Below are 72089 nucleotides of genomic sequence, written 5' to 3' on the forward strand. Positions count from 1 at the left end.
TAAAAACATACGTAGTAATTTGTATAGCTCGTATATCTGTAAACAATGTGTGATATCTCTTTGGGATAATAACAAAGATAACTTTATTTGAAACATTCCTGGATCTTATGTATAAGGGTTATAAGACTAGTTAGAAATTAGTATTAACAAGAGGCCAATGACCTTGAGGGCTGAATCGCCTTATGTACTTAACTTCTTTACTTTTGTGCTGGGATGCACAATTATCGTATGATTTATCATGATAATATATTATAGTAATTTTGGATTGCATTTTAAATCTCTGACCTCATCTAATCATCACCAGATTTTTCATGGGGGTGGGGTTAGGGTTACACATTAACCTTGGATCTAATGGTGGCTGAGATGAAGAAGGTGGAAGCACAGCAAACATAAAAGGAAATCACCATGGAATCCTGAAGATCTGACAAAGTTCAAACTTTCACTTAACCAGTTTAAACTAATTGTCTATGACACGGACCTTTCTCTCTCCACCTGAAGACACCAGGAAACAAAAGGGAGGGTCAGGGGACCTTGTCCTTATCCTTTGGGTATATAAGCAAACTGAAAATGGGAAACTAAGCTTTTCTACTTGTGTACAAGGCTGGGCTGCATAAGCCAAACATTGTAAATATTTCATCAACTCATTGGTCAAATAGTTACTTTATCCTGTATATAATTATTATTCTTATCATTATTATGATATCATATATATGATATTAAAAAATGATACATAGTCATCATATTATGTAATATTATATAACGATGATGATACAGTTACAAGCCTTACAGCTATCACCCAAACCTGATAGTCTTTCTGATTCTGATTTTCAATACTGCTGTAGTACATATATACACAGCAAAATTGATGAGAGCAACACTGCTAACTTTTGCATGGATGTAGTTGTATTGTACAGTAAATTAACAAGCATACTGTGTAAATGTTCCTTTCCACAGAATTAGGTTATCAGTTATAAAGTTTCTAAAAATAGTAACAGTGACCTAGTCCTTGATCCATCAAATCTGATACTAAGACTTTGTCTATATGTGTTTGATCAAAATCCCTCAAAGAATGAAGACGCTAGAGTGCTGACAGTCTTTTACAGACAACAAGGACAGAGAAAAACAAAATATATAGCCCCTCCTCCCTTTACGATGAAATTAGTTGAAAACCCTATGATAGGATCTCCAGACAAAATTCAAAAGAAAAAAAAAAGAACAAGTGAATTATGTCTGCCAGTCTAAATGTCACAGGAAAAACAGAACTAAAAGCATTAAAATTTTCACAGTGATTGGTCATAACTGAGAGATATCTCTAGATAAAATTAAAATTCTGAAAACAAAAACAAACAAACAAAAAAAAAAAACTCAAAAACAAAGGGCAATAACTCTTCAAAAATAATTGAATCAAAATACTATGGAGAAAAACTTTCATATCACAGTTACAAGTCTACAAAATTTCATAGAAATCCTTAAAATCAAAATGCCATACCGGAAAATGAAAATTTATGTAATGATTATAAAGCTACAAAAGCCTACCCTCTTTTAGAGAGATTGTTGAGAAACTAAGGGGGATGACCTGACAAAATGCTGAGGAAAAAAAAACCAAAGGGCATGTGACTTCTTCAAAGATAACTAAATCAAAATGCTGTTCAGGAAAAGGCAATTTTATATCGTAGTTAGTAATCCTATCAATTAATTTCAAAGAAAGATTGATTGAAAATAGATAAAAGAGATCTGTTAACAAAAATTCAGATTATGGAAAGAACGAGGGTGGTAACGGTCCCCAAAACTGCTGAATCAAACTGTCATTCAAGAGGACAAAACTTCATGTGATGGTGATTAAGTATACCATCCTTTGATAGAGATCAGCCAAGGAGATTCCTGGACAAATGCAAGTTTGCATCGGACAATGTCATACCAAAATATTTTTGATGAGCAGATGAAAAGCCGACCAACAGATATACCAGAAGAGATGAAAAGGGAATGGATCAATATGGAATGTGAGAAGTGAACCAAGATTTACTGAAAGTCTCTCTAGCTTTAGACAGAAGATTTAGTGTGAACGCTGACAGGTGCCCCATTGTGTTAACTCCCCATAACCATGAAAAGTCCATCTCTCTATATCGATAAGGTTGACGAAACATTCACGAAAACAACCCACCCCACCCCGTCCTGGAACAACCAGGGTCATTGTAAGAGATCATGTGGATTATTTGTTGTCACATGTCAGAGTGACATGAATGGGCCAGAGATTCTACATATTAGTATAAGACAGGATCCAGACAAGAGACAGACAGGCCAGGATGTCTACAGCCTAACCCATGGAGGGGTGTAGAGAGCAAAAGTATCGAAAATGCCCCTTCACCTGTTCATACAATCTCTGAATGCATGAAAAAAACTGTAATGTAGGTTAAAATTCACGCAACAGCACATGTTAAGAAATATATTGCCTCAGTATTCAGTGCATCCCTCAGCAAATTTTGAATACTGTAACATATGGACACTCTAAAAACAAGTTTCATGTCATTCAAGGTGAAATACATAATCACAATACAACTCATCATTGTAGGAATGACATAGATACTCTGAAGCTTTCAATCTAAACATAAACGGCCACATCATTAATAGAGTTTATCAACATCAACACATATGTTTCATGGTAAATGTCATAAATACTGTATAACTACCTGGCAAAGTTACCTTGCTGAAGTTGACCTGCACCCATGACCAGAGGTCTGTAACCGTAGTGGTCTGTGGACTTTTTGTTACTAATTACTTTTGTTGATATACAAACTATAAAAATCTACAACATTCGACCTTGCCCTTTAACCTAGGTGACCTTGACCTAGGTGACCTTGACCTTTCATCAGTTGATTTCCTTCTTTGATTCTGACAACTTTTGTTTTATAATGTCATAACAAAATGGCTATCAGAGTACCTTTGATATTGACTTTTTGCTTCAGTGTGTATTTTTGTGAACCAAACATCTTGACAGACAGACAAACAGACAGACAAACAGTATCCCTCTCACACCATAACTTTGTCAGGGTTTGGGGTATAAATCTATAACATCTTAATTTGGGTACCAATCAACAAATACCTTATAGGTAACATATTTCCTTCACACTAAAAATACACACATACCTACACACAAACTACACATACATACCTATACACGGAACTACACACACATACCTACACACAAACTACACACATATACCTTATATATCTACAACTATTTGGTAGCACATTATACCACATCAGTATCCATGCAGGACTCCGGACTCAGACAACAATGATTAGTGGAGAATAAAAACTCCCAGATAAACAAATCCTTTGGTGGGTGGGAACATCACTTGAGGAATTTTCTAAAATATCACAATGTTTTATATTGTATGTAAACAGGCTAGACTTTTGGTAAAATGTAGGAAATAATTTGTGACAAAGGACAGCCTTCCTCTGTGACAGAGTTTGGTACCAATGAGGATCATATCAGAAATTCCTATAGATAAGTAAACACATAAAAAACCTTTCAAATTATGGAGAGATGTTACACTGGGCTTTACATTCCTTGATTTTGTTACCAGTTGTATTCTTATTAACAAAATTCACATTTCCACCAAGTAATCAATTTGACACAAGTATTTAGAGACTGCTGGTGAAATTTATGAATCTTTCAACAACATGAAGTGACCGTGAAATTTTTAGTTTGCAGAAAAATACAGAAATTTGAATAAGAAAATAAATGTAAAACACAAAATAAAAACAGTGGCCCTACACTGAAATCTTCTCCTAACCACAACCAATTTCATACTTTAATTTTATCATTAAGATTTTGAAGGTCAAATACAAAATAGTTTACTCTGATTAAGCATGTAAAATTACACAATACTAACAACATGATAATATACTGGATATTAGCATCATCAAACTGGAGATATAGATCCAATGAAAATGACATTTCACTTTCTCCACATTTGTATGACAACTTTGGAAAAATCAATTAATCTGAGGTTAATGAGTTTTCACTGTAGCTATGACAACCTGGATGGTAAATGGCATTTCATTGTATCTAATCTATGACAACCTGTGAAATATTAATTAATCTCAGGAGATTGACATTTCACTGTACCTATGACAACCTAGGAAATATTAATTAGTCTCAGGTGAAAGACATTTCACTGTATCTATGAAAACCTAGGAAATATTAATTAGTCTCAGGTGAAAGACATTTCACTGTATCTACGACAACCTGTGAAATATTAATTAATCTCAGGAAATTGACATTTCACTGTATCTATGACAACCTAGGAAATATTAATTAGTATCAGGTGAAAGACATTTCACTGTATCTACGACAACCTAGGAAATATTAATTAGTATCAGGTGAAAGACATTTCACTGTATCTATGACAACCTAGGAAATATTAATTAGTATCAGGTGAAAGACATTTCACTGTATCTATGACAACCTAGGAAATATTAATTAGTATCAGGTGAAAGACATTTCACTGTATCTATGACAACCTAGGAAATATTAATTAGTATCAGGTGAAAGACATTTCACTGTATCAATGACAACCTGGAAAATATTAATTAGTCTCAGGTGAATGACATTTCACTGTATCTATGACAACCTGGAAAATATTAATTAGTCTCAGGTGAATGACGTTTCACTGTATCTATGACAACCTGGAAAATATTAATTAGTCTCAGGTGAATGACATTTCACTGTATGTATCTATCTTTGTAAATTTGTTTCCACACTGTGTACTCTAACAAATCTACTTCTATTTTCTCCCTGTATGATTCACTGGTTTCCTTAGCAACCAATGAAAGTAATACATAGATATCATAACAATCACATCACTATGGAAACTATGCTATTGATGCTTCCATGACAACCAAAATGTTGGATAGCTGCCAACAAGGTAAGTCCTCACCAAACTTCACATTTCTCTTTTGGATTCATCCGGGACCCTGTTGGACACTTGAACTGCTCTGCAAACTCTTTTGAATTCGAAAGCGTGCCAATAACTCTACAAAAGACAGGAAGAAATCATCAATACTGACTTATTATTCTAGCAATACACAGACCATATCTGGTATCACAAAATTAATGCCTGAAGCTGGAAGGAGCTGACAAAAGAAGTTAGTACTCTCCAGAAGAATGTTACTTCTTATTTGACAGACCGATCCCCAACTACAGTACAACTATATGCAGCAAATGGTGTTTTGACTGTAACTACAAGTATTTCAGGGATATCAAGTTGTAAAACTTCATGCTGTTCTATACCTTCATAAAATTAATTCTAATCACTATAAAAACTCTTGTTAGCATCAAAATATCTCTCCCGTGGTCAGTTTGGACAGGCGAAATTGGTTGGAATACTCCCAGCCAAACCGTCTAAGTATAGGACATAGCGAAATCCTGAACGTAAAGGTCACTGTATCATAGATTTTATGCAGAGTATTGGGTAAACACACAAGTGTGTCATTAAAAATTTTTGCCTGGATTTCAGTTTTATGGCATCATTAGGCTTACTTTCTGTTAATTTTATAACTTACACAAATATTTCATTCTGTCTATTCATAATCATGCAAACTTGTTATGATGAAATCAGGGCGACAGGAACGTTTGTAAATCGATCTAGCTAGATCTATAAAGAATTTCCGCAAATTAAATACCATCTGTTTGTTTAAATGGTTAATTGAGGTATACAATATCCATGAGAACATAAGTAGATGATTTTGTACAGTTTTCTTCAAAAGCATCCAGTGACATCCTAACTTGTGCAGAATATCCTTTTAATGTGTAGAAGTCCAAAAGACCTCATTTCTATCACTATTATAGTGTTGTCCTTGTTTACATATCAAGTCTACACACACCAGTCAATGAAATGCAACCCTTATAACCTGATAAACAATATATTCCCAGCCCCACACCATCCTCAATACTCCAGGTGTTACAATCACTTTCGCTCTCTGCACCCCTGGAACCATCCTCAATACTCCAGGGGTTGCGATCACTTTCTCTCTCTGCATCTCTGGAACATGTCATGGCAAAATTGGTGGTTCCATGTACAACACCTTGTAGACAAGACGAAAAAACTAGTTTGATTCTTTGATGTACATCAAACCAATCTTGAGGTCACATAACAGTTTTTTGTAATGGCTTCGAAGTTGGGTGTCGCTCCTTTGTAATCTTCAAAACGAACGTATCAGCCTGTAATTGGTCATTTTTTTTCTTCTTGAACCAATCAAAGTACTTCCCTTGTACGTTTTAATTTCCATGACATGTTCCAGTGGTGCAGAGAGCAAAAGTATCGAGAATGCCCCCTAACCTGTTCAACAATATATTGACAACCCCCTCACCTGTTCAACAATATATTGACAGCCCCCTCACCTAATCAACGAAAAATCATCTGCCCTCTTGTCTGATCAACATTAAAGAGAAAACTTCAATCATCCTTCGATCAACATTAAACTGAAAACCTCTTCCCAATCAACAATAAACTGACAATTCCCTCCCCTGATCTACAATTGACAACCTGCTTCCCAATCAACAATAAACTGACAGCTTCTCATTCAATTCAAAATAAACTGACAATTCCCTCCCCTGATCTACAATTGACAACCTGCTCCCCAATCAACAATAAACTGACAGCTTCTCATTCAATTCAAAATAAACTGACAATTCCCTCCCCTGATCTACAATTGACAACCTGCTCCCCAATCAACAATAAACTGACAGCTTCTCATTCAATTCAAAATAAACTGACAATTCCCTCCCCTGATCTACAATTGACAACCTGCTCCCCAATCAACAATAAACTGACAGCTTCTCATTCAATTCAAAATAAACTGACAATTCCCTCCCCTGATCTACAATTGACAACCTGCTCCCCAATCAACAATAAACTGACAGCTTCTCATTCAATTCAAAATAAACTGACAATTCCCTCCCCTGATCTACAATTGACAACCTGCTCCCCAATCAACAATAAACTGACAGCTTCTCATTCAATTCAAAATAAACTGACAATTCCCTCCCCTGATCTACAATTGACAACCTGCTCCCCAATCAACAATAAACTGACAGCTTCTCATTCAATTCAAAATAAACTGACAATTCCCTCCCCTGATCTACAATTGACAACCTGCTCCCCAATCAACAATAAATTGACAACCCCTCCATCTCCAAAAATATTCCTGATACTCATAAAATCAATATTCTTGCAAATTTCAAATGCTGAGATTGGTGTTATCAGAAACTGATATTTTGTTTTGAAGATTGTGCTCACTAGCATACCAAGTATGAACCAGTAACTGACCTCTTTACAGTTTTACTGACCTGAACTTAGCTGGACTGTGGGAGTCACTCAGCAGCTGTAGATGGTCAGCCTCTTTTAGACTTGTAGAGCACCACACCTGTAAAATAACATCAAGGAGGATTAACCTTCCATTCCTAGCTGTAACAACATATATTTTGCTAATACACTATAGAAATCGCTTCAATCTGAAATTCTCCATATGCTAACCCAATACAAGTTATGTTAAGATGTCACAGCAAAAATCAATTTTTCACAAAGCCTCTTATCTGAACTTTTCTCCAAACTGAGCAAATTATTTTGTCCTCCACTGTGTATTTAAGAATATCAAAATCAATTAATACCATAACAATACAAGTACACTATATTTCAGAGAAAATCTAGAGATCTGATTGGTTTAAAAGAAGTCCCAGAGGCCTCTTGGTGCCAACCATTACATGTCCTTAATTGCTAACTATGTCAGGTGGATATTTTCTCTTCATTGCTATCCTCTTATTTGGTCTTTTGTCCTCAATTTATATTTTACTAATTCTGTCCCAAAATTCATCATGTACGATTAAGGAACACAGGAAGTCAATATATAAAATTTAAGAAAGATCATACATCAACATTATGATTTTCAGGGAAAATAACTAATTCTTTTAAGTATGTTAATTCATTAGTTTTTTCACTTTTTTTTTTCTTTCCTAAATAATTCAAAGGACAGATAGCAAGAATTAACAAAATATTTTTGTGGATTAAAGTTTCTGACCAATTACATGCAAACAATCCATAGATGATCAATCTGTACCAATTCTAGACCTTAACTGTCAGAGAGACTGACCAATAAGGAATAGTGGTGATGTTATCATTAGAGGTAAATCTGCTAGAAGCATACTTCGATCACACAACGCCTGGTGTTTCATTATTTAGTTGTATCTGGTGGTATAAGAGTTGCTCCATTTTGTTTGACAGGCAAGCAAGCTTTTTCTTCAATTTGAAACCCATGCACAAAGAAAAATACTCAAGTGACGAGACTGTAATACCTGAGAGAAGCCAAGAAAGAAGAGCTGTTTGTGTGTGAGGTTAACAGCCGGCAGGGGACGCTCCTGTTTATTGTGTGATATCCAATCTGTATATGCCTGTTCAACATAAAATTCATATTTCTTAATATCTACTTCTTTTAGTCATTCACAATGGATACACGACAAATAACCAAACCTATAAGCTACAAAAATAATAATTTTGTGGTAACATTTCTAGCTGAAAGATTTCTGATGAATTTGAAAGTGATATTTCACTGAGCAAAACCAGCAATCAGTAATCAAAATGAAATCAGCTATTTTGTTTTTTCATCAGTTGTCGTCCTGTTCCATCATTGCATGTTACGTGAAATGAATGATGATATTATTTTTTTCTTAAAGTTGTGAAAATCAAAATTAAAAAGAAAAGTCAAAATGTAAATATACAAAGATAATTTTTCCTCTTTGTTGTTTATACTGTTGTGTGAATTGCCTATTTCGTTTACAGATATTTCACATAATAGTCCAACACTGATAATTTAAAATATCTGTTAAAGATATGTAGTTTACACACCAGCAAACAGCATAAAAGAATTTTTTTTCCTTCAAAAACGTTTCAGCCATGTTATTACAAATAAGGTCAAATAAACATCCTAGCAATTTGGTATTTGTAACTAATATAACTCAATAAACCTTTCAAATTCAGCTTTAGCTAGATTGTGTACTAATGTTGAACTCATATATATCTCACCAATATTAAGCAATATACCAAACTTGGCTGAAATGCACCAGTAAAACTTAGTTTTCTTTTTTTTTTTTTTTTTTAATGAAAAAAATAGAGATCTTTCTCAAGGATTTTAAAAACCTGTTAATTCTTGCAAATGCTGAACTTATATAAAGAAATAAATCAAGTAATTACATTTTTGCCAACAAAAGATTGGAATTTATAAATCTGATCAAAAAAATGTACATCATTACTGCAGAAATCTAATATCTCTTGTAATGATATAACTTTTTCCAGTGATGATATAATGTTCATAATTTTGACCAATCAGAGCAGTGCTATTAATATTCAATGCAGTGAAATTTGCTAACAAAAATGGAAATGTTTTGCGAGCAATTTTCATCAGGTAACAGCATAAAATTGCAGAATACAGCCTCTTCAAAATACCACTTTAATGTTTTGTTTGGATCAGCTTCTTTCTTTATTTAAATTTCTTTTAATATTAACAAAATGTACACATAATTATTCTGTTATGCTTGCAAAATATGAATGATATTCATTGTATTAAATTTTTAGGAATCTCAGTTCAATCGTACCAGTGAAACCTAAGGTACCAGGGGTGTAATGGGAAGAAATTTAAACACCAATAAAACTTTTGAGATCCTTTACCTGTGAGGCATCTGTTCACAACGTTTTGTGAGGAGTGGAAGCATCCTCAGATGGAGTGTTGTCAGTACCGTACGGGATATTGGTTTGTTTTGTAAATGATATCGAATATCATGTTCAAGTTCTGAATGAAGCTATGTTACATTGTTTTAGCATAGAAAATAGTCTCTCAGAGTCAGCATTGCTTAAAAGGCAGCATCAGATAAGCCGTCAGGCCATAACCAGCACTTTCAGCTTAACTGTGTTTTTCAGACCCACCATGTCTTTTCTAATTATGTAGACCACTAAAACACATCTTAACCCAATGGGATAAAGCTCCAGTATGTTCATGATTTTATAGAGTTTAATCAGGGGCGGCTGCTGCAATCTGGGGTAAATTTGACCCTGATTTTGAAGATGTATCAAATTGGGAATTATATGACTAAATTTGTTGATTTTCCGAGGTTTCCCCGAAGAATCTGGGATGACTGACATACCGAGTATCACTTCCAGTGCTTCATCACTACCTCCAGACTTACATGATATGACTAAACTTGTGGATTTTCCGAGGTTACCCCCCCGAATCTAGGATGATTGACACACAGAGTGTCACTTCCAATCCTTCATCACTACCTCCAGACTTACATGATATGACTAAACTTGTGGATTTTCTGAGGTTACCCCCCCGAATCTGGGATGATTGACACATCGAGTGTCACTTCCAGCCCTTCATCACTACCTCCAGACTTACATGATATGCAGATTTCAGTCCTCCATTGTCAGCTATATTCTCTCCTAGTGTAAGCTTCCCTTTCACCTGTCAAACAGATAAAGTACTTCATCAAACATCCTATATCAATGTCCATACTATGACCTAGCAGCTATATAAAATAAACAAGAGGCCCATGGGGCCTTTACAGTCATCTGATTATAAAGATTTAAATGTGATATAACAGCAGTGGTAATAGTAGGAACAGTTATTCAATGATTAAAACAATAAAGGCAAAAACACTCCTCATTTCAGTTTCAGGTTTCCTTAAAATCTCAGCTCCATTGCACCAGTAGAGTTTGAATAGAAGTTAAAAATGTGGGGTTTTTTTTTTCAAGATTTTGGCCATATTGGCTTTTGCAACAACCTTCAAAATATCCCCACTCAGTCAAGACCATCTCAGGATCATTCCAGGCAAATTTCAGTTCAATCCCACAAGTGGAACTTGAGAAGTTTAAAATAATATGTAAAAATAAGAATGATATGTGATAACAAAGTTTTTCCTGTTACACATATTCTGAGGCCTGTAATGGATAAAATATGAGCAGAAATATATTGATTTTTTGGTTTTAAACTACTTCCTCAAATCAAATCTTTTTAAAAAAAATTATTAGGAAAAAATGTCTAATACTGAATTTGTTTTACTTCTCAGAGGAGTACATCCCAAACCATGTACCAAAACACATTTCTTTGACAGGGTTGCATTTTAGATAAGAGTAATATACCAATATACTCATTAACAGTTAACATATACCAGTGATACTCATACGTAATGATAAAAAGAAACAAAACAAAAACAGTATATTCCCCAGTAAATACAAAAACATTAAAACTTAATATCCATTCCATCAATAGTCATAAAACTGTTTTGTTTACATTTAAGAGTTTGAAAACTTGCAGATTCACCTTTGTATATTGTAACTGAGAAACGTCAACTTGACACAACAACAGACACAGCAACAGACACAACAACAGACACAGCAACAGACACAGCAACAGACACAGCAACAGACACAGCAACAGACACAACAACAGACACAACAACAGACACAGCAAGAGACACAACAACAGACACAACAACAGACACAGCAACAGACACAGCAACAGACACAGCAACAGACACAGCAACAGACACAACAACAGACACAGCAACAGACACAGCAACAGACACAGCAACAGACACAGCAACAGACACAGCAACAGACACAACAACAGACACAGCAACAGACACAGCAACAGACACAGCAACAGACACAGCAAGAGACACAACAACAGACACAACAACAGACACAGCAACAGACACAGCAACAGACACAGCAACAGACACAGCAACAGACACAGCAACAGACACAGCAAGACACAGCAAGAGACACAGCAACAGACACAGCAACAGACACAGCAACAGACACAGCAACAGACACAGCAAGACACAGCAAGAGACACAGCAACAGACACAGCAACAGACACAACAACAGACACAGCAACAGACACAGCAACAGACACAACAACAGACACAGCAAGAGACACAGCAACAGCTTTAGGAGTAAAAGTACACCATATAATAAGAAAGAACCTAGGTCTCTCACTTTCTTTTTAACAATTACATTCAATTAGTCACATTTTCTTGTCTATACCTACAATTTCCCCATTAAGCTGACAATATTGTGCTGTCTATGCCTACATTTTCACCATTCAGTGAACAACATTGTGCTGTCTATACTTACATTTTCACCATTCAGTTGACAACATTGTCCTGTCTATACTTACATTTTCACCATTCAGTTGACAACATTGTGATGTCTATGCCTACATTTTCACATTCAGTGAACAACATTGTGCTGTCTATGCCTACATTTTCATTATTCAGTTGACAACATTGTGATGTCTATGCCTACATTTACACCATTCAGTTGATAACATTGTGATGTCTATGCCAACATTTTCACATTCAGTGAACAACATTGTGCTGTCTATGCCTACATTTTCATTATTCAGTTGACAACATTGTGATGTCTATGCCTACATTTTCATTATTCAGTTGACAACGTTGTGATGTCTATGCCTACATTTACACCATTCAGTTGACAACATTGTGATGTCTATGCCTACATTTACACCATTCAGTTGACAACATTGTGATGTCTTCACTTACATTTTTACCATTCAGTGAACAACATTGTTCTGTCTTTACATACATTTTCACCATTCACTTGACAACATTGTGCTGTCTGCCTACATTTTCACTATTCAGTTGATAACATTGTCTTTTCTATACTTACATTTTCACCATTCAGTTGACAACATTGTGCTGTCTATACTTACATTTTCATCATTCAGTTGATAACATTGTGCTGTCTATACCTACATTTTCACCATTCAGTTGACAACATTGTGCTGTCTTTACCTACATTTTCACCATTCAGCAAACAACATTTTCCTACCTGTACTTACATTTTCACCATTCAGTTTGTACTGAGAGTACTGTTTCTGCATACATTCAGCTCTCTCCTTAAATCTAATCACTGACTGGTTATTCCACCAGGGTCGAAGGTTTCCATTCTTGTCATATTCTCGTCCTGGTAAAAAAAGGATTACGTTACAATAGTCTTCTTTTCCTATCTCAGAACATTTAGCTCGGGTTGTAACCCTAATGATGAGATGTTCCTGCAAGTTTATTGGCAGTTTTGCTGCAGAATCAGTAACGGTAATAAAATCATAAGACTTTGTGCTGTTGCAAACTTGGCGACTAGTGTGAGAGGATGGAGGTCACTGTGAAATCAGCCGAATTTTTCCCTAAAAGGTAGTGGATACACAATACACAAACAGGGGACACCACTGTGGCCCATTGTGAAATACAATGGTTCCATTATAGTTACAATGTTTCCAGGTGTCTTTCAGACTTTCTAGGACCCCTAGAATTCATTTCACAACACATGGTATCTTTCACTGATGTCGAGAGCTAGACAGATTATGGCAAAAGAACACAATTTTCAGAGCAAAGGCCTCATGGATTTACTGTAATTTAAACTTACAACATATTTCATTTTACACAATACTATCTATTATCAATGCTTCAACACAGAGACAGGCAGCCTAGAGTCTCCAGTTGTTGCTGACTAGTTTATGGAACAATTAGAGAAAGAAACAAAATCTACTGCCCCCTTAGATAGCATGCAAGGCTAATTTATAGGAATTATAGATTGATTACAGTAGTATCGGAAACAGTCAAAAAAGGGTCCTCAGGAAGATTTGGCTGTGTACAGTTGTATATCAATATCATACTAGATATAACCGACAGCATCAAATTCACATGCTGGGAAGAAATCATTGGCACTATAGGCCCTTCACCTTGCTTGTATGGAAAGATCACAGCACAATTAAGCTATTTCTTGGTAGGGATAGATACACACAGATCAAAGTCTCAGCCTTACCACTAGAAGTTGGGTACCCTTACCACTAGAAGTTGGGTACATTTACCACTAGAGTTAGTAAGCTTGTTTTAAAGCATATACTGTAGATCAGATCATAATTTTTGTTGTTTTAACACTCGACAATCCAAACTCATGATTAAATCTCCAGTACATGCATAAAAATAAGTATGTTATCCCCTAAATACGACCATATAAATATACCCCCTTTTCGTCAATGGTGTATATTGTTCTGATGTGTTCATTATGATAAAATTAAACTACTTTCATTTAACAATAAACATGTACAGTCAATGCAGTCATTTTATATGAAAAAGCTAGAGAAGAATTTCATCTATATTCTGAAATCATTAAAATGACCAAATAACATTATTTTATAAACTATTTCTTTGTTTTAATTTGTTTTCAATATTCAAGCTTTCAGCAATTGTCTGTGGCACTCACCTTGATCATCAAATCCGTGAGTTAGCTCATGTCCCATCACAACACCTATTGCACCAAAGTTCAACGACCTGTAAAATACATCATACAATCTTATCCTGTAACAACAATATCTCAGCAAACAAGAAGTCTATTGGGCCTGTATTGTTCATCTGGCCATCTTTGAAAAGTGTTCCATTTTGGGTCGTCACATTAGGTTCAAGGTCATTTTATTTTACAAACATTGTTGGGCTTCAGTCTAGGTATATCTAAGTATGATAAAAAAGACTGAACTTTTTTCCTTGATCCAAGACCCTTGTAACTACCTAGATCTTAAGTCATCTAACATCTTGAATGACTTTGTTAATTTTCTATTCATGATAATATTGAATACTTATTAAAATCAAGAAGAAGGCTTTCAGGTCAATGCTGTCATGTCTTCTATAAAGTGAATACTTTGGTTCCAATTCTCTCATCTGGTTACTTAAAGATATGCAGGGTGATTGATAGGAAAAATTGTACGAGTTTGTAGGCAACAATAACAAGCCAATGGACAGGTTCATATTGATATACATATCTAGCTGACAAATTTTGGTGTCTTCAGGGCTCCTTCAGGTCATATTGTACAATAATTCAGGGTAGATAATGTTGTAATATATGACCTGAAGAGGCCCAATAAGGAGGATGTAACAGTTTAATGATGCAGTTGAATTCATAATATGGCTTTAAAATGTAAATAATACAAGATGTTTCTTGGAAGAAGGAATATTTACATAGGAAAGCTGGCATCATAGAACGGAGCCTGTAGCACACCGGCTGGGAGGACAATCTCATTCTTGGTGGGAGTGTAGTAAGCATTCACTGTAGGTGGTGTCATACTCCATCTGTAAGTCAAAATCAAAAACAGTTAAAAATAGGGGATGATATCTGCTAGCTTTCCCCACCAACAGTAAGTTCACTCCATTCTTTGTTTATTTCTTTAACAACTTTTGCTGCTATGTCTCAGTAAAAGCTGTCCTGGTAAACAACATACATTGTTATATAAAGCTTTAATTTCATTTTCTTTCCATTCTTATGTGGGGCCATAGTGCCCCAGTGGTTAAGGCCTGTTAGTGTCTTTTTCACTAGCCCTCCACCTTTTGGTCATGGGTTCAAGGGTTAATAATTTTCATCATACACTTTCTAAAAAAAAAAAAAAGTTTTTCACTTTATCTGTTTGATACATTGTATAAGAAACTAGAATCACTGAAAATGAAACTAAAACACAATATGGACAGTACAGTGCACATCTGATTATAAAACAATGTCAGAAATTGGTTGCCCCTTTAATTATCAGATGATCATCTTAGCAACTCTAACATTTTCCCATAGAAGAATGAAAATATTTTAATAATTTAAGTCAAGTCGTATAATAGAGACCTTGTCGCACAATGAAGTGTGTAGGAAATGTCAATAGATGAACAAGGGGAGGCAACTCAATAGGACATCAATTTTCTTTGTAGTAGACTAGAGACGTAGTAATGTGACAAGGGCTGTAGTTGGGGTAGGGATGCTGGCTGAGGACATAAACTGATTCCTGTTCATGTTGTAGGTCTCAGTCAGCTTCCAGTCAGATCAATTGTTCACAGGCATGATTATGTTATCAAATGTAAGAAAGTCACAGTAATTGACTTACATGTTAATTAACACAGTAAAAAACACATTATAATCTAATGGTACACACATCTACAGTCGCAAATAATTGATACTTAATTACAGGTAGGTAAGCATGACCTTACAGAATAAATGATACACTAGAAATGGTTATGTTTGACTTTAAATGAATATCTATATATATTTCTTCTTCAAGTGTTTATGGGTAAGTATTCTAATTTGTGCGACAAAGATTTTGCACTGATGAAATAATATGTTCATAAAAGAGTTAAGAATTCTCACTGATAAAATATCTTATTTTGTGAGATATTCACATTTCCTTGTTTCAATTTGTTGATCTTGTATTTCGAAAAACAACACCATCAACTACTTCTTGAAATAATTTCAAAACATGTTTCATTCCATACACAGAGGGAGATGTGTGTTTTAAGGTATTTTGTAAAGAAATTATACAGTTTCAGGTCATGAGTATAGACCCTCACAGTGTTTAAAACTCAACAGATCCATTATCACACATCATGTATATGTTCATACAAGTGAAAATCAGTTATAAATATAACAAATTTCTTTCATTACAAACCTGTTTTTCTTTGGAGTTTTCCGAAGTTCTTCAAAGTTCTTTCTCAGTTGAAAGCTAGTACTCCGGATATTGTTTCCAAAGTACTCATTTTTTCTTATCTCCAACTGAAATGATAAAGAAGGCTGCTTATAGTGGCCTTAATCTACTACAGTAAATCAAGGACTCAATCTCATTAGGGTCTCATTAGTTAGAAAACAGAATCAAACTGACTTTGATAACAAAGAGGCATTACATAAAACTTGATAACTAAAGTGTCCAGTTTCACCATCAATACAATCTATGATTCTGTATCATCTCTACCTCCAGTTTCACCATCAACACAATCTATGGCTCTGTATCATCTCTACTTCCAGTTTCACCATCAACACAATCTATGGTTCTGTATCATCTCTACCTCCAGTTTCACCATCAACACAATCTATGGCTCTGTATCATCTCTACCTCCAGTTTCACCATCAACACAATCTATGGTTCTGTATCATCTCTACCTCCAGTGTCACCATCAACACAATCTATGATTCTGTATCATCTCTACTTCCAGTTTCACCATCAACACAATCTATGGTTCTGTATCATCTCTACTTCCAGTTTCACCATCAACACAATCTATGGTTCTGTATCATCTCTACCTCCAGTTTCACCATCAACACAATCTATGGTTCTGTATCATCTCTACCTCCAGTGTCACCATCAACACAATCTATGGTTCTGTATCATCTCTACCTCCAGTGTCACCATCAACACAATCTATGGTTCTGTATCATCTCTACCTCCAGTGTCACCATCAACACAATCTATGGTTCTGTATCATCTCTACCTCCAGTTTCACCATCAACACAATCTATGGTTCTGTATCATCTCTACCTCCAGTGTCACCATCAACACAATCTATGGTTCTGTATCATCTCTACCTCCAGTGTCACCATCAACACAATCTATGGTTCTGCATCACCTCTACCTCCAGTTTCACCATCAACACAATCTATGGTTCTGCATCACCTCTACCTCCAGTGTCACCATCAACACAATCTATGGTTCTGTATCATCTCTACCTCCAGTGTCACCATCAACACAATCTATGGTTCTGTATCATCTCTACCTCCAGTGTCACCATCAACACAATCTATGGTTCTGTATCATCTCTACCTCCAGTGTCACCATCAACACAATCTATGGTTCTGTATCATCTCTACCTCCAATTTCACCATCAACACAATCTATGGTTCTGTATCATCTCTACCTCCAGTGTCACCATCAACACAATCTATGGTTCTGTATCATCTCTACCTCCAGTTTCACCATCAACACAATCTATGGTTCTGTATCATCTCTACCTCCAGTGTCACCATCAACACAATCTATGGTTCTGTATCATCTCTACCTCCAGTGTCACCATCAACACAATCTATGGTTCTGCATCATCTCTACCTCCAGTTTCACCATCAACACAATCTATGGTTCTGCATCACCTCTACCTCCAGTGTCACCATCAACACAATCTATGGTTCTGTATCATCTCTACCTCCAGTGTCACCATCAACACAATCTATGGTTCTGTATCATCTCTACCTCCAGTGTCACCATCAACACAATCTATGGTTCTGTATCATCTCTACCTCCAGTGTCACCATCAACACAATCTATGGTTCTGTATCATCTCTACCTCCAATTTCACCATCAACACAATCTATGGTTCTGCATCAAATTTTGTTAAAGTTCTAAATAAAGGGTTCCAGAATAGTATGCTGCTTTTGAATGGAAAAGCTGATGAACATGAACACTAAAGTTAGGGTAAAATAATGGATATTTATAGGAATAAGTACCGCTGACAATTAAAAACTAAAATTTTCAATGAAAAGGTTTACTTACGCGATTATATTCTTCGTTTAACTTGGAAACATTGAGGATGTATTCAGGAAAGCCTATCATATCAACCACAGCATTAGCCTGAAAAATGATGCATACACAAACCTGTTAAGGCCCAAACATTGTATACAACTGAAGGAAAGGCAGTTCTTTTATCTATTACTGTACATTTAAACATTCTATAGTGCAATAAAGAATGTACGCCAGCAAAACTGTGTCATTTACTGGCCATCAATACCGTGACAAAGATATTTCAAAGTGAACAGTTCAATACTTAGTTTTCATGAGAAATTTCATTTATTTGTTGTAATCAAACTTACTTACTCTTCATCCACAAATTATAAGACACAAAATGACAAACAGATAAACAATTAAATAGAAATTTACTGCCAATGGATTTTGTGAGTAAGATTTATCTCCAAAATATTTTTTTTTCATAAATAAATATATATAAAATATATACGAGGTATAAAGGATAGAGCCAATGTCACTGCTGCTATCAAAGGTCCTTCGCCTCTCGCCTGGATACCCGAGGGTATACAGGGGATTGATTAGAAGGGGCAAGCTTATATAAGGATGAATCAATCCCACAAAGACCTGATGAAGCCCAAATTTAATGGTAAAACTGGTTGACTGACTACCAAATGAAGAACCCACCTCCAATTTGTTCGATTGAGTTATTCTTATTGAAGTATTTTTAAGTGACATTGAAGATCCTGACCTTATCTACAGCTGCAGCCCTGGTTTCTTTGTCCATCCAGCTCAGTTTTGGTAAGTTGTTCTTGAAAGCTGTCTTTACTTCCTTTATCATAGCATCAGCCTGTGTCGACATAGGAACACCATCATTACATATTGTATATCAAGAGAATTTTGTGCTGTGCAAATTTTGTGAAAATCCATAAAAAGTGCCTTTTGCAATTTCTGCTTGTTTTATTTTTTGTGATTTCATTGTCTCAGAAATTCTGAAGGAGACTTACAAACTAGACTTGTGATATCAATTATATAGTGATTAAGGATTAAGTGTGACCTTTAACCTTGACCAATAACCATCAAAATATGACCATACTTTTACACAAAACATTTCAACTCACTTAAATTTGAATACTAGGTTATAACAAAGTATTCCCGTGGTCCCACCAAGTTCCAGATAACGAGATTTGACTGTTCTTTATGGTGTGAATATGAACTCAATTTGATGAGGGGTCCAGGAAATATCTTGAACAATATCTTTTTACTACAGAAACACATGCAATGTGATTAATACCTTTCTTCCATAACTAAGGGGACAAAATGTGGTGACACAAGGGGAGGAAAGTATATCTTATTACCAGGCAACATTCACATCCTCCTTAATCACTAGAGGAAGACTTACCTTTACTTTACTGTCACCGTTGAATGCTTCACGGATAAACATGGCACCCAATGCGAAGCCTAGCGTCTCATCCGTGTCTGATATACAATCTCTCCACAGCTCTTCTCCCCCTGTCGTACCTAGTTACCATAGAAATAGGAGCAGACTGAATTACTGTTACCATAGAAAAAGGAGCAGACTGAATTACTGTTACCTATGATTCCTCCACCCTATCCCTGTTACCATAGCAACATACACAGGAGAAAAATGAATTACTGTTTAACTATGATCTTCCCTAACAATAACCCATTATCATCATAACGGAGACAGGAGAAGACTGAATCACAGCTACACTACAATCTCCCCTTAATATCAAGCTAACATATAAACTGTTGCAATACAATCTCTCCTAATCTCCATAGCAACCAAGATATCTGACAGAGCCTTTAACAAGTCATTATATCACTTGATACCTGACAGGGCCTCAGACAATACTTTCTATGACTTGAGACCTGACAGTGCCTCAGACAATACTTTCTATGACTTGAGACCTGACAGGGCCTCAGACAAGACTTTCTATAACTTGAGACCTGACAGGGCCTCAAACAAGACTTTCTATAACTTGAGACCTGACAGGGCCTCAGACAAGACTTTCTATAACTTGATACCTGACAGGGCCTCAGACAATACTTTCTACATCTTGATACCTGACAGGGCCTCGGACAATACTTTCTACATCTTGATACCTGATAGGGCCTCGGACAAGATTTTCCGTGCTGTCCGGAAGGGCTTGGACAGGTATGATGTCATAGACTTGATGATGTGCCACATGAGATAGTTGTACATGGTCCTATAAAAGACAAAGAACATATGATCTACCAACAGCTTATGTATTGTGTAGAAGGGTTAACAATGATACTGATCAATACTTAATTCCAAAATAAATAGGAACAAGAGGCAAAATAGGCCTGTATCATTTAATCACCACTGGCTGTTATCTAATGTTTTTTCTATATATATATACATGACTCTAACTATGACTCAAGGTCATTTTGTTCTTGAAAATTTTATTATACATAACTTCATTGAAAAATTAATGTTAAATATAACATGTTTGAGCAATACAATAGCTCATGGGACCTTCCCTCTTTAAAATTTTCAGGTCTAGACTAGTTGACAATTATTACAGATCTAGACTAATTGATTTTAATTTCTGATCTAAACTGATTGATTTTAATTTCTGATCTAAACTGATTGATTTTAATTTCTGATCTTAACTGATTGATTTTAATTTCTGATCTAAATTTGATTCTAATCTAAACTAATTGATTTTAATTTCTGATCTAAACTAATTGATTTTAATTTCTGATCTAAACTAATTGATTTTAACTACATTAACTGATTCTAATTAAACTAATTGATTTTAATTTCTGATCTAAACTAATTGATTTTAATTTCTGATCTAAACTAATTGATTTTAAATCTTAACTGATTGATTTTAATTTCTGGGCTACATTAACTAATTCTAATTTCTGATCTAAACTAATTGATTTTAATTTCTGATCTAAACTAATTTTAATTTCTGATCTAAACTAATTGATTTTAATTTCTGGGCTACATTAACTAATTCTAATTTCTGATCTAAACTAATTGACTTTAATTTCTGATCTAAACTAATTGATTTTAATTTCTGATCTAAACTAATTGATTTTAATTTCTGATCTAAACTGATTGATTTTAATTTCTGGTCTAAACTAATTGACTTTAATTTCTGATCTAAACTAATTGATTTTAATTTCTGATCTAAACTAATTGATTTTAATTTCTGATCTAAACTGATTGATTTTAATTTCTGGGCTACATTAACTAATTCTAATTTCTGGTCTAAACTAATTGATTTAAATTTCTGATGTGGCGATACCAACCTCCTGCCTTTTTCTGTCTTCATTGTTTCATTAACAAGCTCAGCCATGTCTTGTAGATAATTTCCAGCATAAGAAACAATTTTCTCTGACGACGTCACTTGTATGTCAGCCATTGACAGACAGCTGTTGATGATATGGAGCCAGTTGATCTGAAACACAGTAATTACCTCTGCTAGAAGATGTTTTTTTCTTCAAAACTGTTATAACCTTATCAATATTCATGTTTAAAAAAATAAAAAAAAAAAAATAGGTTTTTTCGATATTTTAAGAAAATGGGTTAATAATGATATGATAAATAATCTTAAATATATGTTGTATCCTTATAAGGAAAGAGACATTATCTCAACAAAAATGTTTAATAGAAATCTGAAACTGATTTTGATGATTACTGGTTGTTTGTCATGAAACAGAGAGAGGTTTCAGTATAACAAATGCTTCAGTCAGAGAGTTTGTATAAATGCAGAGACTTTACTACCCATTGACATTGAGGAAGTGAAAAAAAAGTCTTACAAATGTGACGTTTTGTTGCAGTTGTTCAATTGTGATTTTGTGGTACATCTTTTCCTCGTCCCTGTGGTCTTCAGAAGGAATGGTGATCTGTAATGAACATATAATATACTTATCTAAGAATTCTTTTCTTGGTATTTATATTTTCAATAGTTCACTGACTTTCAAATTTGAAAAAAAAGCCTGCAAACTTACTTCTAGGTACATATGTGTGTACAGGTATGATCAAGGTTGTCGGTCAAATTGGCCGGCGACTGGCTCTTATGGAAAACCCTGTGTGTACAGGTATTTTGTACCATTAACTTCTAGGTACATATGTGTGTACAGGTATTTTGTATAACATACTTCTAGGTACATATACTTCTAGATATTATGTAAAGATTCTTTATACACAACCAGGAATTTTAATATGTGACGTTTTGGTGACCGGTACGATCCGTACGCTGTCACCTTCCTCAGACAAATGACCAGTAAAGCAGTAAAGCCCTTCCTAGACACACTTATAGCCAGAAGAGAAGACGGAACAGTGAAGTTATTGGTCTACAGGAAAAAGACCCACACAGACCAATACCTCAACTTTAAATCTCACCACCCTTTACATCAGAAGTTAGGGGTCGTACGCACGTTGCTCAATCAATGTGAGACCATAGTCACAGAACAACAGGACAAAATTCAAGAGCAGAGCCACATCATGAAAGCAATGAAAAATTGTGAATATCCGGAATGGATCCTTAAACGGGTACAAAAACAGTGTCAAAATAAAGAAAAAAACAGAAAAAGACCTATGAAAGAAAAAAACAAAACAAAAATCCAGGTGGTCATCCCATATATAAAGGGTATATCTGAAACCATCCAAAGGATATACCGCAACCATGGCATAGCAACAGCCATGAAGCCCCACAAGACGCTTCGAAATATCCTAGTCCACCCTAAGGATAAGATAACCAAAGAGAATGTCGCAGAATGCATATACAAGATCGGGTGCAAAAACTGTGACGCGTCATATATTGGAGAAACTGGAAGGCGATTCGGGGTTCGCCATGGGGAGCACCGGAAAGACACCGAAAGACAGGAGGAAAAGAAGTTCACCCGATCAGAGAGGAAGCAGTCGGAGTCCCAGATAAACAAATCGGCAATCACTGACCATGCCATGCAGGAAAACCATGTAATTGACTGGGAAAACTCAAAGGTGCTCGATAGGGAGAACCATCTTCTGAAGCGACAGATCAAAGAAGCCATCTGGATACGCCGCAGCGGGGCAGTTCTGAACCGAGATGAGGGGGTTCATAGACTCTCGCACATCTATGACCAAGTAATAAAATAAACGTAGCCGAATGGTTTTACTATTCGCTAACAGTCATTTCGGCACTTGTCAGCATGTCCGAAATTGACGCTATTCCATGACAACTCGTACACATATCACACCTTTGTGTACATGCTTTACTGGTCATTTGTCTGAGGAAGGTGACAGCGTACGGATCGTACTGGTCACCGAAACGTCACATATTAAAATTCCTGGTTGTGTATAAAGAATCTATACATAATCCTTACTTTCCAACCTGACGAAAATGTTCAGTATTACTTCTAGATACATATGTGTGCACAGGTATTTTGTACAACTTACTTCTAGGTACTTATGTGTGTACAGGTATTTTGTACAACTACCTCTAGGTACATATGTGTGTACAGGTATTTTGTACCATTAACTTCTAGGTACATATGTGTGTACAGCTATTTTGTACAACTTACTTCTAGGTACATATGTGTGTACAGGTATTTTGTACAACTTGTTTCTAGATACATATGTGTGTACAACTATTTTGTACAACTTACTTCTAGGTACTTATGTGTGTACAGGTATTTTGTACAACTTACTTCTAGATACATATGTGTGCACAGGTATTTTGTACAACTACCTCTAGGTACATATGTGTGTACAGGTATTTTGTACAACTTGTTTCTAGATACATATGTGTGTACAGGTATTTTGTACAATTTACTTCTAGATACATATGTGTGTACAGGTATTTTGTACAACTTACTTCTAGGTACTTATGTGTGTACAGGTATTTTGTACAACTTACTTCTAGGTACTTATGTGTGTACAGGTATTTTGTACAACTTACTTCTAGGTACATATGTGTGTAGAGGTATTTTGTACAATTTACTTCTAGGTACATATGTGTGTACAGGTATTTTGTACAACTTACTTCTAGGTACTTATGTGTGTACAGCTATTTTGTACAACTTACTTCTAGGTACTTATGTGTGTACAGCTATTTTGTACAACTTACTTCTAGGTACATATGTGTGTAGAGGTATTTTGTACAACTTACTTCTAGGTACATATGTGTGTACAGGTATTTTATATAACTAACTTCTAGGTAAATATGTGTGTACAGGTATTTTGTACAACATACTTCTAGGTACATATGTGTGTACAGGTATTTTATATAACTAACTTCTAGGTAAATATGTGTGTACAGGTATTTTGTACAACATACTTCTAGGTACATATGTGTGTACAGGTATTTTATATAACTAACTTCTAGGTAAATATGTGTGTACAGGTATTTTGTACAACATACTTCTAGGTACATATGTGTGTACAGGTATTTTGTACAACATACTTCTAGGTACATATGTGTGTACAGGTATTTTATATAACTAACTTCTAGGTAAATATGTGTGTACAGGTATTTTGTACAACTAACTTCTAGATACATATGTGTGTAGAGGTATTTTGTACAACTTGTTTCAAGGTACTTCTGAGAACTTACAATTTCAGTAGATTTGTCTGGGATTACTTACATTGGCTAACTTTGTTTCAAACATGATAACATCAATCATCTGAGAACGTGTGCTGTTTTCTTCTCCTCCCAGTAACATTCCAACCTCTGTCATATACTCCAGGTAAGCAATTAATACCTGCACGAAAACATCCACTTAGTCATAAATTACTGCAACTTACATACAGCTTTAACTCAAATTACTGAAACTTACATACTCCTTTAACTCGAATATATTTATCTTACAATCAGCAACTACTGGTGTAAAAACACTGTGTCAGGCACAAAATGTATAAAACTTTTATATTCAAGATAATTTCACACAAGTATATACTTCTGTACCACACACTTGTGTAGAACTGTAGCCTCCAAGTCAATTTTATAGCGTTAACAGTAATGTTACTTACAGGATCCAAACACTTGTCATATCTGAGTAAATCTGATGATATTGCGACTAACGTTACTTACAGGATCCAAACACTCGTCACATTTGAGTAAATGTAATGATATTTCAACTAACATTATTACTGAATCCAAACACTCGTCACATCAGAGTAAATCTGATGGTGTTAATAGTTTGGCGTACTTACTGGATCCAAACACTCATAACACTCAAGTAAATCTAAGAGTAACATTACTTACTGGATCCAAACACTCATCACACCCCATTAAATCTAAAAGCGTTAATAGTTGGGCGTACTTACTGGATCTTGGGTGATGCTTTTGTTAAGGTAGTAGTCTCGTTGTGGTAAACCTAACCCAGACTGGTCCACCTGTAAATAGATCAGTTGTTAATGATTTTATTGTCAGAGTTAAAAAAACCTAAGCAGAAATAAAATGCACTAATGCTATAACACATCAATATTCATCCTAAATAAACATCTATCATAACTGTGACAACCTTTAGTATATTTTTTGACGAGCTGCGGTCATCCTCTCCAACCCACACAGCAAACAAGGTGGACACACCATACTTCTTACTCCTCTCTAGCAGGTCCTGGAGGTCGAAGTTGGAGTCGATTACCGAAATAGACCAGTCAGGTACTTCATCCTGTAAAAATAAAAACACCGGATACAAATCATCTACATACCACAGAGAGGATGGTACTTCTGTATAGTCATTGATAGTTATTGTATTTATCTGGAAATGAACCTGTTGAAAGATACATTAAACCCACTTACTCGGAAGTCACCATTAGTGTAGCATTTGTCTATTATATCGCCTATTTATTTAATTTTCACCAGGTTGCCAAGCTCTTTAAGAAGAGCTCCAATATTGCTAACTGTCAATTTTATTAAATTTTCACAGGTTTCCAAGCTCCTTGAGAGAACAGCACCAATATTTCTAATGGCCTATTTTATCTAACTTCCTTGTCTTGGCATGGTTAGCTTTCTACTGACTTCATGCTTGATGCAGCAAATGTGATAAGTCATTTTTGATTTAATTAGTCAAAGCAATCCATAGGCTACACACAAAGTACACAAAATCATGCTTAGAATGGTTCTTTCTTCCTACATCAATCTATTACTAACTTCTGTCCGTGATGCAGCGATGGATCTTTATAAAAATCTGTGTGCAGTTTGTTAGGCCGTGTAAAAAGGGCCTGTTTCCAGTAATGTTAATTCTCCATAGGAGCCTGCCCCCGTAAAATTTCTTATCTAGCTCAACTACTGTTTTTTACTTTTCCGAAAAATAATTTTACACCTTTCCGACACCCAGATTTCATAACTTCAGTGAAAATGTATTTTTATAAAGTTGTCAATTTCAGCATCAAATACATAAGTTCGTAAATAAAAGAAGGTTATCTCGAAATTGTAATTTAGTAACATAGTATAAATTTCTCTTGATAAATATTTCCAAAACATCGTGTTTATTCATAAAACATAAAAAAAATATATTCTCGGATGAAAATGCACTTGCAGAGACACAATTATGAAGAAAAATGCCATAAATTTGCAATTTTCTACCGTTATATAGTTTTTGATGCAAATTTCCATCAGAAAATCGGATAGAGCTTTACTTGTTTCATATGTGTACCAAAACTCAGCTAATTCCATGTGGTGGAACGTTCTCATATCGCCGCCTGAATGTGGTTGTAAATTGAAAGAAAAGGGGAAATGAGTAACAACCTTGTCTGAAACCCTATAGCTTATTATATACAAACTTTTATATTGAATATCAGAGCGGATATTTTCATGACAGTTTTATGATGTGTAAAAAAAAAAAAAAAAAAAGTACTGTTTCCCCGTCTCGATCTTGATTACTCGAGAACCATTACGTGCGGAACGTATCAGATATCTCTGGCTTCTGGTTACATCGCCGAACATTTAAGTGATGACGGCGACTATGAGGTGTGGCTTTACCAACACTCCCCAGACCTTCTCCGATGTCAAATACATTCTCGACACAAAAGCCAAACGAAATATAACGTTTGGATACGGTTCACCGTTTCACCCGATGTTGAGGCTCCAAAAAAGGACTACTACTGCCAGTGCCCAGTTGGAGAGAGAACAATGGGAATGTGTGCACACATCTCCAGTATCTTGTACTACCTTGGGTATTACAGGACGCTGGAAAACCCTCGACCATTACAACCACAGGTAAAGAAATTCCGACAAATCTTGAAATAGTTTTCCATGCGGCAACAGAGTGCATATGTCGAAAGTATGTTTGGGGCTTGATATGAAAGATCCCCGTTACCATGTGACTAAGCAAACTTATAAATATAGGTATTATACAATCGCCCGTAGCTATGAACACTCCCGTAAATGCGAAAACCAACCAAAATCATAAGGAACACGTTTTGTTTGTTGTTCTGTCTATTTGTCAGCCAATGTCTTCAACCACGGGGACTTGCGAAGTAGCCATCTTGGATTTTTTATGAAAAAGTGTTTCTCTCACTTTTTTTCATATCTGTGAATATATTCTCAACATACCGAGCATATACTCTCGTTTTTTTGTTAATTATCTAAAGAAAGTCGAAAATCAGCAATTCAACCATAGGCTAATTCAACCCAACATTTGAAAATGTTCCACCACTTACATTTTGATGATTTTTCCTCTCATCAATAGCATATTACGTACTATTTAATAGGATAAAAATTGGTTTGCATCCAACGCCCATAAAAGGGTGTATTCTCTAAAAAATACAGTTTTTGTGTCTAAAATGTTATCATCGAAAATGGCATTTTTGAGATTGTTTCTTCCATAAAACAGCCAAATGGCGCAATGGAAACATGATTTTTTGTCACAATCATGCCATGAATGTATTCTTTACAGTGACTATCATTTGATTAGATTTTCATTAATATTTTACATAACATGCACATTTTATCAACACTTAGACAGCTTCTGAAAGGTACAACTTTGAGGAGCCATAAAAAACAAACCAAGTGACCTAAATCTTTATACTTTATAGATTTGTGACCACAACGGCATGGGCAATGCACCACCAACAGGAAATTTGAATCAGAGAAGGGGTCGTTTTGGAAACTGGCCCTTTGTATTAATTTTACTGTCTGGTAACATTTTGGTCCCTCAGGTTTGTATCATCAATAAAGAAGTGTATACTATATTGCCTAATGAAATTGCAGGATAAAGCCTTCGCCAGTGTTGACTTGCGTTTCTTTATGATCTGTCATCTACTTAAGGAATGTCCTATTGATATTACAGTTTTTCAGGAGTTATTGGATGGGATTCTGTGACAGATGTCTCCTTTACATTGTAAAATGTACTCAAATTTATACCCACAATATTAGGTCTAGACATACTGATCTTCTCCAATACAGGATTTATTTCTTCATAAGATTGTTGACATGTCACAAATCTAAGTGATCCGTCATCAGAACAACAATAACAGATTATTACATCATCAAACTGGGTAAAAACAACACAGAATATATTGTAGAGGATCCGACCAAGTTGTCTTCACTCAAGGAACCTTATTCTACTTTATCTAGTGAAGGCTTAGTAAAGTTCTTGTATCCATGTCTGTTCCAGGACGTTTTGCACTAAAACTTACCAATTAAATGACATTGTGCCTACAAACCCCAATGTTGATTTATCTCAATGACTACAACATCTCAGTTGTTAACCATTTTACTTTGACTTAGCAGTCAAACCATTAATCCAACAGTTTGATACCCAATATTTTGTCTTTATGGCATCTTTGGTTTTAAGAACTAGTCTAACACCCTCCCTCTGTATAGACCTACTACTACCTGTTATAATTGATTCTATGATCAGATCGTCCTTCTGATTTACCATAACTTCATTCTGATCAGCTGGGTACCACCTCTGTGTAATATACATTCTAAGAAAGTCAAATAAGCTGGCTCATGAAGAGTTGAATATTATGTTCTCAGAATTTGTTTGAGTGTGATTTTTCACAAGAAGGGTTTTTACTGGCTCTGACAGAGGAAACAGAATAAGACATCTACTCTGAGGTGAAATTTCCTACAAAATCTTTTGAAGTCCAAGAAAGCACAGAAAAAGCTATAAGAATGAAAATGGAAAAAAATAACACTATCAATAAGGATTACTTTGAGTTAACTGACAGAGGTATCAATAAGGATCACTTTGAGTTAACTGACAGAGGTGTCAATAAGGATTACTTTGAGTTAACTGACAGAGGTATCAATAAGGATTACTTTGAGTTAACTGACAGACGTATCAATAAGGATTACTTTGAGTTAACTGACAGTTAACTGACAGAAGTATCAATAAGGATTACTCTAAGTAAACTGACAGACGTAACAATAAGGATTACTTTGAGTTAACTGACAGACGTATCAATAAGGATTACTTTGAGTTAACTGACAGTTAACTGACAGAAGTATCAATAAGGATTACTCTAAGTAAACTGACAGACGTAACAATAAGGATTACTTTGAGTTAACTGACAGACGTATCAATAAGGATTACTTTGAGTTAACTGACAGACGTATCAATAAGGATTACTTTGAGTTAACTGACAGTTAACTGACAGAAGTATCAATAAGGATTACTCTAAGTAAACTGACAGACGTAACAATAAGTATTACTCTGAGTAAACTGACAGAAGTATCAAACTGACAGAGGTATCAATAAGAAATACTTTGAGTTAACTGACAGACGTATCAATAAGGATTACTTTGAGTTAACTGACAGACGTATCAATAAGGATTACTTTGAGTAAACTGACAGAAGTATCAATAAGGATTACTTTGAGTTAACTGACAGAGGTATCAATAAGGATTAATTTGAGTTAACTGACAGAAGTAACAATAAGGATTACTTTGAGTAAACTGACAGAAGTATCAATAAGGATTAATTTGAGTTAACTGACAGAAGTAACAATAAGGATTAATTTGAGTTAACTGACAGAAGTAACAATAAGGATTACTTTGAGTAAACTGACAGAAGTAACAATAAGGATTACTTTGAGTAAGTCCAGTAAAGGTTTGGCACCAAGGTCCTCTATCGTCTTGTTCTCATCCATACAAGATTTGTAGTAGGTCTGAGCCTTCCACTCCGACAAATTCACAGAAGCATTCACTGGTTGTTCTGAAATAATAATAATGACACAAATATCAACAAGGCTACCTTAATGATTCAATGTCACAAAGGTAAAGTTACCTTTTTCCATGCGAGTCTTTATCATTTTCTGAAAATACAGACTAGAACTTTGTTGATAAACTAATATAACAACATGTTAATTACTTAGCTACATTGTAATTGAACAGGGTATTTTGAACTAAAATCAGACTTTATTTAAACCAATTCATATTTTAACTTTCTAGATCTCTCTAGGTAAATAATGCTAGATATATCATTATTAACCTATAACATACTTTATCAGTATGATAATGTCTATGATATCATTACATACCTATTGCATGCTTCATAATGACTTGGTTTGCTTGCCACAGGACGCTGAACATGTTGAAGCGAGAGTGCCCTGAGGGAATAGGATGCGATTTGATCCAGCCTCCACACGCATACTGGTAGAAGTCCTCACATGGATCAACACTTCTGTCCATGGCAGTGAGCAGGGCACTTGACACCTGGACACAGCTTGGTTCTAAACAAACCGCTGTTCACAAGAAAATGTTAAAATAATTATCAACGTACAATCTAGAAAATTGTTATCAAAAACTCACTCACTTCCTTTATTTGATAAAACTTTTTTTTTTTCTACATATTTTGACTATGTCTGTCAATCCAGTGAATCATGTCAATTGGTGTTTGTCAAATTTACTTCAGAATGTCAATGTAAAGACAAAAGGTCCCATGGGGCCTGTATTGCTTACCTAGTCTGATTGGGTCACAAGTGTTTATGATTTTAAATGTTAATCTTATTTTGCCTATGGGTGTTCCATCCCTATAGATCTGATAAAATAAAATTTAACTTAATTATTTTACAACAATAGGGATATAATTTCTTTCCAATTTACAATAACCACTGTGTTTGACTTGGATGGAAAGATGTGAGGGGATTAACAGTGGAAAGAAACTGGAGTGTGTTGGGAAGGTGACAGCATACCTTTTTCACGTCTGTTCTAAGATTCAAATACAGACGTCTAGGTGTAAGGTGAGTACATTACCAAATATGGTCTGAACCGGATATTGTGTGTCTGTTGTTTACTCACCTGAATTTTATCTATAACAGTTAATGGACTGAACATGTATATCCGTGCAGATAAATGTTTCTTCTCGAATAATATGTTGTGATATGGTGTTTCCAACAAAATTAAATGTGAAAGTTTTTCTTGCTCTGTATTTTAAATCATTACAAACAATTTCTTGATTTATATCTTCCATTAGTTACCTTCTCTATGTGGAATATATTACCTACTCTATGTGGAATATATTACCTTCTCTATGTGGAATATATTACCTACTCTATGTGGAATATATTACCTTCTCTATGTAGAATATATTACCTTCTCTATGTGGAATATATTACCTACTCTATGTGGAATATATTACCTACTCTATGTGGAATATATTACCTTCTCTATGTGGAATATATTACCTACTCTATGTGGAATATATGTAGAATATATTACCTACTCTATGTGGAATATATTACCTACTCTATGTGGAATATATATATTACCTACTCTATGTGGATATATATTACCTACTCTATGTGGAATATATTACCTTCTCTATGTGGAATATATTACCTTCTCTATGTGGAATATATTACCTACTCTATGTGGAATATATTACCTACTCTATGTGGAATATATTACCTACTCTATGTGGAATATATATATTACCTACTCTATGTGGAATATATTACCTACTCTATGCAGAATATATTACCTACTCTATGCGGAATATATTACCTACTCTGTGTGGAATATATTACCTACAATATGTGGAATATATTACCTACTCTGTGCGGAATATATTACCTAATCTATGTGGAATATATTACCTACTCTATGAGGAATATATTACCTAATCTATGTGGAATATATTACCTAATCTATGTGGAATATATTACCTTCTCTATGTAGAATATATTACCTACTCTATGTGGAATATATTACCTACTCTATGTGGAATATATATATTACCTACTCTATGTGGAATATATTACCTACTCTATGCAGAATATATTACCTACTCTATGCGGAATATATTACCTACTCTGTGTGGAATATATTACCTACAATATGTGGAATATATTACCTACTCTGTGCGGAATATATTACCTAATCTATGTGAAATATATTACCTAATCTATGTGGAATATATTACCTAATCTATGTGGAATATATTACCTAATCTATGTGGAATATATTACCTAATCTATGTGGAATATATTACCTACTCTATGTGGAATATATTACCTTCTCTATGTGGAATATATATATTACCTACTCTATGTGGAATATATTACCTACTCTATGCAGAATATATTACCTACTCTATGCGGAATATATTACCTACTCTGTGTGGAATATATTACCTACAATATGTGGAATATATTACCTACTCTGTGCGGAATATATTACCTACTCTGTGCGGAATATATTACCTAATCTATGTGGAATATATTACCTAATCTATGTGGAATATATTACCTACTCTGTGCGGAATATATTACCTACTCTGTGCAGAATATATTACCTAATCTATGTGGAATATATTACCTAATCTATGTGGAATATATTACCTTCTCTATGTGGAATATATTACCTAATCTATGTGGAATATATTACCTACTCTATGTGAAATATATTACCTAATCTATGATAATAAATGAATTACAATTTAATTATAGAAAGATTTAATGAATTAATTAATTAATAAATGACAAATTAATTATAGAAAGATTTAATGAATGAATTAATTAATTAATGACAAATTAATTATAGAAAGATTTAATGAATGAATGAATGAATGACACTATAACTATTGATAGATCTAATGAATAAAGGGATGAATGTCATCACAGTGTTGAATGAGAGCCCCTTGCATGAGGACATATTTGTACACATGCTAAATCCAGGGTATCAACCTTGGCAGTAGTCTATATGTTTACATGTTTTAGGCCAATAAAATATTGAGTTAAAATAAATACCTGGATTTACCCCAAATGAGGCCTCATGTAACCGGTTATGTTCAAAGTAGTTTTGTCACGATTCCAACAATTCAGACAATGAGGGACATCCCTAGTAGCGATTATATAACATAAATTCCGTAAGTGTGTAATAATAAACGTGTTTATTGTGTACTCACCTGAATTCTGTAGGTAGGTAATATGGGCTTGTTTTGAGGCCAGAACGATGGCCAGGATGATAACTGAAACTGACAACACTATGGTGAGAATGAAGAGGACCCTCTCCAAGATGGATTTTTTCTGCCATAATGATAGACCTCCCTTGAAGACGACGCCTGCGTTGAAGTCGATGGCTGGAGGATTGCTGCTGTTAGATATGTCATCCTCCTCAAAATTTGTCCTTTTGTACCCTTGGGTGCTCATCTGTTTTATCATAGAGAGCAAAATTGAAAAAACATGACAACTTGATTCAATTTGAATTACACAGTATATTTTTCGAAAAAACCTCATGATCAAACTTACATGTACTTCAACTTTGACTGGACTTTAATTTTTTTGGGAAGTTTAAAAAGTGTTTTAATTATTTTTAACATGCATTAAACCAAGGAGACAAATAAGTACAAAATTTCTGACTGTAATTAGGAGCTAACTTCAGGATAATTATCAAGTATTTATCTGCATTATATTTTAAACTGTGATGGATGGAAAGGGACGAGAAATCGACCAGTAAGTACAATATATACCCTTAAGTTAGATCTTAACTTGAATATCATCTTCCTGGAAATATAATTGTGTACAATGGCCTTTTCTGCTCGATAGTATTTACACTGAAATTATCAATTATTCTCACCTGAAAGAGTTTCAACTTTCCATCACCTGATTTATTTTCTATTAACACATATTGTTGATAACCTGAAGATGTCACATATGATATTAATATGATTCTCACCTGAGCGTTATATTCAGTTGGGTCCATGATTTGGAGTATGAATAAATACACACAGTCCGTGATCCTTAAACACCTGATAGTTTAGTAAGTTAGTATATGGATCTGGGGAGACACCTGAGAGTCCTTGTTAACAGCCTCTGTGATTCTGTTGTATACGCTATTTCACAATACCCTTACCATGAGCAAACTGTCCCCAATTCATGACATAAAACAAAATTTACGCAGTATTTGTAACCACTTGAGCCTTGTCATTGCTGTAAGACACAAACCGGGGGGGTTGGGTTGGTAGTTGTGACACTGGATAAATAAATCACCTTACAGGATGTAAAATATGATACCCTATGATTCACACAGGTTTGGTATACCTTTACAAATTATATCCTGTATCGCTCACCTGATTTGGTGTGCTGAAATTGATAAGATTTAAACTAAAGGAAAAGTATTCAAAACACTTGTATCTCCTGTAGTAGATTTGCCCCTCCCCCCAAATGGGGTTAGATGAACCAAGTTCTCTTCACTAGTTAGGTCCAACAGAAGATTTCAAAGAATTTGCTCTATTTCCACTACTTGGCCCCGCCCCTCTAGCCCAAGGAGGTTGGAAGCCACTGTTAATACAAAATTCATCACCTACACCCAAGCATGTCTCAGACCAAACTGCATCACAGCTTTTATGCTTATCAGAACTCTTCCAACAGACCAAGGAGCATAATAATCAGAATCCTTACAATTTATGCTCAATGTCACTTAGCTCAACTAGTACATCTCTCCTTATACCCAGATAACTTCCTAAACATATGTCAAGTACATTTACCACACAAATCACTTCTACACTAATAAATAGAAACAAAATTTAAAGACAAAGAAAATGCTGGGATGCAGGTAAATGTCATCCTTCAGAAGTATTTAGGGGTAGAGGCTACAATGTAGATCCTGTAAAACTTGAGAGAACATGAATCAAAAGTTCATGGCCATTTTTCATGCGTGTAGGTATATTGCTTATGTTATGTCATTATCTGAAAGTAAATGTGATACTCATGCACAGATCTCCGTACTTATAACAACAGGAGCTATTTAATTGTCCTACAGAAGCCTTCACATGATGACACAGGATTGACTGGTTGTTTAGTAATGATGTTGTAAACCATCATGTGACATCTCCAGATACTCCAGGTATTATCAATAAGGGTTAGTCACGATACAAGATGAGCCTATTATAATGACTAAGAAATAAAGGGCCCAATAGGCCTGCATCACTCACCTGGTATTCAATGCTTTTCAAAAATACCTCAACATTTCACTTAATTGACATTCCAAGTCTTTGTTTTACCGAGAAGAAGTTGTTTGAATGTTTTAATTTGATCCCTGTGACTTTGAATATATAGCTCAATTCATTTCACAAATTTCGTAATCCGAAGAACCTCTCAGCCAAATATCATGATCCTGCACCTTTTGGCTAATCAAAATAAGTAGTTTGAAATTTTGAAAATTTTGACCCAAGACTCCACTGTAACCTAGAATAAGGGTCAAGGTCACTTCATTTCACAAATATTGTCCTCGGACTCTATCCTGAATACCAGTCAGTCAAATGTCATAATTCTTGGGTTTTGAGTTTATCAAATGAACTGTTCTTTAACAGTTTTAAAAAAATTGATCCCTGTGAGCTTGAATATGATTAACTGGCCAAATATTATTAATCTAGGCCTTGTAGTTAGTCAGAAGGACTTGTTTGAATGTTTTAACAAATATGTCTCCTGTAACCTTAACCAACATCATTTCTAAAATACCTGGTACCTGATTTCTTGGAAATATTGATTCAATAAACTTCAATCAGCTTCAAAATTCAACATACCCATTACTGAGATCCACTCAAACTTGAAATGTGACAACTTATCAAATCCCAATACCTCAAATATGTTCTAAATATAGGCATGAATATGTTAAGTGTTGGACCTCAGCTTCTGATTTACATCATCACATATTCAATGTGTCACATGAAAGGTACATTTAGGACAAAAGGTTCATTTCTTGATAGTCTCTATTTTTTTAAAGATCCTCATTTGAATGTCTAAATACATGTATTTATCACCTGAAAGAAACAAAAAACACAATACACAATCCAAGCAGCAGTAAAATGTACTGAAATAAACTGGAAAAAAACCCGTTTCTCCTGTCGGGCTCATCTAGAACTCACTATCTATTTATATACATTACATAGATACATACATTGTTACATATTGAAAATACCGACTAAATCCAGTTGAAATATTGCCATGCTATGTATACAAGTTTTGGCTCTGTGGATCAGACCCAGTTGTAAATTGATGTTAGCTAAATCTATATAGAATTTCTACAAAATAAATATTTTAAGCTGGTTTTGTGTCGGATTGAGCCATACAATTTTCTATAAGGACATGTCATTATTGAATACTTATGTATAACTAAATTAATTTCTAAAACGAAAATTTTTATTTGTGCAGAATTTCCCTCTGATAGACTAATATTGTCTAAAACAAGATTGAGTTCAAAAGTGCTAAGGTCTCTGTGTTCATAGTATGGTACTGTACTTTTAGAAATTATGTGGGTGCACATTTTCTGGATTGAAATTGAAAAACAAAACGACCAAAAAAAAAGGGAGATCATTATTGCTATCAATTTATTCATAAATTTTTAAATACTGGTATGCTTTTCTGATGCTTTCTCTGTCATCATTCTATCTTTAAAGTTTATTATCCTAACTGATTTGCATAATTATATGCATATCGTTATTCAAATTTTTGTATTGGATGATACATTCTGAGAGTAATAAATGATTAAATTTTGGTTATTGAATAAAATATGCAAATCAGGATCATCTTACACATTGGATAAGGAGTGAAGTAATGTGAATAGAGAAAATGAGTAAGGGAGATAACTCACAACCAACCATTGTCCAATAGCTTTGTAAAACAAGACTTACAGATGTTGATGTGGCACCATAATGGTGCCTCCATAATGACTCTTGATCTTCAGGTAACAATTCAGCCATGTTAAACTTAACACTGATCAGGTTAACCTTCCATTTCTCACCTCTACACCAGAAACTTTAGACTTGTGAAAGATTTGGTCTGTGTAATGATTGTTATAGACTGTACATATAGCCATAATTATCTACAAGTACATCATGTTATGGAGGGTAAGATAAAAATCTATTGTACAGATATTACCTATTATTATGTTAATGGAGAACTTTTAATAGTATATACATCCATATGAAGTAAATGTATGATAGACCATTATAGAATAGCCTGTGGCTAATTTGTACCCTAGATCATAATGTTATAGACTTATCCACCAGGCTATGTTGTTACATAGATACAATATATATACACTATTTCACACCCAAATTTTACAAAAACAAGTAATCCCTGAGATTTGTTTAAATTATAGAAATGTTTTACTCTAAAAGAATTAGGTATTTTGGACCAATGTGGTTTGCTAGAAACAAGTTTCATATTAGATAACTAATTACTTTGTTCCCCTGGGTTTAGTTATAAATAATATGTTGTTGTGTAGATAACTAATTACTGTGTTCCCCTGGGTTTAGTTATAAATAATATGTTGTTGTGTAGATATCTAATTACTTTGTTCCCCTGGGTTTAGTTATAAATAATATGTTGTTGTGTAGATAACTAATTACTTCGTTCCCCTGAGGTTAGTTATAAATAATATGTTGTTGTGTAGATAACTAATTACTTTGTTCCCCTGGGTTTAGTTATAAATAATATGTTGTTGTGTAGATAACTAATTACTTTGTTCCCCTGGGTTTAGTTATAAATAATATGTTGTTGTGTAGATAACTAATTACTGCGTTCCCCTGAGGTTTGTTATAAACATGTTTTACTGTAGAGAACTAATTATTTAGGTCCCCTGAGGTTTGTTATAAATATTTTTACTGTAGAGAACTAATTTCTGAGGTCCCCTGAGGTTTGTTATAAATATGTTTTACTGTAGAGAACTAATTATTTGGGTCCCCTGAGGTTTGTTATAAATATGTTTTACTGTAGAGAACTAATTATTTAGGTCCCCTGAGGTTTGTTATAAATATGTTTTACTGTAGAGAACTAATTACTTGGGTCCCCTGAGGTTTGTTATAAACATGTTTTACTGTAGAGAACTAATTACTTGGGTCCCCTGAGGTTTGTTATAAATATGTTTTACTGTAGAGAACTAATTTCTTGGGTTCCCTGAGTTTTGTTATATACAGGTTTTACTGTAGAGAACTAATTTCTTAGGTCCCCTGAGGTTTGTTATAAACATGTTTAACTGTAGAGTACTAATTACTCAGATACCCTGGGTTTTGTTTAAACATGTTTCACAGTGGAAAACTAATTACATAAAATGCTCTGACTAAATGTTCTTAAAAGTTATTTCTAATCACCGAAGGATGCTTCAGATCAAGATTGAACAGAATCCAAACATCCCTATAGAAGATGAAGGATTTTTAATGTATTTGCTTTATTTCCTGTATTGGGCTGCACCCCTCCCGCCCCATGGGGCCAAGACCCATTGTTTTTGAAAAATTGTTTCTTTTTCATACAAAGATGCTTCATACCACATTTTGACACAATTCTAGCATTCTTTCAAAAGAAGAGCTTTAAAGAATTTACATCATTCTCCTAGGCAATGGGGGTTGGGAGGAGGTGTGTGACCCCTCGTTTACACAATGTTGAATTATCTTCACCGAGAGATGCTTCAGAACAAATTGGGATAAAATTTAGATTAGGGGACCTGTCTAAGGGTCAGATATGGTAACCCAATACAAGAATCATATTAAGTGCATAATCTAAAATTACATTTACTGTAGTGTATATTTTATTGTTGTAGTATATGTACACTTTTCTCCCAATTAAAGGCTTATTTGTTATTATATTGGCATTTCCTGGAGACAAAAAGTAAAATTATTTGTTAGTAATATATATATAAATTGTAGTTGCAGTTGTGATCGAATTGATCAGGTGCCATGTTTACTTATCTAAATGTTTTCTTTTAGCTCTAATGCTTCATATATAATTTCACTAAAGCCACAAACACAACATATAATTTAACACACAATATTGAGACATATACATTAGTATCACAACATTGAAAGCAGTGGACAAGCATTATAACATTACAACATAGATGGTAGTGGTGATCAACTAGAATTAACTCTATCAAATCAGACTTGGTGACCAGTCCAAGAGTCTGAATTAGTGACCAGTATATGGGGTAGATTTGCTGACCAGTCCAATAGTCTGGTTTTGTGACCAGTATATGGGTCAGAGTTGGTGATCTGTCTGGAGTATGATTTGATGACCAGTACAAGAGTAAAATTTGATGACCAGTTCAAAAGTAGATTTGATGACCTGTACAAAGAGTAAGATTTGATGACCAGTACAAGAGTAAGATTTGATGACCAGTTCAAAAGTAGATTTGATGACCTGTACAAAGAGTAAGATTTGATGACCAGTTCAAGAGTAAGATTTGATGACCTGTACAAAGAGTAAGATTTGATGACCTGTACAAAGAGTAAGATTTGATGACCTGTACAAAGAGTAAGATTTGATGACCTGTACAAAGAGTAAGATTTGATGACCAGTACAAGAGTTAGATTTGATGACCAGTACAAAGAGTAAGATTTGATGACCAGTACAAGAGTTAGATTTGATGACCAGTACAAGAGTAAGATTTGATGACCTGTACAAAGAGTAAGATTTGATGACCAGTTCAAAAGTAGATTTGATGACAGTACAAGAGTAAGATTTGATGACCTGTACAAGAGTAAGATTTGATGACCAGTTCAAGAGTAAGATTTGATGACCAGTACAAGAGTAAGATTTGATGACCAGTACAAGAGTAGATTTGATGACCAGTACAAAGACTAAGATTTGATGACCAGTACAAGAGTAAGATTTGATGACCAGTACAAGAGTAGATTTGATGACCAGTACAAAGACTAAGATTTGATGACCAGTACAAGAGTAAGATTTGATGACAGTACAAGAGTAAGATTTGATGACAGTACAAGAGTAAGATTTGATGACCTGTACAAGAGTAAGATTTGATGACCAGTTCAAAAGTAGATTTGATGACCTGTACAAAGAGTAAGATTTGATGACCAGTTCAAGAGTAAGATTTGATGACCTGTACAAAGAGTAAGATTTGATGACCAGTTCAAGAGTAAGATTTGATGACCTGTACAAAGAGTAAGATTGATGACCAGTACAAGAGTAAGATTTGATGACCAGTTCAAAAGTAGATTTGATGACCTGTACAAAGAGTAAGATTTGATGACCAGTACAAGAGTAAGATTTGATGACCTGTACAAAGAGTAAGATTTGATGACCTGTACAAGAGTAAGATTTGATGACCTGTACAAAGAGTAAGATTTGATGACCAGTTCAAGAGTAAGATTTGATGACCTGTACAAGAGTAAGATTTGATGACCAGTACAAGAGTAAGATTTGATGACCAGTACAAGAGTAAGATTTGATGACCTGTACAAAGAGTAAGATTTGATGACCAGTACAAGAGTTAGATTTGATGACCAGTACAAGAGTAAGATTTGATGACCAGTTCAAAAGTAGATTTGATGACCTGTACAAAGAGTAAGATTTGATGACCAGTACAAGAGTAAGATTTGATGACCTGTACAAGAGTAAGATTTGATGACCTGTACAAGAGTAAGATTTGATGACCTGTACAAAGAGTAAGATTTGATGACCAGTACAAGAGTAAGATTTGATGACCTGTACAAAGAGTAAGATTTGATGACCTGTACAAAGAGTAAGATTTGATGACCTGTACAAGAGTAAGATTTGATGACCTGTACAAGAGTAAGATTTGATGACCTGTACAAAGAGTAAGATTTGATGACCAGTTCAAGAGTAAGATTTGATGACCAGTACAAGAGTAAGATTTGATGACCTGTACAAAGAGTAAGATTGGATGACCAGTACAAGAGTTTGATTTGATGACCTGTACAAGAGTAAGATTTGATGACCTGTCAAAGAATAAGATTGGATGACCAGTACAAGAATGATATTTGGGTCCCCAGTTCAGAAATACAATTTTTGTAATGCATATTCTAATTACTGAAGTTTTGACACATTTTCTCCTATCATAAGTTATGGCTTTTTGACGTTATAGTGACATTTTAGAATTACTGTTTGAGGACAAAAAAATTGATTAAATGATTAAATATTTCAATCACATTAAATAAAAACATTTACTGATAAATAAAGTGATAAATTAAATGTTGACCATGAGTATACATTTTCACATAGCCCTGCAATTATTCTTTATTCACAGTTCTTACTCTCCTGATAATAAAAATGTCACAAAGCATCAATAAAATTGTCAACTATTTTATCATTGCAAGGACAGAAAACAAATAATGTGTTGATTTACCATCATTATTTTAAGATGACACAGGAGTTATGTGCTATTTTCTGCAACAGAGATCTCATGACATAAAACACTGAACACAGTTATATTATTTTTGCCCTTTTTGTATGAAAGATACTTCACTAAAATATGTTTGTGCTTGTTGTGTTTTCTATATGTTAGAAGTATAGATACAACAGTGCATGTGTGAATTCATCATTCCTTTTATTTATTCAAAATTGATATTTCATTAAAATTTAGGAATTTAGGTGTAGGAATCATCACTTGTGCACTTAAGTATAAAACATAGAATAAATAATATTGAAGTGCCAGCTTAGGAGAGTACCAAACGAAGACTTTGTCATATATTGTATACATTAAACATTAAGAAAATGAAAGAAAGAATTGGAGACAGGCATGCTTTCTGACAAATGTTTTGTTAGTATAGTGAGTCATGAAGCAAAATAATATTATTGTGAAGTTCCCAGTTTCACTCTAAAAAAATTAATATTCCAAAAAGTTAGGTTGTGAGATGAAATTTTGTAATTCATATAAATATATCAATTTGATTTTATATTAAAAAATCAACATATTATACTGAGTACAGTACTATAAAGTTCATCAACATACATAACCTACCCAGTACATCAATGTACATCATAACCTACCCAGTACATCATCACCTACCCGGTACATCAATGTACATCATAATCTACCCAGTACATCAATGTACATCATAATCTACCCAGTACATCAATGTACATCATAACCTACCCAGTACATCAATGTTCATCATAACCTACCCAGAACATCAATGTACATCAAAACCTACCCAGTACATCAATGTACATCATAACCTACCCAGTACATCATAACCTACACAGTACATCAATGTACATCATAACCTACCCAGTACATCATCACCTACCCAGTACATCAATGTACATCATAATCTACCCAGTACATCAATGTACATCATAACCTACCCAGTACATCAATGTACATCATAATCTACCCAGTACATCAATGTACATCATAATCTACCCAGTACATCAATGTACATCATAACCTACCCAGTACATCAATGTACATCATAACCTACCCAGTACATCAATGTACATCATAATCTACCCAGTACATCATAACGTACAGTCATCAATGTACATCATAACCTACCCAGTACATCAATGTACAACATAACACAGTACATCAATGTACATCATAACCTACCCAGTACATCAATGTACATCATAACCTACCTAGTACATCATTACCTACCCAGTACATCAATGTACATCATAACCTACCCAGTACATCAATGTACATCATAACCTACCTAGTACATCATTACCTACCCAGTACATCAATGTACATCATAACCTACCCAGTACATCAATGTACATCAATTTACATCATAACCTACACAGTACATCAATGTACATCATAACCTACTATACATCAACCTACCCAGTACATCAATGTACATCATAACCTACCCAGTACATCAATGTACATCATAAACCCTACCCAGTACATCAATGTACATCATAACCTACCCAGAACATCAAGTACATCATCAATGTACATCATAATCTACCCAGTACATCAATGTACATCATAACCTACCCAGTACATCATTACCTACCTAGTACATCAATGTACATCATAACCTATAGAACATCAATGTACATCATAACCTACCCAGTACATCAATGTACATCATAACCTGCCTAGTACATAAATGTACATTTTACCCAGTACATCAATGTACATCATAACCTACCCAGTACATATATATACATCATAACCTACCCAGTACATCATCACCTACCCAGTACATCAATGTACATCATAATCTACCCAGTACATCAATGTACATCATAACCTACCCAGTACATCAATGTACATCATAATCTACCCAGTACATCAATGTACATCATAATCTACCCAGTACATCAATGTACATCATAACCTACCCAGTACATCAATGTACATCATAATCTACCCAGTACATCATAACCTACACAGTACATCAATGTACATCATAACCTACCCAGTACATCAATGTACATCATAATCTACCCAGTACATCAATGTACATCATAACCTACCCAGTACATCAATGTACATCATAACCTACCTAGTACATCATTACCTACCCAGTACATCAATGTACATCATAACCTACCCAGTACATCAATGTACATCATAACCTACCTAGTACATCATTACCTACCCAGTACATCAATGTACATCATAACCTACCCAGTACATCAATGTACATCATAACCTACCTAGTACATCATTACCTACCCAGTACATCAATGTACATCATAACCTACCTAGTACATCATTACCTACCCAGTACATCAATGTACATCATAACCTACCCAGTACATCAATGTACATCATAACCTACCTAGTACATCATTACCTACCCAGTACATCAATGTACATCATAACCTACCCAGAACATCAATGTACATCATAACCTACCTAGTACATCATTACCTACCCAGTACATCAATGTACATCATAACCTACCCAGTACATCATAATCTACCCAGTACAGCAATGTACATCATAACCTACCCAGTACATCATTACCTACCCAGTACATCAATGTACATCATAACCTACCCAGAACATCAATGTACATCATAACCTACCCAGTACATCAATGTACATCATAACCTACCTAGTACATAAATGTACATCATTACCTACCCAGTACATCAATGTACATCATAACCTACCCAGTACATCAATGTACATCATAACCTACCCAGTACATCAATTTACATCATAACCTACCCAGTACATCATTACCTACCCAGTACATCAATGTACATCATAACCTACCCAGTACATCAATGTTCATCATAACCTACCCAGAACATCAATGTACATCAAAACCTACCCAGTACATCAATGTACATCATAACCTACCTAGTACATCATCACCTACCCAGTACATCAATGTTCATCATAACCTACCCAGAACATCAATGTACATCAAAACCTACCCAGTACATCAATGTACATCATAACCTACCTAGTACATCATAACCTACCCAGTACATCAATTTACATCATAACCTATCCAGTACATCATAACCTACCCAGTACATCATTACCTACCCAGTACATCAATGTACATCATAACCTACCCAGTACATCAATGTACATCATAACCTACCCAGTACATCATAATCTACCCAGTACATCAATGTACATCATAACCTACCCAGTACATCAATGTACATCATAACCTACCCAGTACAGCAATGTACATCATAACCTACCCAGTACATCAATGTACATCATAATCTACCCAGTGCATCAATGTACATCAATGTACATCATAACCTACCCAGTACATCATAACCTACCCAGTTCAAATATAGTTCTCTTTCGAGAAATACTTTTTCCAATATGCCTTTCGCAAATTTTTGAGTTATATATTCAGAGAATGTGCTTGATATGTAAGTAAGTTTTTTGTCACTCATGTCACGTTTAATTAGGTATTCTCAATCACGTACATGAATTCAGTTATTCACATATAATTACCATTTTATACTTACATAAACAATCCTATACCATTAATTCTGTGCAGAAAGGTCAGGTTAGTTTACATGAGCACAACATACAAGTGGTTATCCTGCAATAAGCCCAGACAATTAAAGTTATTTACAGATATAATCATGTGTGATTACCAGAACCTGTTACCTGTGTTTGAAATCTACAATCTCAGGTGAGGGCTGATATTTCTGTTATTGTAGTGAAGTCAAAAATGTGATGTTACAGAATGTCAGTCTGAGACTGAGATGTTACATAATGTCAGTCTGAGACAGATGTTACAGAATGTCAGTCTGAGACAGATGTTACTAAATGTCAGTCTGAGACTGAGATGTCACAGAATGTCAGTCTGAGACAGATGTTACATAATGTCAGTCTGAGACAGATGTTACAGAATGTCAGTCTGAGACAGATGTTACAGAATGTCAGTCTGAGACTGAGATGTTACAGAATGTCAGTCTGAGACTGAGATGTTACAGAATGTCAGTCTGAGACTGAGATGTTACAGAATGTCAGTCTGAGACAGATGTTACAGAATGTCAGTCTGAGACAGATGTTACAGAATGTCAGTCTGAGACAGATGTTACAGAATGTCAGTCTGAGACAGATGTTACAGAATGTCAGTCTGAGACTGAGATGTTACAGAATGTCAGCCTGAGACTGAGATGTTACAGAATGTCAGTCTGAGACTGAGATGTCACAGAATGTCAGTCTGAGACAGATGTCACAGAATGTTAGAATGAGACAGAGATGTCACAGAATGTCAGTCTGAGACCAAGATGTCACAGAATGTTAGAATGCGACTGAGATGTCACAGAATGTTAGTCTAAGACTGAGATGTCACAGAATGTTAGAATGCGACTGAGATGTCACAGAATGTTAGTCTAAGACTGAGATGTTACAGAATGTCAGTCTGAGACAGAGATGTTACAGAATGTCAGTCTGAGACAGATGTTACAGAATGTCAGTCTGAGACAGATGTTACAGAATGTCAGCCTGAGACTGAGATGTTACAAAATGTTAGTCTGAGACAGATGTTACAGAATGTTAGAATGAGACAGATGTTACATAATGTCAGTCTGAGACTGAGATGTTACAGAATGTCAGTCTGAGACTGAGATGTCACAGAATGTCAGTCTGAGACAGATGTTACAAAATGTCAGTCTGAGACTGAGATGTTACAGAATGTCAGCCTGAGACAGATGTCACAGAATGTCAGTCTGAGACTGAGATGACACAGAATGTTAGAATGAGACAGAGATGTCACAGAATGTCAGTCTGAGACCAAGATGTCACAGAATGTTAGAATGCGACTGAGATGTCACAGAATGTTAGTCTAAGACTGAGATGTTACAGAATGTCAGTCTGAGACTGAGATGTTACAGAATGTCAGTCTGAGACTGAGATGTTACAGAATGTTAGTCTAAGACTGAGATGTTACAGAATGTCAGTCTGAGACTGAGATGTTACAGAATGTCAGTCTGAGACAGATGTCACAGAATGTCAGTCTGAGACAGATGTTACAGAATGTCAGTCTGAGACTGAGATGTTACAGAATGTCAGTCTGAGACAGATGTTACATAATGTCTGTCTGAGACAGATGTTACATAATGTCAGTCTGAGACCAAGATGTTACAGAATGTTAGAATGAGACAGATGTTACAGAATGTCAGTCTGAGACAGATGTTACAGAATGTCAGTCTGAGACTGAGATGTCACAGAATGTCAGTCTGAGACAGATGTTACAGAATGTCAGTCTGAGACTGAGATGTTACAGAATGTCAGTCTGAGACAGATGTTACAGAATGTCAGTCTGAGACAGATGTTACAGAATGTCAGTCTGAGACAGATGTTACAGAATGTCAGTCTGAGACAGATGTTACAGAATGTCAGTCTGAGACAGATGTTACAGAATGTCAGTCTGAGACTGAGATGTTACAGAATGTTACAGAATGTCAGTCTGAGACAGATGTTACAGAATGTCAGTCTGAGACAGATGTTACAGAATGTCAGTCTGAGACAGATGTTACAGAATGTTAGTCTGAGACAGATGTTACAGAATGTCAGTCTGAGACAGATGTTACAGAATGTCAGTCTGAGACAGAGATAAATCAATCTCAAACATATACAAGAAATGCTTTCTTTTTCTTGAACATCATAATGTGTAAAAATTCCATAAACCTTTTTAACCAAGTTTCATTTCCAAATTTTTCAGTTCAATTATTTACCTCCATTTGAGGTTATGTCTTGACAAGAAAGACACCTGAAGGTGACAGCACTTTAATTTTTTCAAAATATGAACTTATTTTTACAAAAACTGTGGCACAAGCTATCAGCTTATATTTATCAATCTTGCCGGCCCATATGTAAGCTAACAATGGGTCATATTGTGTGTGGGAACTGGAATACTGAGGGGAAAAGCCACATGGTCGGGCAGGTAACCCCATACCTTTTCCTATCCATTTCCGGAATTGAACCCTGGATAGCTAGGTGAAAGGCAAGTAAGTGTGTTACCACTGTGTCATCCAACCACTCCGTTTTAACTTATACATTACTTGGGATCAAATTTGTTTAAAGGTATCAAAATGATCAGACAAGACAGAAAAAATCCAGCTGTGGGTATGTAAGGAGAGAAATTTCCCTCTCTCCTTCATAAGAATAGCTAATCCTACTAATCGTACCATGTCCTGGGCTTATTGCAGGAGAGACAGGATAAACTGCATTATGACAAGGTAAACATTAAACCACTATAAACAGGGGTACGACTAATATCTTACTTTCTCCATTCTTATTCCGATCATGTTATGTCCAACTGCAGCAGGAAAATTAGAAAGTTTGGATTTAATTAAGTTAGTAATGCAGATCAATTCCAACATATATGAGCCAAAACATAGTCTATACATCTTCATTATCACTTAAGAAAATGATATCTTTCCTCTACCAGAGACACATTTTCTATTGCAGGCCTTCCACTTTATCATTTGCCGAAAAAATTGTGGTTTAAAATGGGTAATCTCTTTTTAATGCAAATTCAAAGAAGAAAATTATCACTGGTTCACACTGTGATGGCATTCTTTATTTTTGAAATATGGACAAAATTTGTAAAATGCAAATAGTACTATTTCAAGATAATTTCTAACACTGAAGCTTAACAATTACAGAAAATACTGCATATGTATGGTTTGGCTCACAAATATTAGTTAATACAAATATATACATACAGGCAAACAGTCCATTTCATGCTGTTTGTATCTTGCTGCAAACAAATAAAATGATAGTTATCATAAGACATCATTTCTTGATTAGGGTAGACATTTTTTATATTAGGGATGCCAACTAAAGTTCAAATTCATTTGGCAGGGTGGTACTTGAATAGGGAAATGATATTCAAATATCAGTTTGGTAAGGTGGTACTTGAATAGGGAAATGATATTTAAATATCAGTTTGGTAAGGTGGTACTTGAATAGGGAAATGATATTTAAATATTTGTTCTTGCTGTTGTTCAATATTTACATTTGGAAGAAAGTTCATTAAACTTTGTTTATTCTCTGTCGACAAAACATCCCATTTTCATTCTGAAGAGAACTTTGTCAGCCAAAGCATGAAGGTACTCTAAGTGTTAAAACATTCTACATCAACACAATTTATCATCACACTATTTTATCTTATTGCTGAAGGGCCATATCCAAGTAAGTTTTGCATCTGTGAAACAACGAAGGACAGCAGTAAATACCAGCAACATAGATATCTGATAGCATCTTCCTTTGGATATTTTTATTGTTATGGTGATTTAGAGTGTTAACAGTGATAAACATGTTGGCACAAAACGTGAGAAATTCTTTGCCAATTTCAATAAAAAGAAGTGTTCTATGATTAATCATTACAATATTAGTTTTTATTTACATTTAGTTCAATTTAATGTTGTTCTGGGCCTGAAGTATGTGAAAAAGCCACCTTTGTATCGGACATGGAATAAGTATTATTTTTGTACATAAGCACATAGTGAAACAGTTGATATTATGAAGTATTATGACAATTATTCTCTTAAAAATGTCATTTTTACATTTTCATAACAATTCTTTTTCCGAGTTTTGAAAGATGAAGGGGATATATTTATTTGTGTCTTCACTTTATACCATAACCTGTGACATCTTTTCGTGTTTACTGTTTTTGAACTAGAAAGGAAAATTCATGTGGCCAGACATATATAGGGAACTTCATACCTGTCATGTCAGATCAGTAAAAGGAGAGTGTTATAATATCACCACACTATCCAATCACCTAGTATAGGACCTTCAGGAGCATATAGTCTACCCTGGACAATACACATTTAAGGTATTAGGGGTGTAACAGGAAATTTAAACATAATCAAATCATGAATATCTATAATTCTTTACCTGTGAGGTATCTTTTCACAAATTTTTATGATCTTCTGTCCACAGGATTAAAAAATATAGGTAGATGTATTGCTGTATCCTCATATCCTTGATTCTACTACAAAAACTTCAATGTCTAGGCACACTTATTTCTATACCAAGATAATCAGGGTGGAATAATTCTTTCTTTTTCTGTCTGGAATGCTTAGTGAGTGTTCAATGTAATGCGCCCATACATTTGCATGTCTGTCTTGAGCTTGCTGTTGGGTTAACAGTTGCCTTTGCCTTATTGTAACGTAAACTGAAGATTGCCAAGGTCGGAAACATCAGTAAACATTGGGATTTTGATCTGAAGTTATTAATTACAACCCTGATACCTTAAACAAGTTGACTTCCTCCCACAACAGAAATAACAGCACATGGTCTTAAACTACTTAGAAAACATAATATTGATGATGATTACTAGTGACTGATAATTAGGTGAAAGGGGGTTACCTAATGGTGAGGCTAACTATAACTGTTTACATCAGATTAACTAGGAGAAACAAATATTCAAATTATGGTTACTACATGTACTAAGGATGCTCATTCTAGTTTTAGACATGAATATTCATAAAGGGTCTTTACTCAGGCCTAAGAACTATAGCAGTCACATTATATACAGGTCACAAATCAAATTATGTCATGTGAGAATGGAAGCTGGCAAAAAAAATGTGTAAATAAATTTCCTTATATTGATACCCTGGTTCATACAAGATAAATCCCATCCTAAGCATCTCCCATGAATAAACTAGATTGATAAGAGGAACTGACTGAAGCTTAAAGGTTGAAAAGCTCTTGTCAACTTTATACACTTGTAGGTGTGTGAAGCTGACATTTCTGGAGTCTAAAATATCAAAGTAATATGACTGAGTGACCTTGAGAATGACACCACAATCTAGAAAACTGCTGACTAAGCCATGATAAACTCTGTCAGTACTTAAGTAGGTATAACTTTTACCTCTTTAAACTCTTATTACATTAAATTCTAGTTCAATGACCTGTCACTGAACACTTCCATATGCTGGGTTTATTGTTGCACATAACAAAGTTAAATTTTAACAAAAACTTGTCCATTTAGCAATTGTAAGTATAACAACTCCTGGTAAGATTGGTAATAATCTCAAATTTTGTTTTTCTTAATTTTTCTTCTTTTTTTTCTTCTTTTTTTTAAAGATAGATTTTCTATTTTCTTATCAAAATATTATGATAATTTGTATAGAGATCTTTACTGTTAAATGGACAATTAAACAATTACATTTCATGATAATGGAACATAAAATATTGCCATGCCAACTGTAAGGGCTTCATCCATATTAGTATTATATTAACTGTGAACAGCAGCAGTATCATAATCACATATTAGTTCTTTCATTGCCAGAAAATAAAAGCATGCCAAAGTTAGCACTCAATCTAAAATCAATGCATAATTCCTTGGCTAAGCTTCTGATGACCTAGTTCTTCATTTTAACATTTCTCAGACTACGTGTACTTTGTTCAAATTGGAATCAAGTTTACTTACTTATAGCTAAAGCATTTTTTTTTTCAATCTGTCAATCCTCAATTTGTAGAGTAACTGGTCTTAGTTATAAATCTATAAAAACACTGAAGTTTTTATTTAACTGTTGATCAAGTCAATCAACATACCAAAATGCCAACATGAGTATCATCACTGTTACTGTGGATGACAGCTAGTAAAGTATCTTTCTGCTGGAGGCTTCACAGATTAAAGTATGAAGGGAAGCTCATAGGGTCAGACATGTAACAAGATTCATAACTTTCCTGTCAAATCAGGGAATCAAACCCTTGTTGCCCAGATAAATTGAGTGTAAATGTTAATACACTTTTAAAGTGTGACAAACATATTTCCAACTTGCCGTCATTTCAATTGAGTCTGGTACAGTTTCACAGTAATTTTTTACCATGACAGTGTGTTGTTAATTTTAAGACAAGTGTTCACAAATATATTCATTTCTCTACTATTAATGTAATTGTTATGCAGTTTATAAATATATATACATATAAGGGTATGTTTTCACATCCAGTCTGCTATACCTGTATTTCTCAAACATGACCTATAATTTCAGGGAAAATCCACATAAACTGTTTCCTGCTACCTCACTCCAAGTAACAAAAGTGTCTTCCAGAAACAAGAGTTCTACTCAAGGGAGGTAAATATGGAAGAAGCAATCATAGTGGTTATTTCCCTTCCTCTATTATAGTAGATTGACACCTGCTTCCATAAACAGTACCACATACCCTATCAATCATCTTTAGTCAGTTAAGATATAAATATCTTAATCCACAAGTTCTGGGTATTGGAGATCTTTTTTTTTTCTCCTCTATTGGCTTTACACAAGCACTTAAATCATCTGAAATTAGCCTAATTAGAAAATTATATCACTATTTGTGCAAACATTGACAGCAATCAAATTTCTGTTAATGAATGTTGTGTCTGTTGCCATTTCTTGTTCTTATTGAAGATACAATCTACTTTCAATGAAGCTGATCACAGTTTATTGAAGTTTGTGTTGTTGAGAGTATACGTAAACCTGTTTTAAATCTTGGCAAACCATAAAATCTGTTCATGTATATTCCTCATTCATCTAGAATACAAATATCATATGAAATACATGTTTTCAAGGCATGAAAAAAATGATCTAAACAGCAACTGAAATAAATCAAACGAAAATTATTTTTGATAAGATGTAGAGACTGACCATTTGGTTACATATAAGCATACTTATATGTTAAACTGAACAGATATGAACATTTAAATTCCAATGCCAAATTTTTTAATTAAAGGTGACATTTATTCATCGAAATTGGTCAGCTTGCAATAGATTTATATTTGACGGGATCATCTTAACAGATTAACAACACTCTGTTTAACAGGCAGATACAGTAAGATTTGAAGATGAATACAGAGAGGAGCTCACTCTTTGCAAGCAGATTTGATAAATCTACCAGATGATAGCCATGATGCCACCAACTCCAATGTGACCAATGAGAAGGGGATACTTTTAAAATGGTAGAAATCATAACAAAAACAAAATTAACAATGAAACAAAATAGGCCAAAATCCTATAAATAATTATAAAAAAAGTCCTAATTGTAACGGGGACTATTACATACGTCAATCAAACACTTCTGCAAATTAAAATGAGAAAACAAGAGGACTAAGGGGCCCGCATCACACACTTGGCTTATTCAGTTATTCATTAACAAAGAATTTCAAATGTGACAATTAATCTCCTCCTCAAGTCCTACCCTTGTGGTCAACCACAAGTCAGATTCACTATTCATGAAAATTATGTAAGAATAAACTTGGACAATATTTTTTTCCCATATTGGACCCCATCCCTCTCACCCAGGGGGCGGGGTAGGGGAGGGCGCAGGAACTGTTGTATTCTTCAGACCAAATTTGGACAAAATCCAATCATTCCAACGAATTGTAAAGAAATTGTTCTTTTACACCTATTGGGCTCCACAAAAACTAGCTACATTGTATATTAGTCTGTATGTCAATGAATCAGGTTCAATTATTATTATTTGGTTTTTTTTTTCAAAATGGCACCAGACCTGATTTTAGATAGTGCTGATATATGTTTCTTTAACAAGTCTTAGTCAGATGTCTCTTAATCATTTCAGACAAATATGAGATTAATCCTACAGAAGGAACCTGAATTTATAATACAGTTATGAAACGGCATTATAGTTTACATACACTTCCGAGGATTCTGGGTAGCTAGCACCCAGAAGACTTTGTACCTCACCTATACCAAGGCTTTAACTCTCAGTTATTATGAGACCCCTTAGCAATACAGATGCTATTTACCTATTGTTTGGGGTCTGCCTGATAATACAGTCATACAAACATGATAACTCATTTATACCACTTAATTTTACATTATGTTGTCTATACATTTACATTTATTCTTCAATTTAGAGGGAAAAATGAATTAGTGAACTAGTATTATCAATACCATGTTTGATGTCAGATCGTTGCCATTCCACCATACGCTACTCACAGCTGTCGTGTACACACAAAAAACCCTCAAATTTCCATCTTATTGTACAATTTGAATATATATGTACATTGCATAAACTGTTAGCTCAGTCACTATAATGGTGGGTAACAGTTTGCCGTGGAATGTAAAATTGAAGGTGTTATTCAGAAATTGCATTAGTACAAAATTCCCTTTCCATATTTGGCTATCAAAACACAAAAGGACACGTTCAGAGGTGCACTATCGATCCTCCCTGGGTTGTTAATATCTTAGTAATTAGCAATGGGATGAACTGCTCCAAAAGGCATAGGTGGTTATCAAACAGCGAATACCTCAAACAACATTTACCTGTTAGCGATGTTCATAAACATGACATCCCGAAGCTAGTAGAAGACAACAATTCATGATATGATGATTTCAGACGTTGAATAGTTCGACAATAACGCTGGCCAAATGTCAAAGTGTTCGCTGAAATTGGATGCACTATTTCCATACGGTACAGAGTATGCAAAGCAATGTGACACTGATAAGGCCTTCACTGGTCTGCTTTCGCTATGAAAGTATACAAGAGCTTGTATCGATCTGTCGATCCATTGGCTGAAGCTAAAACTCCGGTTCCCCGATAAATATATTCCTGTGTGGTAAATGATAAAACGCTTTAAAATGATCTTGATTATACAAACCTTCCAATCAGGATTTTTCGGAGCAAATCCGTCAAAACATCAAGCACAATCTGGTTTCTGTTGCTGACTGTTTACATGCCGGAAGTTCCATATACACCATTGTTGTCATTTGGAGGCGTGACTAACAGCCTGGTCCGGAATCCACACTTTCGGCAAAATGGGAAACATTCCTATAACGCAATTTTCATATCTTTATTTATTGATATCTAGCAAAATACGTGCAAGTCAGATGTTAAAATACAGTAACAATTATATCTGCTACATAAAAGGCTGTTGGTGTCAGTGTTTTGGGGATATACTAAAAGGCAACACCGTACTGTACTGTACGGAATAAAATTATAAGCGAAAGATACAAAACGGTGATTAGATATGAGGACACATGGATATAGATGTATGATAACCTGGCTTATATGTCCCTGATTATGAATATCCAAAATAAAAGATTTTTTTCTGTTGAGACTTGCCATAACATAAATGCAGGTTTTGTGTTTCATACTGCATATCAATTAATCCCGATATCTGGCCGACGGGCCGGGGGCAAAAACGGTTCGACCTGAGTGGACTAACCAATAAAAATAATTGGGATTGATGCGTAAGTAGAGAGAAGAGAAACGAAGAAATTCTACTTGCACATGGACACACAGAAGAGTTGTACTAAAGTTGGAATTCGTTGTATAACTTGAATGATATACTCGTAGGCATAATAAACCAAACGCCCCTTTCCCCATGGGAATGTAAGACACTGGGGTCATGAAATTTACAAGTTTGGAAAATGACCTCTAGATCCTTCCATCCGTGGAGAATTTGATCTTTAGGTATCGAGAAGATTTTTTTCTGATTTCAATCAGAGTATTTGGTTCTACCATGTTGTGGTATTAAGAAGATTTTTATTTTTGAAATTTCAGCCAAGTCAAATTGACACTTTTTGGCCCCGCCCCTCAGCCCGCCCCTCAGTCCTGGGTGGAGGGTTTACACATTATTTGCAATTTTGGCTTATCTTCGGCCATGGAAGGCTTCTGCTTAATTCCACTTAAATCGGTTCGAGGGGTTTTCCATATGACTGAGGAGTGCAGGTCGCCCCCTCACGTCGCTAGAACACTGACTTTCGTTGGTGAGACGATATCCGAACACGGGAGGAGTCGTGGAGACGGAAAGCCTGTCAACCAACCAACCAACCAATTTTCCAAGAAAATGTAAACGTTTACAGGTGGAGAATGTAAAACGTTTACAGGTGGACGACGGAAAACGCCGGACAAAAGATGATCGCAATAAGTCGCCATGAGACTTTGTCTCCGACTTAAAAATTACATTCTATAATGACTGTGGCATGATAAAAAAACTTGTAGTTATCTGTTATTTACGTGCAAACAGTTGTTTTTTGTAATATCTATATATTTATAACCATGTGTCTACATGTTTTCGTAATTTTATTACATCAGTCGTGTATTGTATATCCCAGATATATACAGTGACAGTGAAGTTGGCTCATATAAGACTAATTGTAACATTATCAGATACGTACAAAAGTTTATAAAACAAACAAAGCGTGTTACTTCCTGGATCTGAACTGTTCGTAGTCGACACTAAATCGAAAGAATCTATATAAATATCTTGTTATCTATTTTACTTTCTGTCTTTTTATCTTTTACTTCTTTTGACAAAATTATTTAAACGTACGATGATACGACTACGAATCACATATTCTAATGTTTATAGTATAAATATGTGTCACGTGCAAATTATTTTAAATAATTGTAATTTATTTATGGAGAAGAGCTCATAAGTTGCTGAAGATTGTCTCTTGTCCATTTATCTGTCTCTGATAATAAGATCAGTATGCCACACATTTAGAGAGCGACAAGTGTTCTTATGTGACCGAAAGTGTTAACTACCGATAAATTAACTCTTGTTTTGGAATGACGAACTTACAGCTGATGAAAATGCTTTATTTTTTTCAACTATACAAAATTTTATCAGCCAGTCTAAAAGATTTCAATAGGTTGTGGTCCTTTGTTTCGTATCACCTATTTCTTCTCCTTCTATTCCCATTGGCACGAGCAAACCTTGCCAGTCCCTTCTTTCTTTTCCATTACATTACATTATGTTTGAAAACAATAAGCCTACAAAATCAACGTTTGATTACCACGGAAATCCTTGAAAAAAGTGCAAATCGGAGAAGACCAGGTGTTCCAGGAAGATAAACGTTTTCTGCTTCATCGACGGCGTTTGAAGGAAAACCGATAAAACAGTGCCGCTGAAAAAAGTCGGAGCTAAAGTGCTCATTTACAATCAGTACACGAAAAAACTGAAAATCAGCATTTTAACAAACCGCATCGATCGAAGACAGAAAATGTCCAACTCTTCTGTATTGATTTATTGTTATTTTTTTTTATTTATTTCATGGTATTTTTTTCCATGATACTCACGTTATGATAAATGACACATTTCTTGTTCAATACTAAATGACGAAATTCGTCAGGAATGCCCTACCGTTTATGTAGGTAAACATTCCTTTTCTATAACAGTGTAACAGTGAATTTCTTTCCGTAGTCTCCGACCTTGAAACAGAGGTTGACCGTGGTTATACATATCCGTAATTAAGTGTATGACCGAAAATTTGGATAAATAGTCAACACTTCGAGTGGGAAATCTCCTTAATTAATAAAATAATTAATGTCTCATATTGGACTGTTTAGTTTTGGTTTAGCTGATTTTATAAGAGCGAAACTTTATATCAGTGACAAGTGTAAAATCACGATTCGATCACGTCGAAGATAAGAGGTCCCAAGAATTGATCCATCCGAGAAAAAATGTTGTGGAAGTAAAATCACGGAGCTACCGGAAGTGAAAGGCACAATGAAGCATAGGTGCTCTGCACTTTAACCGTAGTTAATGTTTATTTAATATACGATGGCACACTTTCGCTTTCTTGACATACTTTAAATTTTCACTCAACATAAAGATAATTTTTTACACAAATGAAATTTGCACTAATGAAGATTTCGAAGCCGGCGAGTTAGACTATCAAGACGATTTGACGAAATCACTCGGGTTATTTCCGGAATTGTCCGTTTTTTAGATTAAGAAATATTGCAGTGAATGAGTAATAATAATCTACGAAGTACGAAGGATTCAAATGAGATTGGTTAAAATAGTGACTTGAGATAGCGATGGCGATTGACGGAAATACCCGAGTGGTTACTGATTGATAGTCGGTAAGAAGGAACAACCAATCGTGTATAAGGTCACGTCACGAAAAGGTCAACTGTACAGGTCGTCTGCTTCTTTTGTAAACAACCACATGCTGATAGCAGACGTAGCAGATTCTTGAGCAGGTAATACAAGACAATGAGCTTTACAATAAGCCCACCCCATCCTCGACACCCTGTGGTATATTTTAACAGAACAATTGAGTATTACTGTAGCAACTGAAATTTGAAAATTAACAAATGAAAACCCTTTATCAAAGATTCGGATCGGAAGGGACCAACAACATCTACCGTTAACTATATCTATAAGTAACCCATTACACTACTCTTCTGTGGCAATGCTTCTATCCAATATAAATACATAGTACAGAGAAAATCTCGATTTCATTGAAGTCATACATTTTACTTCTCATTAATATTTATGACTTACAAATATAAATAGCAGTCAATGAGTCTTCATCATTTATGTATTCCATTCGGTTGGCTGTTGCAACATCAATCCATGTTCGTTATTTTCAAGAAACAAGTCCGTGATTTTTTTTCCAAGTCTAGAAACGTGTTATTCATAACGTATAAATTGATATTTTCTGCACGATGTTTCTATTATGGAATATTTTTGAATTGAAATACTGTATCAATTATACTTAATTAGCATTGCTGTCTTTAAATATATATATCCTAATAAATCTTTTCATAATAAACAGTATAGCGGAAATCTCAATTTTCAAATTGATCTCGTTTACTTTTGTAAAAAATATTTTCTGTTAACTTAGATTCTTTTAAAGCCAAACGCGAGATCGAGCTATTCACAACTGAAATATCACCCTACATCACAGAAAGTAATTTGTAAATCTGACTCTAAAAATGTCATTAATTTTCCGTTTGACGAATGTTGCAGAATGGTCGAATCAATACACATGTTCTAAAACGTATCTTAAGTCGGACTTGTGTTTCCTTTTGGGGCTCAGTATATATACTTCAGTATTGACCCGAATTGTTATGGCATGTATGGTCGTGGTAAAGGACAGTTTTTCAGACAAGCCATATTGTGCGTAGTGTACAGCCAAGCAACCGTAAATGTATGTACATCATAGCTGAATACATCCCATAATTCTTACGATATTTTTAACCAAAATCGAACTAATGTCCCAACAAGGGACGATCACGGGACAAATGTCCCACCAAAAGACGATTACGGGACTAATGTCCCAACAAGGGACGATCACGGGACTAATGTCCCACCAAAAGACGATTACGGGACTAATGTCCCATCAAGGGACGATCACGGGACTAATGTCCAAACAAGAGACGATCACGGGACTAATGTCCCAACAAGAGACGATCACGGGACTAATGTCCCAACAAGAGACGATCACGGGACTAATGTCCCAATAAGGGACGATAACGGAACTAATGTCCCAATAAGGGACGATAACGGAACTAATGTCCCAACAAGGGACCATCACGGAACTAATGTCCCAACAAGGGACCATCACGGAACTAATCCCAACATGGGACCATCACGGATCTAATGTCTAAACAAAAGACGATCACGGGACTAATGTCCCAACAATACTAAGCAGTTAATTGGAAAGAAAGTTAAGCCGTCTGAATTTGGAGAATTAACAATTGTACTTTTTAAAGAAGTTTACGTAAATAATGACGTAACCCGAACAACGAACCGCGCTGCTATTATCAGATACTGTTTTTGAGTGACAGCATCATGTTGAAATTAGGCATTCGTGGGCGCACTTAATAAGATATGGACAAAGATGCCCTTACTTCTCATCGACACATTAAGATCAGGTATAAAGAATGGATTGATACTGGGTATAGGTACGTCATTCTCCGTTTGAATGACCCCCACGCAGCAAATCCGTTTACAGTGTTTTTCTTTGGTATACTATGACGTTGAAAGCACTTAAGATTATGTATGTTTTTATGTTAACATTACAAATCACAATTATTCAGCAGGAACCTGACATACCAGATATGCTAAACTTAATATTCACAATTTTAGTGCACCACATCTATAACCTTTATCTATAGCACTACGTCATGCACCGTCAAACCATATGCAATTTGTACCTAGAGTTGTCGTTCTTGTTACACTTTTTGAGGGACTCTATCGTAATCAGTCGGTAAATTTTTTCCCGACTTTTATTACGGATGAGATATATTCATGTAACTAAACAGGGATTTTTTCAGCGAATGTTAAAAACACTAACGAAATATACCCACAGAAGAAGAAATATTCGCATCTAATATTTAAACGTGTATGCGGGCACATGTTTGTTGGGGGGGGGGGTCTGATTTTAGTCTTTAGAGAAATATATACTATGCAGTATGATATATAGATTATAGATACCCTGTAATTCGCTTTAGATAAGCAGAAATGTCTCGTGTATATATGGTAATGCGCATGAAGCAATGTTGAGGAGGTGGAATGACAATGTAAGACGTGAGGCATTGAGAAATGGGAGCGACAGTAATAAAAGCTGGGTAGGGATGGGCGTGACAATTATAACTGGGAGGGGGCGTGGTCATCACTGCATATATGGTTGTTTCCAACGACAATCAAAACATCACATCAGTTGAGGTATGGCAGATAATTCACTGTGACAAATAGTGTGATACCGTGTTTAAATGAAGAAGGTCGCTTAAATATTCCACGTGATCGAGGTGGATGAAGTCGGGGGAGGGACGGAAACGATGTTATGGGAAATTTAAAAGTAATCTATATCGTTAGATACATATAATGCGACCCTCTTGAAGAGTACTCCAAGGTGTTTCGCTCTTACAATTTTGTCTTGATGAAGCCTCAACTTCAAAGAGTAGACAATAAACCAAACACACCCACTTACTGGTAACACTCAAGTATGTCCTGATTAATACCCAATTATATTTTATCTTCTGTTTAGTCATCCTACATACCTTTGGAATTTCGCCTGACCTTAGTTCCTTCCCTTTAAGTTCTTTAATAAACAAATAAAATTGTTTATAAGACAAACTTGTTAAAATACGTGGTGCGATAAACAACGCGTTGATTAAAATAACAAATGAACAGGTGTAGTCAAAAACATACACTAGAGGAGGTCCATCATATATAACAAGGCATTATCCCCAGCACCCAGCTGTCAAGTCACAAGAAATCGAAAAATTCTAAGGTAACTAATATATATCTGGGAACATTTTGTGGAGTTGAGTGGAAACATTTTGTGGAGTTGAGTGGAATGGTTTCGAAGTTGTAGCGCGGAAAGGAAAGGTCACACTATTTTTTTTTACTGTTTCCATGGAAACAGAAAAATATACATAAATTTAAATGTCGTCAATAGCAAACGGGACAACTAGGCCACTAACTAAATATATGAAGTTGTAGCCCGAAAAATCCCTCGACCGCACGGACGGAGCCCAACTTAACATCCCCTGCAAACGCGATTCGCTGGAGAAAATAACAAATCGCATAAGAAATCCCTTTTTAAGAAACAGTGGAATTAAAAAAATATTCGCCTTGGACAGTAGAAAAGTTCTACATTCTTATCCGACACCCCCTCCTGGTGTTAACAACCAACTTCCGACATCGCTGTACGTGTGAAGGATTAACGTAGCGGAGGGGCAGCATTATAGGATGAGGGTAGTGATGTAGCGGAGGGACAGCATTATAGGATGAGGGGTAGTGATGTAGCGGAGGGACAGCATTATAGGATGAGGGGTAGTGTTGTAGCGGAGGGGCAGCATTATAGGATGAGGGGTAGTGTTGTAGTGGAGGGACAGCGTTATAGGATGAGGGGTAGTGTTGTACTAGAGGGACAGCGTTATATGATGAGGGATAGTGTTGTAGTGGAGGGACAGTATTATAGGATGAGGGGTAGTGTTGTAGTGGAGGGCAGCATTATAGGATGAGGGTAGTGATGTAGCGGAGGGACAGCATTATAGGATGAGGGGTAGTGTTGTAGTGGAGGGACAGCATTATAGGATGAGGGGTAGTGTTGTACTGGAGGGACAGCGTTATAGGATGAGGGGTAGTGTTGTACTGGAGGGACAGCGTTATATAATGAGGGATAGTGTTGTAGTGGAGGGACAGTATTATAGGATGAGGGGTAGTGTTGTAGTGGAGGGACAGCATTATAGGATGAGGGGTAGTGTTGTAGTGGAGGGACAGCGTTATAGGATGAGGGGTAGTGTTGTAGTGGAGGGACAGCGTTATAGGATGAGGGGTTGTGTTGTAGTGGAGGGACAGCATTATAGGATGAGGGGTTGAGTTGTAGTGGAGGGACAGCATTATAGGATGAGGGGTTGTGTTGTAGTGGAGGGACAGCGTTATAGGATGAGGGATAGTGTTGTAGTGGAGGGGCATCATTATAGGATGAGGGGTAGTGTTGTACTGGAGGGGCAGCATTATAGGATGAGGGGTAGTGTTGTAGTGGAGGGGCAGCATTATAGGATGAGGGATAGTGTTGTAGTGGAGGGGCATCATTATAGGATGAGGGGTAGTGTTGTACTTTTTGAGGGGCAGCATTATAGGATGAGGGGTAGTGTTATAGTGGAGGGACAGCATTATATGAGGAGGGGTTGTGTTGTAGTGGAGGGACAGCGTTATAGGATGAGGGGTAGTGTTGTAGTGGAGGGACAGCGTTATAGGATGATGGGTTGTGTTGTAGTGGAGGGACAGCATTATAGGATGAGGGGTAGTGTTGTAGTGGAGGGGCAGCATTTTATGATGAGGGTTAGTGTTGTAGTGGAGGGACAGCATTATAGGATGAGGGGTAGTGTTGTACTGGAGGGACAGCGTTATATGATGAGGGATAGTGTTGTAGTGGAGGGGCATCATTATAGGATGAGGGGTAGTGTTGTACTTTTTGAGGGGCAGCATTATAGGATGAGGGGTAGTGTTATAGTGGAGGGACAGCATTATATGATGAGGGGTTGTGTTGTAGTGGAGGGACAGCGTTATAGGATGAGGGGTAGTGTTGTAGTGGAGGGACAGCGTTATAGGATGATGGGTTGTGTTGTAGTGGAGGGACAGCATTATAGGATGAGGGGTAGTGTTGTAGTGGAGGGACAGCATTTTATGATGAGGGTTAGTGTTGTAGTGGAGAGATAGCATTATAGGATGAGGGGTAGTGTTGTAGCGGAGGGGCAGCATTATAGGATGAGGGGTAGTGTTGTAGTGGAGGGCAGCGTTATAGGATGAGGAGTAATGTTGTAGTGGAGGGACAGTATTATGGGATGAGGGGCAGTATTATAGTGGAGGGACAGCATTATAGGATGAGGGGCAGTATTATAGTGGAGGGACAGCATTATATGATGAGGGGTAGTATTATAGTGGAGGGACAGCGTTATAGGATGAGGGGTAGTGTAGTAGTGGAGGGACAGTATTATGGGATGAGGGGCAGTATTATAGTGGAGGGACAGCATTATAGGATGAGGGGCAGTATTATAGTGGAGGGACAGCATTATATGATGAGGGGTAGTGTTGTAGTGGAGGGACAGCGTTATAGGATGAGGGGTTGTGTTGTAGTGGAGGGGCAGCATTATAGGATGAGGGGTTGTGTTGTAGTGGAGGGACAGCGTTATAGGATGAGGGGTAGTGTAGTAGTGGAGGGACAGTATTATGGGATGAGGGGTACTGTTGCAGTGGAGGGACAGCGTTATAGGATGAGGGGTAATGTTGTAGTGGAGGGACAGCGTTATAGGATGAGGGGTAGTGTAGTAGTGGAGGGGCAGCATTATATGATGAGGGGTTGTGTTGTAGTGGAGGGACAGCGTTATAGGATGAGGGGTAGTGTTGTAGTGGAGGGACAGCGTTATAGGATGAGTGGTAGTGTTGTAGTGGAGGGACAGCATTATAGGATGAGGTGTAGTGTTGTACTGGAGGGGCAGCGTTATAGGATGAGTGGTAGTGTTGTACTGGAGGGGCAGCGTTATAGGATGAGAGGTAGTATTAAAGGGTAAGAGTTAGCTGTGAATGGGAATGTTGAAATTTGTCTTTTATTTGCCTATTTCCTCCGTACAAATATATGATTATTTGAGAGATTTTTGGACATAAACTACTCGCCGTAAATGTTTTATATATAAAATTTTAAAAAAAATCACGCCACCCATAAATGGAGTACATGTATTTTTTAATTGCCAAAGTAGTGACGGAACGTGATGTAGAATCATGACCAGGATATGACGCCGAAGGGCCCGACAGATCATAAAGGTTAGAGTCATGAAAAGCACGTGTAATATTTGTACAACGTGCTCTTTTTAACACCCGTGTCTCGAACTTGACTTGATCTACGTGTTCAGCATTTTAAACTTGATATATCAGTACATTAGTTTGATGCGTTCTAGATAAAATGTTCATGTAGATATTTTCATATAAAAAACTACATACATATCATATTAATTAATTATTTAAAAGGTTTCGTTTTGATGAATTTCACTAGCTAAATAGAGAAATACTGTGATTTTCTAAAAACCTGCATGTAGTTGTACTGATCTCAATGTTGCTGTCCGCAATTGGCCCCAAAGCATTACCGAGAAGAATTCCACTTCCGTGTCACAACTTCACGATTGATAGTATAAGTGAAAACTTTCATTTTTTCCTTTGCGCGTGTAATCTCTAGCGCTTAGTTTTTGCGATGGAAGCCCTAAACATAAATCGTGAGAAAAAAAAAGTGAAAATTTTTGTCATGCTGTCACAGTAATTTTGATTAACATTAGCTACGGGTAAAGTGCAGAGCACCTATGTTCCATGCCTTATATAGGGATACCCTTTCTCTGAGTGAAACGAGATTTGTTAAAATTATGACGAATACAACTATTCCATTAGGTCGCAATCCTTCGTGTACTTGTGAGCGCTGGCGATACATGAAATATTCGAGTGATTATCGAATTGACTGGGGTTTTTTTCAGAATGAGTAGAGCTTTCCAGTTCTAACGAACCAATGGAAATAACTCAGTTACAAACAGTCAGAAGACACTGTGCTATACCAGAACAGAAGAACAGTGCAACCTTAAATGTTACGGGCAGCGATACTGTGCAGGTCTCAGTGAGATCACTATGACGACCGGAAAACTTTCCCATAATTTTCATCAACCTGCATCTCTTGAAACCTGTGTAACGAGGTTTTCTGTCAGTTGGCAACTTTTTGCACGAAAATCGTGATAATGGGAACAGACCTTAGAATATAGACTCAAATACAACGTATAAACACCATAGGTCGGGTTGCAGGGATGCTGCTATCTATTAATGGAAAATTCACAATAGGGAAAATGAAATCATCACAGGTGAGTATGATTACCTCTTCATGCTTCGGTCTTTTCCGGCCGCGTTCGGGAATATTCGGTATTCAAAGGTACAGACTGGTTTTTATCAAAATGCAAGTTTCTTATTATATAAAAGTTTTATAATGGATGTTATTTCAGCAGTGATGTGACAGTTATTGTCCAGGGGTTTTACAAAACTATTGAGAGCTCAAATCCATACTTCTTAAATACAAAAGTGTATGGAACGGATGGGCTCTCGCTTATCTGCCAAACATGTTAATTGGAAGACACGCATATTGCAGTACGTGTTGACACCCATTTATGTTATACCTGGAGTGAACACCTGGACACAGGTGTGTGTTTGGTGTCAGGACCAGACACAGACCGTGTTATTTACCTGTATATTTTCAGACAGGCAAAGCAGGCTGAGAGAGTGGATAGTGTACCGTCATAATAAACCCTAATGTTACTATTCTGTACATCAGAAAATGAGATTATTTTATCTCAGAGCTCAAACATATGATATGACTATCAACATTTTTCATTATAACTACGTTATAAAAGTTCTCTCATTGGGTGCATTTAAAAAGTATCCTAAGCTATCATCGAAAAATAGAGTTTGTTGTTGTATAAAAAAAAAAAAAAACGATTCAAAACATCTTTGAAATTCAGACCCCTCGCCTGGGCTTACACATTTCTGCTGGGCTAGCTACGCCCCTGTATGTTATTTCCGACGGTGAGTTTGCCATTAAAACTGGACTACGCGGTAATACTGATTTACGTCCCTTTGTTCTAAGATATAATCGACAAACACTGAACTTTTTTTATTCTGTTTATGAAGATATTTTTTAACCTCCAGACAATGATATATGATACATATATTTGCACGTTTATTATCACGCACGAGCAGGTTGAGATGTTGTACATGTACGAGTTCAAGTGCTGCTGGGTTTACGTGCAGGTTAATATATATATATTTATAACCCAATTAAAAGTTATTCGTGCATTTATAACGATGCATGTATCTGGATGTATCACGACTTTTCGCGGTATTAACCTTTCTTTAATCTGCATTTATCAAGTACAGGTCTGATATTTTGTTTCTGATCATGTCAACCCCTGTGTTTCAAAAGTTACCAGGGAGATATTTAAAAAATGCCATGGCGATGTGATTATGAGTATCATTGAGAAATTTATTTTATGGAGGTGGCCATATACAGGTCTTTTTAAAATATCTCTTTCAAGTTTATAACTGTGATTTTTTCCGTGTATCCGCACGTATAGATGTGCCATTGCGTACCATCCTTGATACTCCAGGGGTTACAATCACTTTCGCTCTCTCCATCCCTAGAACATGTCATGGCAAAATTGAGCTTCCATGTGCAACACCTTGTGAACAAAACGAAAAGACTAGTTTGATCATTTGATGTACATCAAACGAATCTCGAGGTCGCATAACCGTATACTGTATTGGCTTTGAAGTTTGGCGTCGCTCCTTTGAAATATTCAAAAGGAGTTTATCACTCTGTGATTGGTAAGTTTTGTTCTCATGAAACCAATTCAATTACTTAAATCACTGTCAGTTTTGTCATAACATGTTCCAGGGGTGCAGAGAACAAATGACTCTCTTTATTTCGAAACAAGTTGATTAGAATGATTATCTGAGAGGAGAAAAAGAAGGAAACTTCAATTACTGTATAAAATGAAAAACGGTCTTGTTCCAGATTTTCCTAATAGAATTCTCCATAACACAGTTAACCAAAATTTATGATATTCCTAAAGAAATCCTAACGATTTCATCTCCCCAAATTTCAGACTTTCCTCTACTAATTCATCCTTTCTTCCTTCTTCTCTTCGTTCTTGGAATAATCTCAATATTGCTGTCAGATTGTCAACTTCAGTAATTTTAAAAATGCCATCTCACAAAATTAAAATACACCACATCCCGCTTAGAAACATTACTCATATAAAATTAAGGTATAACTGCCCTTCACTTAATTACGATTTATTCAGAGTTAACATTGTTGATAACCTTGCCTGTACCTGCGGATTTCCTTGTGAAAATACTCTATCATTTCTTCTTCGGATCTCCTAATTTTAGACACCAGAGGTTAGAGCTGTATCAAGGCTTGAATATAGACCATGAATCAACCTAGATTATCTATTGTCAGGTATCCATGAATTGACAAAAAATCTTGTTTTTTCGATGTATACACAGATTTATAAACACCTGCAGAAGGTTTAATTCATAAAAAATCATTGTACATTTGTGAAATTTATTGGTCTCTCTCTCGTTCCCCCTTCCCTCCCTCCTCTCTCTCTTTCTCATTCCGCCCCCCCCCCCCTCTCTCTCTTTCTCTCTCTTTCTTTTTGACACACACACACACACACACACACACACACACCTTAGTCTTCAGTCTTCAGTTGTAATAAGTTAGCTAGACATATTACCCTGTAAGGCCAAAATTTATATATATTTGAAATATGTATCACAGGAGAGGGTTTTAATAATGCTGTACTAACTTGTACCCAATCCTATTGTCTTTATCTTGGCAATAAAATATGTGGAAACTAAACAAAAACTTAAACCAGCAAGCATGAAAGTAGTTTAAACATCATAACATGCGTGATGACAGGAAACTGTAAACTTAAACAGCAACGTGATATATAACCCAGAATTTACATAGAGCAGTAGCGGGGTTCATAACAGCGGTCGGGAAGATCATATTTCGTGATAAAAAAAAAAACTGACAATAAAATATTGAGTTTCCTTATATTTTTTTTTATTTTGGCGACAATAAACTTTCGCTAATTAGTTTGTAAAATATTAATAAACGCGAGTCTCGAGTTAATTGATTTATATAATACAGGTAAAACTGACCTTTTGCTATCTTATCCAGGTGAATTCGCAGTCTAATTAACATTCGTTTTTTCTCAATAGACACCATATTTAATTAAGAACCTGCACAGAAAATTCAATAGTTTTACTCAAAACCATAATAGCTCACTATATAACAAATCACAGAAGGATTCTTTGGGCATTCAAATTGTCATATATTTCCGAATGGACCTCGAAACCATAATCCGCGAGAGCGGGCGTTCGACTGGAAAAAGAATTTTCCTGAAAACATGCATTGGTCGATGTGTCGTGTATTGTTATCTTAAAGGTTTCACCAATAATGGGTTTTAACTTAATAAGTTAGAAATAAACAAAGATGAAAATATTTTGTGAACTATTAACCTTGAAGAAAAAAACATAATATATGGGTTTCTACCTGGCGATTCGACCACAGGTGTACATTGTAGTGTTGATTCTGTTCTGTGTTTACATCGTCTCTTTCTATACCACTTCCAAAAAAAAACCCCAACAAATTCTGGCTACGTAGCAAATAAAAGGACAATGAAGAAGGAAGTAGGAAAATAAAGCTTCTGAGAAGATAAAAATGTCCATCGTACTGTTATTATTCTGTCGTAAAACAGAAAACTACCAACTTCCTAGATGTAGATTAGAATGTCTTATAAAACAATTTTATCCCCTCCAGAATTAACTTGTGAAAAGATTTGATAATTCTGCAAAAAATATAATTTCTTCATCAGCATTTACTGTGAAAACATCGTCTATACCACCCGCTCTGCAGGATTACATACAAACTGATAACCGATATCTATCGGTATTATTATCACGAATTAGACACAGGTGTAGCGATTTTAATAGTAATTGATTTCGTGTGAGTGTACGTCCATCACCTATATGGCATTGTTTATGTTTAATTATTGTGTATTGTAATGCTGGGAGAGGGACTAATTGTAATGTTGGGAGAGGGATTAGTAAGAACTTGTGCCAAATTTCTTTGACGTATACATTCACCAATAAAATATATTCGAATAAAAAAGTCATGTCATAAAATCATTGAACTAATAACTGATAATGCGTTTTCAAATATCTCATTTGCTATAATAACGTTCTGTAAACTTGAGGCCGTATCAGATGATAGGAAAAATAATTATCAAAACTATCATTATGGTCACCTAAATGGAATAACAAGCCACTGTGCCCTCAGCAGTTAAATATAAGTTGGGCTTATAAGTTAGTTATGTTAAAGTTTTAACATATATATATGAAATATTAGATTCGTTTTTTTTTTTTTTTAAATCTGTAACTTTCGCTTTCAGATTAAACATAAATATCTATAAAACATGGTAATCTGACATATGTTGAATTAATAATGTCTCCCAGCATAACTTAATGTAAAAAAATAATTATCTACTGTCGTATGCATTAACTGTGGTATTTAGTCCTTGTCGCTGACTGTTTCCGGGCGCACCCTTGCCGTCACTTGACATTTTTTTATGTGAATTACCTCCCTTGTGACCTCGGAGATGGTTACTCTGATTGGCCAGTGACCTCGCGGTCAAAGGAGAGCAGGCACAGGATTATGGAATATGGCGGACCGCTTGAATGTAGCACGTCTTTGTTCAAGAGAAGCTAGCAAGTACTGTTTCTGATCGACGGCAAAATGTAAATTTGGCTTCATTTAAAAACTGGTGTAATGTGTATAACGAACCGCAGCAACACACAGCAAATATGTAGGAAGTCGAGCGTAAACAAACGCATGTTTATGTTGTAAACCTGCCTGTTTTCGTCAGCTGTTTTGCATGTCAGTGTCATATAACCACGTGTTTTATCCCGTTTAACATATCGATTATTTTCATTTGTTTACAGAAAACATATAACCGGTTTTAAAAATCAGTAATACAATTGAATCCTGATTTTCACTTCTTAAATTACAATAGAAACGTCGACATTTACTCTAAACTCAATCCACAACGTTAGTGTTGACATATGACACGGCATTTGCACAAATGTCGATTTTAGCAGTGGTTCCCTCTCAATAATTGCTTTATTTTATTATTATTATGTAAATTTTATGTAAACATGCAAGCTTAGTGTGTAATCGCACAAATTTGTTTAAAAACTGGTCGGTTTGTGAAATTTGGAACAATGACAATGATCTATGAAGTGGTGGGAAAAGGGCAGGTACAACACGACCATTTAAATACTTACCTCGAATCAAGGCAAAAGTGCTTAAGAGCTTTGAAACATTTACATAATCATTTGAAAAAACAAAAGTAGATAAGTATACGCCTCATCTGGCAAAGCAGAAGTGTACAGAAATTCCATTTTATTACACGCTGCCATTGACGGGAACCACCTCAGAGACAGTACTGTCTCGAATGCTAAAGTTATGTCTTTCAAGCTTGCTATTGCGAGTCATCACAAAGATGGTTTAGAAGCCAATAGCTTATGTAGACCGAAGATCAGGTAAAATAAGTTGCTGTCCCTCTGTCAAATCATAACCAGCTCTATCACATGGTCAGTTGATTTATTGTCTGTTGTTGTGACCTCTTATTTCCAAATCACTCTTTGTTTGATGCTTCTCTGCCACAGCCTTTGATATGATATTATTTTTCCATCATAGACTTAGTATAATCTTACTGTTCCACCACAGACTTTGATTGTACCTTAATGTTCCACCATAGACTTTGATTGTACCTTACTGTTCCATCACAGACTTTGATAGGATCTTACTGTTCCACCATAGACTTTGATGTGATTTTACTGTTCCACCATAGACTTTGATATGATTTTGCTGTTCCACCACAGACTTAATAGTATCTTACCGTTCCACCACAGACTTTGATTGTACCTTACTGTTCCATCACAGACTTTGATATGATTTTGCTGTTCCACTAGACTTTGAAAGCACCACAGACTCTGATAGGATCTTACTGTTCCACCACAGACTATGATAGTATCTTAATAATTATAATCTAAATAATGATCTACCACAGACTTTGAAAGGATCTTACCGTTTCCACCACACTGAAAACAGACATATATTAGATTTGTGACATGATATATAATCCGCATTATAACGGATTGGCATTGATGAGTTTTATGTGCTTTTTTTCTTTGGATGTCTTGTTTTCTCCAAAACTGGAGTCTTGCTTTCCACTACAGCATACCATGCGCTAATGTGTAAATATCAAATTTTGATATCTCATTCTAATATCTTTGTTTATATCTGAAGGCTTTTTGAAATTTCGAACAATTGGGGATCGAGTTTCCTGTCATTAAAAGGGATTGTCCAGCTTATGAATGTTAAAATTGTTAAGTATTAAGGATTTGTTGGTGTTGCAATACCACTTCATATATTATAGTCTGTGTTTTTGTATTGCTATCCATGCTCTGTGTTGTAGTACCCGTAATATCACAGGTTTGTTTACTTTCACTTTACCTGTGAGGGTATGTTGTGTTTGTGATGCAATTGATTGTGCATGTCATGTTCAGCTGTCAATCATGTTGATTTGCTGACTTGATTAACTGACTGAGGACATTCAACATGTGTTGGACGTTTTCCATATCTGTCTTCGGAGCAATTCATACTGATATTGAGCAACATGAAATCAGTATGTTTATATTTCAAATACAAAACTGTAAAAGTAAAAGATTGCCTCTCTTTGTTATAGTTATCTAATGAGCAATTTAGAAACTTGATGTCTGTATTGTATCGACTTTGTCAATTTATTTTGAAATATTTACTAGTCTTAAAACAACTGATGGTAATACCACAGAACGTTTATAGAATGAATATGTGACTTTAATTGTGTGTCATAATATAGAGGTGCCCTTGATTATAGTACCTTTGGGGTATCTTTTCTAACTTTGTTGACCTGAAAGGGCCTGAAGTTCCAGATGAAACCAGTCAACAGTGATAAAAAAACACCAGACTAGTTAATCCCAAGCTTATTTAATTGACTACCTTGCTTTGTTCAACAGAAGTTATCTCCCCTGAGTTAAGTATGGAGGGGAAAAAAACCCAAAAAAACATGCACATATTATGTTGAAATTGATGTTGATATAGTTGGATCTTTTAAGCACTTGAGATGTAGTTTTTAGATAAAGTTGTATTTTTAAAGTGATGTAAATGACTCATTACTTGTTGATATAACATTTAGCATCCTATCAATATA

The 72089-nt window shown here is 35.4% G+C and overlaps 1 protein-coding gene and 1 long non-coding RNA gene across 2 annotated transcripts; one reads left to right on the forward strand and one right to left on the reverse strand.

The window, feature by feature from the left end:
• Window positions 1-4939: 4939 nt before the first annotated feature.
• On the reverse strand, window positions 4940-33970 carry LOC132552979 (endothelin-converting enzyme homolog). The gene is made up of 20 exons (XM_060217185.1): window positions 33727-33970; window positions 30860-31063; window positions 30410-30534; window positions 25891-26040; window positions 25694-25762; window positions 25012-25128; window positions 22204-22290; window positions 21694-21842; window positions 20515-20618; window positions 19790-19908; window positions 19139-19237; window positions 18421-18498; window positions 16552-16655; window positions 15092-15202; window positions 14343-14410; window positions 12922-13046; window positions 10453-10518; window positions 8357-8452; window positions 7355-7431; window positions 4940-5039 (listed from the first exon to the last, which is right to left on the reverse strand). Exons 1-20 carry the CDS (start codon window positions 33968-33970, stop codon window positions 4940-4942), a joined length of 2292 nt encoding a protein of 763 aa, XP_060073168.1.
• Window positions 33897-53019, forward strand: LOC132552980 (uncharacterized). Its single transcript, XR_009554343.1, has 3 exons — window positions 33897-34273; window positions 51983-52066; window positions 52791-53019. It is a non-coding gene; the product is annotated as an uncharacterized LOC132552980 (long non-coding RNA).
• Window positions 53020-72089: the final 19070 nt, after the last annotated feature.

This window comes from Ylistrum balloti, unplaced genomic scaffold (assembly GCF_031769215.1).
Source record: "Ylistrum balloti isolate Yb309-2 unplaced genomic scaffold, AGI_CSIRO_Ybal_v1 Utg370290, whole genome shotgun sequence".
NCBI lineage: Eukaryota > Metazoa > Mollusca > Bivalvia > Pectinida > Pectinidae > Ylistrum > Ylistrum balloti.

Bases quoted from the DNA above. Each gene is read 5' to 3' on its own strand.
- LOC132552979 (XM_060217185.1), bottom strand. From the start codon at position 33,970: ATGAGCACCCAAGGGTACAAAAGGACAAATTTTGAGGAGGATGACATA. The intron at 19,909-20,514 runs GTATCAAGATGT...TATGGTAACTAG, and splicing joins CTTGTCCGAGGCCCTATCAG to GTACGACAGGGGGAGAAGAG. The intron at 5,040-7,354 runs GTCAGTAAAACT...TGTCTTTTGTAG, and splicing joins CACAGTCCAGCTAAGTTCAG to AGTTATTGGCACGCTTTCGA.